This window comes from Pectinophora gossypiella, chromosome 4 (assembly GCF_024362695.1).
Source record: "Pectinophora gossypiella chromosome 4, ilPecGoss1.1, whole genome shotgun sequence".
Lineage (NCBI taxonomy): Eukaryota > Metazoa > Arthropoda > Insecta > Lepidoptera > Gelechiidae > Pectinophora > Pectinophora gossypiella.
In genome coordinates this window covers 10,967,926-11,032,149 of record NC_065407.1, presented here as the reverse complement: position 1 = coordinate 11,032,149, position 64,224 = coordinate 10,967,926, and the positions used below count along the sequence as shown (strand labels likewise).

Here is a 64,224-nt window from a genome sequence, read left to right as displayed (position 1 = left end):
TTTTGTATTAATATTTCTTATTATAATTTGTAGTAATAATATTTGGTTTCCGTAATAAGAGTGATATTTGTGGTACTTAACATTTTACTGATTAATACTGGGTATGTTACTAATATTTACGTTTTATTGTAGAGTTTGCTAACATATATTTCATTTAACTTAAAGAATATTTACATCCATGCCCCATAACAGTGAATCAAACAAAATAATGGTGTTAAATGGAGTCACAACATGACATATCACAGAAATGAAACTTGACGTCACCAAAAAGTCATGAGATATATTTTGTTCTTTGGTAAAAAAATAAAAACCATTACGGTTTCTTTCATGCGATCTCTACATTTGTGGTCCAATTTTTGTTCTGTTTCAGCTAAGTAAGTACTTACTCCACAATAATTACTCTATCTAATGCATTTTGGGGATTTAAAAAATAAACGATAGTATCCCAGAAAATAAAGGATAAAAATATTTTATCCTCTCAAAACTTTCAGTATTTGTGGTGAAAAAAAATGTACGAAGAACGAATTCGTGTACAAGAAAAAACAGAGAGGCCGAGAGAGGAAATTAAATAAGAATAATGTTTGGCACGGAGCATAAATTACTGCAAAAAAGGTAAATTGTTTAGGAAAAGCCAACAACTATTTACTTAGTTACTTATCTTTTATTTTCTTTTGGATTCCAACTGTATGGGAAACAGAAAAGACAGATCGCACTACACAACATGCACAATAATTGCACGCTTAGAGAATGTCTGTCGTGTTATTTGCTTTATGTGTTATCTATTTTTGACGGTCAAAACAGAAGGCAAAGCTATATAAACATAGTAGACATTCAACTTATCGGTTGAAGTATAGTTATCATGTTGCAGCGAATGTTAAACCATAGTTACACTAAAAATAAATACAAATCCCAACCATTATCAGTTATCGTTATCATTATCGTATGGCAAACAACATCCAGAGATACCATTTTGCGAGATGTCACACTGCCTAGTGTGGAGAACACAATGTGTGTTTTTGATTGCACTATCTGTGATATTTTTTATATCTAGATGGTCTTTACACACGCGATAAACCAAATTGCATGGTTGTAAAATTTTGAGGGTAGATACTTACTTAGTTTAATTGCGCTTGTCATGCACGTGGCATTCGTTCGTAAGGTCAGAGAAGAATCACTGTACATCTCCTATCACTTATCTGTGGCAGTAAGTGTGGTTCAAAACAAGTAGGAATCCCAGGTTAATGAATTTACGTACCTAATAGAAGTTAAAAGGTGCAACAAATAACGTCTAAATGGCTTAGTGGCTGCTACATCAAACGTCGGGCACACCATGGGGCAACAATATTACTCCTTTCCATTATCACATTAGCTACAAAAGCGAATAATAAGAAAGTTAGTTTGTTGGTTTCGATTCGACCTCTATTTGACTTCAGGATCTCATATTTCCTGCTAAACAAAAATATAAAATCTCCTTAAGATAATCATTAGCAAATACTGCTAATGCTTTTTTATAGGTACGGTAATTAGTTTTATCTTGTAAATAATTCTTAAACTTAATCATTTTTATTTATAACGGCATGAGATAAGATTTCGGTACTGTGTACCGAAAATCTCTCATAATTAACAAAGAATACGGAAATCTAAAAGATTACGAAGAAAAAAAAATGTCTTTTATTAAGGTACATAGTAACTTTCACAACCAACAACAACAACAGACCCACTGATCTGTATTTATTGGCAAAAGTTCTGAATTTATTCAGCACTTCGATTTTCTTGTTGCCAAATATTTTGTCAGGCATATGTTCCTGCGTTTTCAGTTAGTAATAAATGAAACTGCAGACAAAGTCATGTGCAGAGCTGGCATAGTGAGTGTTCCCTCGGGCGCTGATAATTAAATTGCATTGCAACTTTTTAATTGGAGCTCTTCCTTATATTTATGCTAACCACAACACCGCATGTACACAACACATACATGTATTTATGTACGTATAGATATATGTACGTAAGTCCCAGTAGTATGTGTAGAACGACACATTTGTAGAGTTATGTGTTTGAGGATAGTATTGTTATAAGAATAAATATGACTGTGTACTTGCTGTTAGAGCTATACTTGCGACTCTACAATTGATTAATATTTTCCGTTTGTAATATAAGTATTTTACATCATTTGTTTTGGAAGAATTCGACACAACATATTTGGAACATAGACCCTATAATGATATTCGAATGTAAACGTTGCGTCAAACGGAACAGTTTTATCAATTCCTATTCATTTATGTGCTCTACATTTGGAGGAAATGAATGACAAATTCTAAAAAACAATATACATACATGCACTGTAGTAAGTATCTATAGATAAAGGAGACTCTTCTTCGTAGTGTAGGAACAGATTACTAAATAGTTTGGTACTACCTGTGTAGTGCTATTTATTAAACTATCTTGTTAGATCAAAAGTCACGTTAAGCCGTTGGTCCCGGTTACTACTTACTGATGTAAGTAAGTAGTCGTTACTTGAGCCATGTCAGGGGCCTTTGGCGGCTCAATAATAACCCTGACACCAGAGTTGGTGAGGTTGGTAATCCACATCACAACCCACACGATAAGAAGAAGAAGAAGATAAAAAAGCTACCCCTGCCGCCAGCAAGATACAACAAAATAATTGCTCACTCTCAATTTCTTCTAGTACCTTATTTCTTTAGTCCCGTGTCACCCATTTTAAAAGATATACTGCTGATATATTTTAATTATTATTTTGCTAGACATCATAATTGGCCAATGAATTTCATGAATAACTAATGGAATTTGCTATTACTACTTAAAGGGGAGGCACGGGGTGAACGGGTGGACTTTACGATGTTTTGCCCTCTGCGCCTTGTATTTAAATTACAAATTTTATTGATAGCAATGAATTTGAATACTTTTCTTAAGCGAAGTAGGTGTTTAACTTTAGCGTGAAATAGTCAAACTCGAGTTAAAGGAAGGAGAATGATGCATCAGTACGACTAAATATTTCCCAACTACCTATTTATTGTTTAAAAGTACAGATTGAAGTATTCAATAACACACGTCGCCATAGAGTGGGGTCACGGTCCTTTCCTTATTAGCTGTATGCCGAGACCGAGACGTAGTATACAATCAGATTTCCATCAAGATCACATGTATTGCAGAATTCATTTGATTTATTGGTATGCTGCACCACCAGCCATTTCAATGTTTCATCTTGTTCAACTTCACATTTTAATATAAGTAGGTTACATTTTGCTTGCAAACAAAATGTAAGTAAGTATCTTGTTGTCCAAAGTAACGGATTTATAAAAGCCTCTACAAACGTTTTAAACAATATTATAATCGAATCATGTAAGACTCTATCAGGCATTACCGCATTCTAGAAGCAGGCGCTGTAACGTGCGGTAATACCAATATCGTAATTTAATATTTTGTGCTATCAATTCCAATTTCTGGTTTTTAGTAATTTTACGGTCCATTGCTGGCTTGTTTTAGTTTGATAATAAATGATAAGTAGCAAGGTTCGTTTGTCTCTTTTCGTCGCTATAGGACATGGTATGGTGTTATCTCACGTACAAGGTAGAGCAGTGTGGGCGAGCGGCAAGTATTGCCAGTCAGTTGTGCACGCGACGACCGCGCCGCTAGTCGACTCAAGCCGCCCGCCACCGCGCGCTCGCTGCTCATACGTCACGTGGCACGGAATACAAATACTTCACAACTTTCGCTGACCTATCACATATCTCATCCGAGTCCCTCTCTCCTTACTCTACCACGTCCATTGCACCACCACAATGTGACAACGTGATACAATCACCACTTTTGTTTACAATCTAATGCGTACAGTTCTACCAAAAATGACTCACAGTGTTTCTAAAGTTTAAAGTGTTATGCCTCCATGGCACTGGTGATCAAGACGTCGCAGTCGCTACTTGTGGAATGCTAAACGCCGACGAAACTGAACACGGACGATATAAATAGAACGCCCGATTAACATTCCATGTAATGGAATAAAGGCTATGATTATAATTCATGGCAAAAACCACTTGTGTTTATGTGAACTCTAAATAAATCCGGCCAAAATGATTGCTGAGCGAAGATTGCTGTGGTCTGTTATGACCGGCGTTTTATTAATAGCTCCCAACACTGCAGCAGGTTTGATTATTCTTCTTTGGACCTGGACGCTGAATGTAACTCTGTTTAATACACACATTTATCTGCTAGAATCTTCATATGAATGAACTCTAACACGATAATACAACTGTTGCACCTTGTTCCAAGTATCAGTGTACTGCCCAAAGCCTTTAGTAACTTCAGACTAGGTATATTAAGACTGATTTGATGTTATCAATTAAAAAGCCAAGGATACAGTAACAAGATAAAACACAACAATAAGACTTTGAATAATCCAACTGGATGCTCATTCATTTGTTTAGTTAGGCGCAAAAACCAGACATAACAAATGTTTGAACAAAAAACATAGGTACGTACATTCCTAGATGATGTCTAATTTGTCGGTGATTGCTTACATTGCAAATTGTGAGGACCCGACAAGAGCACGCGTTCTTGTTTGTAGACGGAGTTTAATTGTTAGGGCCCTCCTTAGATTTGTATTGTACAGATAGAGTACTCACATTTGCTACAACTCCTTCTTTAGTATAATTAACCATTAAGTACATTGTAATTAAATAGTTTATCAGTGTCATCTCGAGCAACATCTATCGTAACAACCCGTGTAAAGTTTCTATCAGCATAGGAATAATTAATGTAACATGGACGATATAAAAATGTATTATTTTCACAAGTATTTTTTTACAAAGAAGCTGTAATAACATTAACAGCTACCTACATAATTGCACATGACAATCTTTGCAAGGCCATAACCGTAATAAATTATTCCACATCACATTCGTGAACTTCATATCAAATCATATCTCATGTCGTAAAATAATGGGTATTCATTTGTTTATGAGCCATTAGTAAATGTCGTAGATATTATTGTGTCATGCACACAATAGCTGCCTGTTCTCATTGTACAGGAGTTTATAGCTCCTAATACGTATGTTCTAAAAGTCATCAAACATATGGTGCAATCTAAGATATTTATTACAGAAAATCTGAGTAAGTAGGGTATAGGTACATAGAGGTGGCCTCACACAACTCCACCTAGCACGATTAGGTGTAATACACGTAAAGGCTTTGGAGCTACACTGACCACACCCTATTAATTTTGTGAATAACTTACAGCGGTTGAACTACAGCACATCTTCTGTGCAAACTTGCATTTTGAAATTTAGTTTTAGTCACTAATATTGGCTTGACTTACCAAGATGTGAATATAACCTGTTGGGTACGATGTAGAGGCGCTTGGTTCATGGTGGGTGAAGAACTGGAGTAAGTATGCGATGTAAATGATCGTGATTGTGCTAACACATCTTGCACAGTTATCAGACTTATCAAGGTATCTCTGACGCAAGTCTGTAACTAATTTTGTATTGAAACCATTCACCCGTTAAGAATAGCTACCCAATGTCGTGATGACTTCACAAAAAACGGTTCTGTTAGACTGTTACGCAGGAAACCTTTTAGAATATCAATTTGTTGAGTTTATAATTACAGTCTTGTATCTATAGTCTTGTATTTATGCATACGTAACCTTTAACCGTAAGGGTAATGTGATATGATAACATTTTAATAAATATGTTTAACTTGTAATCAATTTGCGCCAATAATGGAGCGGCGGCAACGTGACTTTAAGCGGGAATGTGAATGAAAATTCAAACAACACCCAATGTGACTAACAAAAAAGAAATATTATTTAGCTAATTGTCTAAACTTTACAAAACTGCATCAATTACACCTCATTTATTAACACTAGTAGGTAGGTACTAGAAATGACCTAAAAGGAGGACTTCTGGGAACCCCAATGTTTATTTGTCTTTATAAGGAACCACAATGCGGTTCACAAGTACTTACCTACCCGATATTTGTAATTAAGTAGGTAGGTAAATGTTAGTATTTACATAATTAAATTAAATTTTAGGATTAACTATTTATATGAAGTAATATTCTGTCCTGTGTAAATAAAGGCTTTTTAGGCTGACAATAATATTAATAATGTACTTACGTTTAAAGTTTAAAGTATGTTTTTAGGATTAAAGTATTACCTATTCCTACAAAATCAAGAATACTCATTTTGTACATTATTTCGATAATACTTATTCTGTATTATATTTAAATAGCGAAATATCCTTAACTTAATGTACCAAGTTGATGAATCAGAGTAGTATTTATTTTTACGTAAACTATTATGAATGAAGCTGAGTCACTATCTACTACGAAGTTCGCGAAAATCTCGGAAGGCGATCTATTCAACTCATTCGCGACACTGGCAATTTTAACTTAATTCCTGTGACAGACGCTATAATTTGCGGTACAGTTGAAAGAGATGGAGGTATAAGGAAGAAAGAGAAAACCTCATTTTTTCATGGTAGTAATCTACAAATTGGACTTGATTCAGCATTTTATGGTTATAACTACAGATTGGTTTCCACATGTCAGTAGATTCGCTCCCATCTCGACATTTCTTTTTATATTTTCAGATGAGATTATTATATTTTCAGTTCTAAATTAGAATAATAGAATAATAAAATTAGAATAATAATATTACGTCGTATTATGAAGACACATTTGAATTATTGATAAAACTGTGGAATAGTAGTTAACGAAGTATATTTTGCCAATAATAAATAATAGAAATATAAATACAAGCGATTCATATAAATGATATTGACATGACTTTTACTTCCTAAGGAATTAAGTATGTACAAGTATAAGTATGTTCAAGTTTTAAGGCCAGGAAAGTGGTGCGTAAAACAGGTTTAATTTCCTATATAACCTCGTTCCTTTCCTGGAACAGGTCGCGTGACGTCAGTAAATCCCATGCAGCCTCCGTCTGGGGAGCATAGTACGAGATGAATCATCGCAGTATCCGTAACTATCGGCGGTTTATAAGAATCCAAACAGTGACTCATAATAACTCATAATGCACTATAATTATAAAATATTATGTTTGCCTTCTTGCAATCGATCACAATAGCTTGGACGTGTGGCTATACTTAACTGCTATTGGAACAAACTCAATATTTTAAAGTCATCAGGGCACAGAAGTACCTTACTTGATGCCTATATAAACAACGAGTTTGAAGAAAAGAATAAAATATTTATGGCTATTGATTTGAGAGAGCACCTACTCTATATTTATATTCGCATGTAAAAACAAAAATTAAAAAAAAATAATTAAATGAAAAATTACATGAAATATTCCCTCGTGTGGGATGTAACGTCAATGATGTCATGAAATTAAATGAAAAGTGTAACAAAAAAGAAAATCAAATATTCCATAATGGAGTTAGTTGCCGATCCTACTAGATAGAGTTCGCTTAACGTGGTACGCCGTTGTGGTACTATATAGGTATAAATGTTGGCTTGGTTATTATATACAGATACAAATCTCTTATTAGACTATTAGGAAAAGAAATTTCAGTTACCAGGTGTAAAGAGTTCAGGAGGAATTCCGATATATTGAAAAAAAAAATTTGTTAAAATCAGAATGTTTCTAGATGTTATGTACTGTCACGAGTACTAATATATATTATACACTTTGAAAACAAGTCACATTAACTTTTTTGTCAAATTAAACTGTAAATTTCATTAAATGTCAAATATAAGATAGTGCGACAGGGTTCCAAAGGTGGTACATGATATTGCTCATGACTGTATACGTGTTTAATGTTATCGTTTCTTTTTTGTTTACAAGATAAATTGTGTATATTAGGTGTACCTAACAATAATTTGGGTGAATAGTAATTTTCGTTATCTTTATTTTAAATCATTATCGCCAGCGTATTTGTGACCTTGCGATCGCGAAGATACGTAGACAAATATATTTTTATTTGTCTTGTCTGACTATAAAAATAGATTGGCTTTAAAAAGTTGTCTCGAAGCGACAACCAGGTTGAATGCGAGGCTTGTTAGTCTGTTGTTCTCGACTGAGATCATTCATATAAATAACTGAGCAAGGACAATATTTGTACTGCAACGGAATATACTGTCACAACCTAATGAACATAATAAGTGCCTATAAACCTGTCGGAGAAAAGAGAAAAAAAAACATATTCATTGCTTTCAACTGTTTATCTTCACAGTCACGCTTGTCGTAAAAATCTACAAAGTCAGCGATTCCAAAAGTTCCATGGAGGGTTCCGCGACATTATTCTGTCGGACATTTAAAAAGTAATTATTTACAAAATAGTGAAACATTAAAGTAAAAAATACAATGAAGCACTTTTTAATTGTTCTTATTTAAATAAGGGTCTTTGGATTTGCTTCATTCACAGTTCATAAAGGTGGGTGGTTCTACCGTTTTACCACCTTAAATTTTTGGAAACCCGTGGAAGTCATTTTACCCTTTTCATTTCAAATGATGAACTATCTAACATCATATTGTCCTCTCCACCAGTTGCAGTGCCCTTACCGGGTCCATGTTGATACTATAATACTTTCTAGGAACTTACTATATTTTTACAACATTACACTTTGCACGAACATAACATTTTTATTCGGTGCATCTATCCATTTTAAATCTTCAATACTAAGTGCGGATGCAAGTTGTTTTCTGGTAACTTATGGTTCTGCTCACCCATGTAAGGTTGTTTTTGCTACCGCTTACGAATGCATATTAGTAATAGGGAGTAAAAAACTGAAAACTGAAAAGATGAAATATATACATTCAATTCGTTACACGTGTAACTATTGTTTGTTAAGTAAAGTTATATATTTATTCAGCCGATCAGTTTAATTTGAATATGATGAGACGATACCGAAGGAATTATCACGTTGTGTTGTCTCGATTAATATAAAAGGTCTTTTTTATAATTGAAAAATTGTGCAAAATATTATTGTATAGCATTCCTATTTAAAAGTGGGTTTAAAACACAAGTTGATTGACTAACTACCCATCACGTTGGTCTAACAGAAAGTTAGGCGTGGGTACTTCAGTTTATCTTGCGAGAGATGTAACTCTGACTAGCCCAGTTAGTATATAGTCGCGACAACAGGCGCTTATGTTATGTTAAGTAATTGGTACGATATTTAAATTACATATTCTATACTAGTACCTACTTATCGTCTACCTCTGTGATCCCATTTTATTGCTGAAAGTTCCACCTATTGTTCGGACAACTGTGGGACAGACAAACCAATCATATATACGATACACGCAATACACGTTATGATTTTTCAATATATTGCCCATTTTGATTTCGTAAAGATTTTGAAATAAAATCAACGTAGCTTAAGGAAAATGCACCTAATTATTTGAGTTAATATTATTCTTACGAAAATAAACGTAATTTATCAGTCCTTGGTTTAACCGCGAATTTTATATGATCATTATTTATATTTTGTTTAGACTACCATCTGCTCTGTGAAATATACATCCAAAACGGTTGCTACTCTACATGTCAAAGAGCAATAAAAACTGACGCAAAGTAATTATCTACGCGTGGAAACTGGGCAGAGTTATAGTCGTACTTATCTGCTTTTAATCCATCATGGAGTATTTTTAGCATATCTGTCTGTGGGAACCACAAAAGCTCTCATACAGACGAAATGAGCTTATTATTAATTTGTATCGTGTTGTCATCAAAGAGCAACATGGACCTCCGCGGATTGTGATTCCTTGTTTACGCAGATGACTGTTACGTTATCGTTGACACTACTGATCAAAAAAAGTATACTTTTATAGTGACCGTCGATCTAAGCTGTATAAAGCTCAAACGTGGAGCAGGAAGTTTTCAGTAAACGAGCAGACTATTCTATAGAAATTTCTTTTTTTTTAATACAGTCTATTGAGCTACAGTTGTGCTCGTGAATAATGTCAAGCTCGCAAAGGAATGTCAACGGCGTCAACAATGTTTACTTTGGAATGCTCCTAGTCTGTACGCCCCTTTAGGAATGTTGGAATGCTTCTAACTGATGACATCTTCAGGATCACAAGCTTGTTTTAAATTCTTACAATAACTAAATTTTTATGTATTTTTGTAAACATACAAGAATTGTACTTATTAGGAAATATTAATATCTATTATTTACGTAATAAAGACGTAGTAATAATCGTTTGAAGTCAAAGGTTACAAAAGAATTGTTTTTCTACGTAGGAAGTTAATTAAATATTGACTGACGTTAACAGCCGGTTACGACTAATTTGCCTGAATAATTTCCTAGCTCGTAACTTCTAATGAAGACGTTGTTTAATGGTAGGTATGTAGAAAAGAAGGCTGATATTATAAAAAAACAAAGTAGTAATTCTAAAAATGATACTAGATTTGAGTACGTGCTACTCAACTATAAACTCTCTGTCCAGATGCTGAATACCAAGAAATAAATACTTGTCACACTCAATTGTATAATGATTAATAAATAGCCTCCTTTTAGTATCATTTGTCAAAGTCTCTTTTCACCACTCCTACCTATTTCGGCGTCATCTTCAGAACCGAACTAGTTCTTTTGTCCGCAATCAAAGACGTCACATCAGTTATAGCGAATAATATTTTTCAAACACTTTTCTCTGGAATTGCTTTTACTCGGAGACTAAATGCTTGTCTACCGGAAATCATATCATAACAGAACAGTTATTGGAATTGACTAAATTTCAATCACTTACCAAAGCTATGATCTATTCATAGATATAAACTTATCGGGACACCATTTAATAGCATTTATTTGAAATTATTTATATTTAGACTAAATGGATTAGCCTGGCGGCTTATAAATTTGGATTAACAAATATAAAATATATATACCATAGGCCGATGTAATTTGTCGGGATGTGTTTCATCCATCCCTTGTCGTCCAATTGGAGACAACTGTCTGACCGTCGTCGGATCGTTGAAGAAGCCTGATCCCGATGTCAAGCTCACAACTACAATAATTATATGCTTTCCGTTATTTGTTAATAGTATTTTGCCTATTATATCAAAAGACAAGCAGTTGAACAGTAAAGTATTTCTTGTATACGAGTATTAGGTCGTTTTATTGACAATAACCGTAAATCGGGCGTTTTTATCGGCAATACAAATCCACTGAGCCACTTTTCCTTACAGACCGTTATCATATAAATTATTTTTCGTACGCATCTGTGGTCAGAATTAAATTATAAGCTTCGAACATTGGAATAATTTGATTCGCTATGGCTCTATGTAGGTAGGTGTATTGGATCACAAATAAAGCGACGATTTGATTATTATTGGATTTGAATCCAATATAAATTCTAAATTCATGATTTAAATTGAGCCAGATTTAGCGTTCCAGTATCCGTTCTAGTATGCATTGTGTAGGCAACAGATGTGTGCTTGATACTAATTCAATAAAATAGATCCATTCTTCGTAATCGAAACCAGGAAAATTCTAAGAGAACCGTGTCATTATGAGGTCTGACACAATTTACTCGTTGTTAGAGGAAGTATCTCGTTCTACAATAATTTTAGCCACAGGATGCCTGTGCTGATATCTTAACTAGACGTCCGGCCGCTTGTATCATACCACAATAATACAAATAAAAGTTCAACCGTTGCGCACGGGAATAACGCATGGAAAGGGCGTATGCGATTATAATGAACTATATCTGTACTGTGTGTGTAAATATATCTATATATATTTATGAATTATTATTGACGTGAATAAAGCTCAGTAGCGGATTCATGACGATTACCAAAGACGTCATTGCTATCACTCTGCTATCACTTAATGCGACTAGTTGACGAACCTTAATTTGTCGATAAGTTAGAGCTGCGGGGTTCTAATCGCTTAATTGGCCGGCGTTTTCAGAATTTGATACGATCAATTGTTAATGTGTTCCTAGTGGCAGGATTAATTTCCCGAATGTTGACCGCGCCCTGTCGCGCCCCGCTCGCGAACACTAATTAATAGTGTTTTCGATAGGTGAGCGAGGCTGTCGTCGGCTCACGTTACAACCATTACGTTAATAAGTCCACTATCTTCTCTCTTGTGTATCGGGCTCCCCTCGATTGACGCAGCCGACCAAACTGACCCCATCAAGGTCATTGTTGTTTGTCTCACAAACATGATTATGAACTACTTGGTAGATAGCTCGTGTTATTCCTACACTGATGAATTGCTTATCGGAAACTTTCTATATTCCTGGAAAAAGTAATTTTCTTACTGGACATCTGCTAATGTAACCATATAGTGAAATAGTAATATACATTCTCAGAATACAACTATGATTTAAATTGATTGTATTTTAACTAAGTATAGGTTTAACGACAAAAGCGCGCGAATTCGATTTAAACAGCGAACCGTTATCGTTTCAGATGTTCAACAAATACATGGGCCGGTCATTATTAACCCATCTAAAAGCGAAATAATATTACAAACTGGGCAAAACTTTACGCTAATCTGCACGAGCAACCGTCAAGTACAATTTAAGCAACAAGAAATACCAGAAGAAATAACGGGGAATTTTTACACGGAGGAAAGAAATGAGACGTCAGAAGACGGATCAGAGTACAGGGCGTTCCTTGACCTGTACAATGTTGACCAGTTCGCGGTTGGCTACTACGCCTGCTTCGATGACACGGTTGACAGCGCCGAGCTACTGCGCGACGTTGTCGAGGAACCCAACAATACCGCCCACGTATCTTACATATACGTCTACGTCAACGGTGAGAACCAACCGTAGGTTGCTGACCCCACACGATCATGCATTACGTGCGACTGGTCCACAATCTAATCTCTTGTATAATTTTAGGCTCGACATTGTTTGCACCTATGAGGTCGTTAGTTGTAGCAACAGGCGACTCAAAATTTCTGGTCGAATGTAAACCTACGTCACCTGAAATTAAAGTCCAATTAACCTTGGTACGTATACAAGATCATTAGATGTCACGGTTATTATTTGAATTACTGTCGTTTTCCATATAAAAAAAAAAACAAAATCAGCGTGCACGAGACGTAAACAGCAGCGTTCAGATTAAGATAAAGGAATTACCTTTTTTTGGCTTGTTGCGTATGCATGGATTGTACTTAATAATTTGACTAAATAAATGAATGTCAGTCAGAACTAATATGATAAAACCATTAATGATTGCGTATTGAAAACCATTCGCATTTTTGTCTCCTTATGGGATGCTGAACCACTAACGCTTATTGCTGACAACAAAGCATGAACATAATCATTAAAACAAAATTAACTGCCAGTGTTTGATAACAACGTTCTTAATATTCAGGACTTTGCAGACATTGAATATGACCGATATAATCCTAAACTTGGGTTCACCATCGATAGCGATGTACTGTCTGACTCTCTCACAAGCATATTCACATGTGGCTTTGTGAAGCAAGGCAATATTGAATACAAAGACGTTATTGTACACAAACGTAGGTGATTAGATGATGTGTATAATTATACTATCTGCTTATAGTACCCGCTGCATTCACGATGAAGATGATGGAATCCTCACACATAACAAGTTTTTAATATTTATATAATAACGCCTCCTCAAAAGACCATTTCAAAATCAAATAATGTTCGTACCAAATTTACTTTTTCGTGAATGTGGTTTGGTATGTTTTTCGATTTTACTTTACTTTTCATTATTTTTATCCAAAGTTTACAGATATCACTTTCGTGTCATGAACAGATTGAACAAAATTGAAAAACATACTGGTGTACTTATGTGATTATTCATACTAACAAAACGTTATTTATTTGGCGATGTGATACTAGCCGCAGAGTAGCAAGACAACAGATTCTGTAAAGTACCTTCCAAAGATTGGGTTTATATTCTCGAGAGTACCTAAGCGTAGCAACTACAAATGCGATCTACGGCGGGGAAATGAAAACTCTTCAATTGATATACGGAGTTGTAAGTAATAGTGTCGCACTCTAGATGTCACCTAACGAGGTAGCGTGGTGTGATGGTTTCACTGGTTCAGTTTTAATCTATGTTTTTGTGTTTTCGCTTACAATTTACTTTCCTCTTTAATTTTTCTCCTACTTCTTGGTGTGTTGCTCTGCGTTTTTCTTATGCACTTTACGTGTTTGGACTAATATATTAACACTAACATTTTTATTACAATAAGTGTGTAAATATTATTGTATGTATATATAGACAGAATGTCTTAGCATCGAATGGAATCATCGTTTGAATGGTGCATTACGGACGATAACAATTTATTAACAACCTGTGGGCACAATCCTATAATCGTTGTGAATACGTATATTAGTCACGGATTTGAGTATGAATTTTGCTTACAATTAAACTTTTAGTTTTGTTGTTGAGTTCAGTTACGTTATTGCATTTTTTAATTTAATGTTCTAATTCATGTTTTAAGTAGGACTGTTGTTACAAATCGTTGCCAAATTTTAAGTTAGGTGTCTAAGTACAATATTGAATGTACTTACTTAATTATATTCAGTCATGCATGTCCGTTTTTGTAGTCATGTATTAATTTCGTTAGTTTCATTGTATACGTATAAATATATGAATATATTGTGTATTTATATATAGAAATTTAATTGATAAGTTTGTATAAATGTGTATCTTTTTCAGATATAAGAGCCAATGCTCCTAAGCCCACTATATTTGGCGGATTGCAGTACTTCCTCGATGGGGAGACATTTATGATAAATTGTACTGTTCCGGTTCAGAGGAACATTCCTGTGCATCTATCTTGGGTGATTCCTGGAGACTGGTCGAAGGTAGAAACAATTTAATCAACATTTTTACTGATACATAAGTTATATGCGATGCGGTGGATCAAGTGAATTATCTGTCAAACCACAAATATCACTTAATAACTTTCGTATAAGAAGCATTTATCAGAATCATAGGATATGAAACATTAATTTATATATTAGGTATTTTTGAGTAATAATTGATTAAGGAGCTCGGTGGCGCAGCGGTAAACGCGCTCGGTCTGCGATTGTTGAAGTAAAGCAACTTTCGCAGAGGCCGGTCATAGGATGGGTGACCACAAAAAAAAAGTTTTCATCTCGAGCTCCTCCGTGCTTCGGAAGGCACGTTAAGCCGTTGGTCCCGGCTGCATTAGCAGTCGTTAATAACCAGCAATCCGCACTGGGCCCGCGTGGTGGTTTAAGGCCCGATCTCCCTATCCATCCATAGGGAAGGCCCGTGCCCCAGCAGTGGAGACTCTAATGGGCTGATGATGATGATGAGTAATAATACTTGTAGGTAGTAGTTAATACTTATCCATTCCTTTTCTGCTGGACTAGGAATAAAGGGAAATAAAAATTATAGCGCATGTCGTAAAAATCGCCAGGGCGCTTACAGACCAACGACACTCGATCGACGATGAGATACGACGACGACGTCTCTCCACGGCCGTGGAGCACGATTGTCAGCAAGGGGACTACGCCGCGCCGGCGCCGCTTGTCGTCGAACGACTGATGTTTGTCTGTAAGCGCCCTCGTGTCCACCCCAACATTTTACCGTCTCGTCAAAGAGAATATTTTGCCTTCATCAGTTATACCGCGTGTTAGTACTATCGTAACGAATACTGATGGGGATGATTCAGACCACGATTCTGGGTTAATATCAAGTGGAATTTTTCATCACAAAGTTCATGACTGTTTTATGTTTTTTAAATTATTTTTAATTCTATACATTTGCGATGGAAAAAATGTATATAAGTACCGACAGTAACATGAGTTTCCACAGGTATCCAATAAATCGAATGCTTACAACTGGACAGAGGACAACCCGATCTTGTACAATAACATAACAATAAAAAATGCTGGTAGAGAGGACGCGGGCAACTACATATGTGTGTCTAAAACCAGTAACACGAATTCCAGCAATTTCTCGAAGTTATATTTGGGTAAATATAATGTAAAATGTTAATATTCTGTCAAGTATAAAAACATAAGTACTCAACGCATGAAATGCATTAAAAGTGAATAAGAAAGAACATTGTCAAATACTAAAATTAGATAATATAACATAAGTTCACGACTATATTCCACTGTATTGTATATGTATACATCTATCGTGATGAACTAAATACTCGTGGGTATTAGACCAACGTAATAGGTGAAGTGTTAACTGTCTGTAATGGGCGATAGCCAACTTTGTTAGTGAAAATTGGACTTTATATAACTACTATACTAACTTATTGGTGCAAGTCCGGTACCAGAGATCCAACCAGCACTCTCCGTTTGAGAAGCAAATTAAAATTACATACATATCATTAACCCAATGAAACTAAAGAATTCTTTTATAATATTTTTTATTTATTTATTAAATCTTAATACTAAATATACAATTTATCAATGCCCTGCAAAACGGTTTAAACAGTTTGTCTGCAGGAAAGAGTCTGTTGAATTCAAATAAAATTACACATAAATTTTAAAATTAGTAAAATAAAAGAAATCTTATTTCATCATGTGATGGTCATACTCTGACTATCAGAAATAATCCAAATTGGGCACGTTGTCGTGAATTTACGTTAATGTATTTTAAAAAATGAAATTAATGTAGTTACTTACTTTATTATGATATTGTGTGATTAAAAGCTATTGTCTATTCATATTTTAGAGGAGCCGATGCTAAATGTGATCAAGAGGAATAAAGATGTCATGGAAGTCAAAAACATGAGATCTATTCGATTAAAAATTGACATAGATTCATACCCGCCAGCTAACGTTACAGTGTAAGTATGAAGTATGTAACCTACCAGCCTACCAATTTATTTTTGGTGTGATAAACCTTCCAACTGGAATTTTAAGACGGTTACTTTCTAATCGTATACATATTATATGCGGCACGATGGGTGGGGATGGAGTTCCAACGTGCCGGCAGAGTAGTGGGATGATTGGTAATAACAACGAAAAAGAATGTTTTATATTCAACAGGAATATCTAGTTTATTAACAACACTTCACAAACAAATTATAACGATGCTTAAATATAAGATCCTAATCCAAAATTAGAGGGCACGGCCAGAGCTAAACAGTATAGGTAATATATTTATGTTGTTTTTATGAAGGTCGGGGATGCAATGAGTCAGTGTCAAATGAAAGGAAATGCGGAATGGAATGAGAATTTCGAAATTTAAAATGATTGACGGTCAGAAAGAAAGGCCAGTATGTGCAGAGTTTGTACTCTGCTACACATACTTACTAATATGACTCTAAATCCAAAAAGTAACTGCCAAAGGTTACGGTGTTTATAATTAAAAAGAACCGTTATAACAAATTAGTAACATCCCACCTTTTAAGAACTAGTTTCGCAAGGTAGATACATCAATATTATCCATTAGAATTTTCACCCTTACATTTATTTTAACACATAATATCTGCTTTACAGATACCGCGACGACGCTATTCTGCCTGATATTCCGGATAAGTACGAGTTAGATTACGATCGAGTACATAATTCTTTCACGCTTAAGATAAAAAAGTTGGTAGCTGAAGACACTGGCATATACACGTTCCATGTTACAAACCAGCATAAGTCGAAATCTGTCGCCTATGACCTAAGATATCCAGGTAATGTATATGGATCTACAGCTTAGTCTTAAGACTAACCTCTTTAATCTTACAAGACGGGTTCCCGCACTTGTAAATTGTAAAGTTTTTGTACCAAAATATCATATCCATAATACATTGGATGGACGTAAGGCAAGAGATAAACCACTGCCCTATTTTTCCCTAAAAAAGTAGCATGGAGAATGCTACACCGACAAGAGCGTGGCTCTTAAATTCGTGATGATGATGGTGACCATAATACCACATTTTATACACTGAGTGCTGAGGACAATAGTGAAAATTACTTACTGGGTTTAGAGTAGCTCTGTATGATGCAAATGACTAATTACATTTTACTTCATTCTTATTTGATTTGGTACCAAAAGTAACTAATGGTCATCTTTATAAAATGGGTTCTTTCTCATGATTTATATAAAATAAGTTATTTCTCTTTCTGAAACCAAATACAAATTATTATTTGCTTTATTATTATTATTATGCTCTCGAATAAAATGTTCATAGTTTTTACATGGTTTTTAAACAAAGTAACAAGAATGTTACAAGTAACATGAAACAAGAGACGATGTTTCGTTACATATTTATGTTTATCTGTGTCAATGAGTAATAAAAGGCGGCAGTCGTGTTCATGCCACTAATAGGTATATTTACCATAGATGTAGTACTTTTAGGCATATCTTACTGTGTACTCTTAGCTCAAACAGATTCATGTACATATACATAATTTTAGCGTCAATCTTGCGCAGGATGATTATGATAGTGATAGGAAGTACTATAAGTTAGTTTACTTATATTAATTTTCAGAATCTCCTAAAGTGGATTTCGGTCCAGAAATTGATAAGAAATACATGATTAAAACACAAGCGTCTTTAGTCTGCGAAGCTGTTGGATATCCATTGCCTGAAATAACTTGGGTATTCTCTGACGGCACTGACTCAACAACGATTAACAAGGCAAGTATGTGGAGAGCAACATCCACAGAACAAATAAAGTTCCATCGCATTGCATAGTTACATATAGTACCGAAATTGACCTATTATAGTATGTTGTTCGACAACCAACTGCAGTTTTTCGTTTATTGAAGTACATTTTAGAACAATATCACAACTATATATAGGTAGTTATATCTGTGGGATATACTGAAGTTAACAAGAGTACATTAGGCATATTAAATTGATACTGCAATATATTTTAACGTAACCACAGGTAGGAATTTAGTAACTCCTGATATATTATAGAAATTTTTGATGATGTCATTGCGGTAATATGAGTGTAATAAACAATTATCATAGTACTGGAAGAGATTTTTATTAAAAACAATCTGAACCGTTTATCTGTATTGCTTATGTTAAAAACGATTAAATAAATAAATAACTTTCCTAACGTTTTTACAGAAGTACCAACATGATGTGATCAACAAGGCGTACAAAGTAACGTCCACGCTTACATTAGAAGTGCGGTTATCCGGTTACATAACATGTAACGCTGAGAATGTAAAAGGAAATGATACTGCAACCCGAAGGTTCTTAGTGTACGAGATGCCAAACGGCTTCGGTATCAAAAATGAAAACAAATTGTGGTATTCAGAAGGCGACAACGTCACGTTGGAATGTTTAGCTTCTAAATATGAATTCGCTAATGTAACCTGGTATGATGATAAAGGTTTCGAACTGACAAATGGTACGTAATTCTTTTTGTACAATTACTTGTATCTTCCTTATTATAGGCAGGTGTTGTTCGGTCTAATAAATAGCACCACGACAAAATATTTCTTTACAGCATAGATTTTAATGCTTGTTTAAAATGAACGAATTTGTTGCAGTGCTCTGGTCGGAGAATGAATTTTCTAAGATAGCAAGCTTGATATTGGACAACATCAGCGTCTTACAGGCTAGGAGGTACACTTGTGAGGGTGCTAAGGAAGATGGTACTCTGGAGAGTTACTCTGTGAATGTTACGGTTGCAGGTGAGCACAGTTACATTAAGGAGGTATTACCTAAATGTTGTCCGTGAACAGGAAACGCGCATTTTCCCGATTAAAGTAAGACCGAATGTTCTTTTAAAATCCAAACTTCATTGTTTAACTATTGCGTGTGGAAATCTCGGCTGCAAGAGGTTAAAATAAGCATCTGTACACTAATTTAAAAAACTCAGTTTTATAATATGAATATTGTTTCAGAAATCAAGCCACCTGTCATAGTTGACACGGGCGAACGTACACAAGATGTCGTTCCATTCCAACCAGTAAATATGACTTGTGAAGCTGATGCAGTTCCACCTCCAAAAATTGAGTGGTACAAGGTAAATATTAATTTAACATCTGTTCATCTCGGATGGCGTTCACTACTTGGCCGGAACTTAGTAGGTAGTAAGTTAATGATCACCAATGATACTGCTGTGCTGACCGACGATTTACTGTCAACATTCCGGCCAACATAAAGTTACGTCTTAACATGACTCTTCAGATTCTGATACGTTTTTTTAGTAATACGCTACTATATATGATATGTCCTATGTGCTGCCGAAATAAAGTTAGACGTACTAAAAACCTTTCATGTCTGTCGCATAAGAAAACTATTTACAGAATCTTTGTATACATCTCAAGTAACAACAACCAACAAATATTTTCTCAGGACCAAGTCCCACAAGAAGATAATGAGAATGTTCAAATAGATACATTCAACCTAAACCAAACAACACTGAAGTCAACGATACGGATCCCATCAATGCAGGAAGAGTTTGCCGGCACGTACGAATGTAAAGTGATAAGCCAAAACCATATCCGAAGCAAGTACCACAGTCTAGTGCTGAAAGGTAAGTTGAAACAATGATGATGAATGAAGTCAACCAACAACTCTACCTGTTAACTATAAAGAAGTAACCTGTAGACTCTAATGTGGAGACGATGACATGGACATTAACGTAAGAAAGTAAATCTCCAAGGAAACGGCTCGACACCTCGACGACAAAATTACGTGTCTTTGGTTACAGTCCCGGTAAATGCACTTTTTAAAATAACCTCATATCTGTGTTACTCTACCAAACTGCAGAGAAGCAGCGTAGTAGATTAAATTTGGAAGCATTACAATTCATGGACGGTTATACACCTAGCAGTGGGATGTGTAAGATTGTTTATGGCAATACCAAGTTTAGGTTAATTTACGATCATCGACTCTACGCGACTTAACGAATACGTACCTATTTATCTTCCAGTTTTCCTTTACTTCGTACCTTTATACTAAGTAATGGTTTTAATTTTAATTAATTTACAGAGAAAATGACGCACAGGAATACGTACCTGAGTGTAGCGGGAGTGATATTCTTTATCCTTATCCTCCTGGTGGTGTACTTGATTTGGAAGATAAGGAAGGAGAAGCAGTTCAGGAAGGAGTTGGCGGCCGCTGGTCTCCTGTACTTCAAAGAAGGAGTTACGAAGTCCATCAACCCTGACTTGGGTATTGACGAACAAGCCGAGCTGCTTCCATATGATGAGAAGTTTGAGTTTCCCCCAGAGAGATTGACTTTCGGTAAGATCTCAATTATATATTATGTAGGTTAATAAGATATTACTTTTCGTAATGTTCATGTTGTTCATATTTCGGTCGGTAAATACCTCTACTATGTACGTCTATATTTAATTTGAGTGGTGTACTTTTTTACTTTTTTCTATAAATATTAAAATTATATACTACTGTTAATGTTCAATGGGTTTCATTGATAAAAAGGTAACTTTAGACGGATATAAATTTTCAAAAATTTATCCTGTTACACTACTTGCACTATTAATGCACCTATTTTGTGCCTACCTACTAAGTGTACACCGCCATCCATGTGCTGAATCGAGCAATGATGATTACAAAGGTAATTAATAATTAAAAGTAGAACCTTCGCTAAAGTTGCTCTAATTACATACGGAACTAGCTAGATAGTCTTTCGACACGTGGCACGGCACAGATAATTAATGTTATGTAAATAAAGATTAGACTTTAGGATAAAGGCGAGGTGGTAAAGCTTTTAGTTCTAAATTTCAAAGGAAGTACTGAAAGTTATTATTTGCCTTACGCGACATACATTGATTTACATCTACATGTCACATCAATGAAAGAGCCTTCCAAAGATAATGGCCCCTTTGCTATTTGATTTTTTTTCAGCGGTGAAAATCACATTGATTCAACGATTCAATCATTTAAGCCAATAACTGTTAAATAACAATGTATTTTACCGGTTGAAAGGTTCCATTGTACAGGGGTGATGTTTGCAAAGAACTCGTTCGGGATATTTGACGCATTTGTTTGAATTTTACTCTGACATTTCTGTTCCGCAAATTTTGTTTACATATACGTTTTATTTGCAATGTTTTTAAATTGAGTTCTAACTTTATGTTTCAAACCATTAGGTATAGAGTTTGTATTTTTGGATAACATAGAGATGTAAAATTGATAATAATCAATTTGTTGGGCTCACGATCCGAAGGGCCCTGGTGCGAATCCCGGCGGGGACATATCACAAAAAATCACCTTGTGATAACTAGTTTGGTAAGGACATTACAGGCTGATCAACTGACTGTCCAAAAAAGTAAGATGATCCGTGCTTCGGAAGGCACGTTAGGCCGTTGGTCTCGGTTACTACTTACTGATGTAAGTAAGTAGTAGTTACATGAGCCATGTCAGGGGCCTTTGGCGGCTCAATAATAACCCTGACACCAGGGTTGATGAAGTTCTTTTCACCTTCAATTCACCTCACAACCCACACGATAGAAGAAGAATCTTTCATACATGATTATTTAAGTAGTCTTGGTTCGATTTATGAAAACAGACAACTATTTATTTACAAAAAGGCTCTATTATCATTCCTTTACAAAAGCTTTACAACTTGCGTTCGATATTCAATTTTTCCAGGCAAGCAGCTAGGCGCGGGCGCATTTGGAGTAGTGTACAAGGCCGAGGCTCGGGGCATCATCAACGCCGAGGAATCCACCACGGTCGCCGTCAAGATGGTCAAGAAGACCGCAGACAACATGTACATTAAGGCTCTGGCTTCCGAACTCAAGATCATGGTGCATCTTGGCAAGCACATCAACATCGTCAACCTGCTTGGTGCTTGCACTAAGAACGTTGGCAAACGTAAGTATCTTTCTGTTCAACATAGTGTGTTAATCCTTTATCTATAAGTACCTACTTATTTTCACTATTTCGTTATTTTTCTTAAATAAAGTATTAAATTTAAAAACAGCATGTCAATTTTTGCCTATGGCATTTCACTAGTCAGCTTGAAGAATACGACACAGCAATGCGTATAATTTATTGAGTTATTACATTATAGTAACGCAACTAACTCCATACCCTCTCAGGTTGATTGAGGGTAGGCCTGTGCCCAGCAGTGGGACTAATATAGGCTTTTTGTCGTATGTTATATTATGTAAATCCGCGACTCCTCAGAAACAGAGTATTTTTGATATCTCAATCCGGATCCTTTATATTTAAAATGAATAAAACAGAGCAAGATCAGATTTTATCAGTTAGAGTAGATTACTTTTTTTAGTAAATATACACCTACCTGTCTACTCGTTAAGTTACACAATCGATGACCGATAAGTTCGCGATAATCAGCTTAGACTATTTAATTAACGATTCGACTAGTCGTGTTAATGACTGAATCAAATTGATAAGAACAACAAAAGCAACCTATATACGTTCCACTTCTGGGCACAGGCCTTCCATCAGTCAACCGGAGGGGGTATGAAGCATACTCCACCAGGCTGCTCCGATACGGGTTGGTGGAGGAATTAGTAAGAAAGTAAAATCAAATTCAAGACATTTTGCTTGCGTTCCAGACAATTAAATTGATATAAATTGATACTGTTTATCATAAAAGTCGAAATGAATTACGTACCTGCTACATTGTGATATTATTCATTTTAATTGAATTCTTAGCAACACTAACTTAACCATAGCTTTAAAGAATATTTATTTGTCAACACAAGACATACAATGTCTAATGTAATACCTATATAATTGGGTGAGTTCTACGAATGACGTTTGATTCATAATTTTTCACACAATTGAAAGATCGTTGTTGTTTTTGTTACAATTAAAACTAAAGACAAGTACCTGATATGGCTTACCAGTAATTGTACGTATTTGTAATAAAAATAGATTGTTATACAATCAACATATTAATTATAAAGATAAATGTCTCCTTTCGCGTACTTATATAGGTAATAAATAAAAATACAAGTGGTGTATTTTATCCTCAAATACTAGTAATTAATTATTATACTTATTATATTTTATTATAAGTCCTTAATCCATTTGAATCACCTTTATTAACAAACGTAATCGACAGTAATAATATGTCGAGGAGCAGCTGTGACTAATAGTTTTTCCTGCTACTTAATTCTTATCTTATCATTTGTTAAAAGTATAATAATGAACGTAACCCACGTGTTGATCAAACATTTCTTTTACGTTTTCCGCGTCAGTTTTTGTCGCCTATATCCTGACTATGCAATTCCCTTTGCTTCGAACCTGATACACTTATCTTGTTCCTCCAATCAATCTTTTAACTAGGTATCTACAGGACAAAATTATAGCTGCGGCCAAGTGTGAGAAAATGTATCTATCCTGATAGCTGTCAAATTGGTCGTCCTATATTTAGCGGGCTATAGTGGAAGTCTATTTGTGTTACAGGTGAGCTGATTGTGATTGTCGAATACTGCAAGTTTGGGAACATCCACAACTACCTGCAGAAACATCGGGAGGTGTTCATCGACCAGCTGAACGATAACTCTGAGAAAACTCTGGGCAAGGTCAACAGAGGTTACTCCAGCAGCAGCGGGAACAGTGGGTAAGAATCACCGTTATTTTTCTTTATTCTAACTACTTAATTAAATCAGACGTTACTTTGCAGTAATCTATAATATGAATCCAAAAGTAAAGTTATGCTCTCTCGAATTTTCATTTCACATAAGTGGCTTGTTGTTCTGATAAACTTTTTTTGTGGTTACAGGTTGCACTCAGATTACTTCGGGTCAAACCACACGCAAGACACTGATCACACTTTCCTGAACACAGCTAATACAAACCGATCAGCTAGAAAAGGTAAATATTTTTTACGTAAAATATAACAATTTATATTTATAAAATTAAAAAAATATATAATTTAAAACAAACCTCATTTTAATTTAAAACAAACTTTGCAAAAAACTGGCGAAATTTATCAAAAAAATAGATTAAAAAAGCCATATTTAATTTAAAAGAAAAATATTTTTTTTGTTTTTAATTTTAGTAAATGGCTTTTCTAATATTTTTTTTGATGAAAAATGGCCATTGAATTAATTTTGAAGTATTCAAATCTTTTTGGCCTAAATAAGTTTCTTCCAATGTTTCAAATGTATTAATATTATTTTATTTTTACCTTATTCTTTTTTTGAATTTGTATAATAACCTGTGTTAGTTTTAGAACAATGGTTTTGTAGGTGTAGGTACATAGTTTTGGCGTGTAATTTAATTAGCAAAAGTGTTTTAGTTAACAAAGTATGTTCTACCTATTATTTATTTTGTTGTGGTTTTGACAGATAATCCAAATCAAACTAAGCAAGTGGAACTTGCGAAAGGTAACAAACTTTCGTTTTGTTTTCTTGCACTTGCATTTAAATAATAATATATTTGTCCACGATGTTATTGCAAAAAAAATCTTCGATACTCTTTATTTTACCTGTAGTAATTCCTAGATTTCTTTGCACTTCATTTTCCTAAGAAACTATTAGGTACCTATTCCTATTACTAATACTCTGTACAGGCGTTAATGAGTATTTATAATTAACGATTTTCCTTATGACTTACTTAGACTGGTCACTAAATGCACGTCATCTATTTATGTTTTAGTGAAACAAATGCACTATACTTATTTAGATATGAGTAATGGTGTAGTTCAGAAGTTATAAATAGATAACTACACTTGCTTTCTCTTATTTTATTGAAATATCGTCATGCTAATATAACAATGAAACACGATGACTAATACTATCACAATGCACTATTATTACTATTAACATGTAGCGTTCTTAGATTCAATCACCATGATGGATGACATATCTAGAATTTAATCTTCTTTGTAGTGTAAAGAAGATGTACCCTTAGCTCAATGTACTATACCTGGCACAGTCGCGGTTGATTTATGTGTGAATGTGAACTTACAAGCTAGAATATTATACAAAAACATCCCAGCTCAGGACGGTCCCAGAGCCGCCTTGAAGTGCACCAGGCGAAAGAGGGCCTTCAAATCGGCCGCGCTGCTAGGATATTAGAGCGATTGCGGCACTAGAGCAGAGCGGATAATTTGCAGGCATAGCCTTGACTGATGATTTTCACAAATTCTCAATATCACCAATACTTCGTTTGCAGTATCAGAGTCGGGGTACATCCAGCCAGAATGGCGATCGAACTATGAGAGCGACTATAGCTTCGACGGCCGCTCCCCGCGCCCGCTGTGCTCGCGGGATCTACTCGCCTGGGCCTTCCAGATTGCCAGGGGAATGGAGTACCTGGCCAGTAGGAAGGTAATAAGACCCCTACTTTTTTATATCAGAGTCGCGCTATGAGAGCGGTTACATCATGGACGCCGTTTCTTGTACCGGCTGTGTTACTGGAACCTGCTCACCTTGGCCGTCCGGGGGCTTAAGAGTACCTGGCTAGTAGGAAGGTAGGGAGCCATATTTACCTACAAGTAAATACTTTAATGTACACAAATATAAATACCTATGAATAGTTTGGCTCAAATATTTAAGCAAAACTTCGCTGGACTTAATGTCTCAAACCCAAACCCCTGCTATCAATGGTACCAATAATTGTTCGAGACACTTATGGAATTGGTTCTAAAAACTTTGATAAACAACATAGTGACTATAAGTCCATCTAATTACAGCATGACCTTCCTTTGCATTAGGAATAACCACTAGCAGCATTGATAATTTTAAGTTTTTCTTTTCGTTTTTGTTCTCTGACCACGGGAAACCAACCCAAGCGGGGATAGACGTGATTTCATGTATGTGCATGTTTTAGGCTTGCTTGTGTTAATTTACCGTTTTATATTTTCAGGTGCTTCATGGCGACTTGGCAGCCAGAAATATATTATTAGCAGAAGACAACATAGTCAAGATTTGTGACTTTGGCTTAGCAAGAAGTATTTATAAGAACGACGAATACCAGAAGAAAGAAAATGTAAGTGACCGTTGATAAATGCTATCTTATAAATTCTATCTAGCTAGTATCTATCATAGATCCTATAATCTCACTGTTAGAATAAGGTGTCCCCTCCTCTATTTCCACATTTCCCCGCAAAGTACCTAATAGGGTTCGATTTATATAAGAAATTTCTCAAACGAATGTTTCCAATGGTTTAGTCGTGGAAAGGTAACAGATAGACGGAGTTATTTGCATTTATAACTTTTATAATTTATTTCTTTCCAGAGTCCGTTACCAGTGAAGTGGCTGGCGATAGAGTGCATGACAGATCGCATCTTCTCGACGCAGTCGGACGTGTGGTCGTTCGGCATCGTGTTATGGGAACTGTTCTCACTAGCCAAGACACCCTACCCTAACATTAGCCCACCTAGTCTTCTGCAATGGTTAAGTGAGGGGTAAGTTACAGCGAAGCAATCTGAAAATGTAGAGTTAATATTCGGAACTATACTAAGAACTCCCTACTGTTTAGTTTTCTTATATTCCATGTTGCAAAATACTTTCAACAACATTATTATTATGGTATGGAGCAACATCTATGTGATATTTTTATTTATTTATTTATTTATTTATTTATTTCCTCACTTACATCTACCATTACAGGTTTATCCCAATGCGATAGTGTAGTAATACAAAAACAAGGCTTGAATTTTTTTTTTTTTTTTTACAGTCTATAAGATATTATATATAAAATCATTTTTGTGAATTCACTCAGGTTACAGATAAACAGATCCATCTCGTCGGCTATAAGGTTAAGAGCGCGGAGCGCCCGCGTGATTGGCGCCTTATCCAGCAAATTAGTCCTGCTGTTCGGTATAGCTAGTAATTTCGGCCGCCGCCGCCGATTAACGTATCCGTCCGGTACACATAGACTAACCAATTTTAACACGTCTGAATTAAATAATTTCCCCCTAAACACTTTAAAGATATAAGAAACAAGTGCTAAGTCCCTTCTCACTCTCAGTTCATTATAACCCACCATTCCTAAAATGAATAGTGTCGGATACATTACTGGATAATAAGGATATACGCCATAATATCTCATGTACAGATACCTTATGAATTTATTTTGGATACGCTCTAACATGACTGAGTATTTTTTTTCATGTGGAGACCAGATGACGTGATTACACTCCAAGTTGCTCCTTACTAATGTATTATATAAGGCGGTGATCGTTTTAATATTCGTAAAACGTTGAACCCTACGAAGAATGAATCCCAACTTTCTATATGCCTTTTTACAGCAAATAGTGATATGTTCACGAAATGATAATGCAGTATTTACCATAACCCCTAAGTCTCTGACCTCATCGACCCTTACCATTTGAACTCCATCAACATAATAGTTATAAAGAACTGGTGTGCGCGCCCTTGTGAAAGTAATTGTAGCGCACTTTGAAGTATTGAACTGCAATAGGTTGTCCTTACTCCAGGCCACAACATTATTTATGTCCTTTTGAAGCCTGTCGTTGTCTTCTATGTCTTGTATAGCAAGTGTCAGTTTGAGATCGTCAGCGAATAAGAGACATTTTGAGTATTCCACCACCTCTGCTAAGTCATTAATCATTAATATGAACAGTAGGGGTCCTAGGTTACTGCCCTGGCTGACCCCCGACCTTGTAAAATACGGTTTCGACGTGTAACCGGCGTATTCCACATACTGCTGCCTATCCTGCATATAGCTGGCAAAAAAATAAAGTAAATGTGGAGTGAAGCCTACTTTAGCCAACTTTTTAAGTAACACATCATTATCTACTAGATCAAAGGCTTTTTTAAAATCAAAGTAAGCCGCGTCTACCCTCCCTCCACTATCTACTACAGGTATTATTTCCGACATGAAGCTGAGGAGATTACTTGTGGTACTCCTTGATGGCCGGAACCCGTGTTGCGCATCCGAAAGTTGTGCGCTTACCTGACTCAGTATTTTGCTATGTACTGCCGATTCCAATACCTTTGCTGGAGTCGAAAGTACTGCAACTGGTCTATATCCTTCCACCTGTGTCCCTAAACTTCCTTTTGGTACAGGGACGACCCGGGTGACTTTCCATTTTTCTGGGAAAACAGCTGACTCCAAACACTGATTGTATATGTACATCAATGGCTCCGCCAATACCCATCTGCAATCCCTAAATATGAAAGGCGGGATACCGTCCGGTCCCGCGGATCTCTTCGGTTTGAGCTGTCGTAGGGCACTCTGAACGTCGTGCAATTGCAGTCGCTGCAAATGCACGCGCGCCGCGGCATTGGCGCCCCCCACCGCCTCTATCGCCGCATCCACGTTCAACTCAGCTCGCTCCGTTCTGTATACCGAATGGAAATATTTTGCTAACTCTTTAGCACACTGATCATCACTTAACGATTCCCCATTCATCACTAGTTTTTTTATATTTCTAGAGCCACGTTTAGATTTTACGTAGTTCCAAAACGCCATAGGATATTAGTTTGTTCTAATCTACCTAGATGGCGTAATGTGTGTATCGAGGCTGTAACAGTATACTGTGTATACACCACAACGATATTTTATAATACGTAATATCATTGGTACACCACAACTGGGGGGTTAAACGGCCACATTGAAGCAATTCATCTAAAAAGCAATATTGCTCTTTGACATTTGTTGACACTGCGCACTTTTTTATATGTGCAAATGTCAAATTACATTATTGCTTTTTAAGTATTTGCTTTGATGTGGCTTTTTTAAACTCCCTGCTCTGCGTTTGCTGATAAACTATCTGACTGCCTATCTGCCAGACATCTTGTGGGCAGGCAAATGCTGAAACAGGTCGTAATTGAATAATAACTAACGTTACTTAGCTAGAAGGCATATCTCGTCTCTTTCAAAGTATACAAATATATACTTACATGTCATATCCTTCTCTGAATTCCACCAGACACAGACTAGAGAAACCAGCGTATGCTGACGAGCGATTATACGACGTGATGAAACGTTGCTGGTCACAGAAGCCGACGGCGCGGCCGACCTTCACTCAGCTGCAAGAGCTCCTTGGGTCCTTCTTAGAGGACAACGTTCGGAATGTGAGTTGAATATAGTTCCTATACAAACAAAGTTGTTAATTTTATTTGATGGCAAATTATGAGAAATCGATCGCGGATTTTGGCGCGTGTTAATAGTTGTAAGGTAATTTTTGGTTGGTGGTAATTGTTGTAAGGGCAAATCGGAAGCCTTTAGCCGGTTTGAAAATTTTGACGAATCTGTATTAGTCCAAAAATCTCCACCAACGTGCAGTGGAGCGTGTTGAGGTTTCAACAAGTTGGAAGTATTAATCCATGAATGTGTTTGGTCTGTAGCTGAGACCACAGCTTAACGTATCCACTGAAGCACATAGCCTGCAATTTACTAACTAAACAAAGGACAGTCTCACAAAGTGGTTAGACAATGTCCCCATCGGAAATGAAACCTTAAACTTTGAGCTTAGATCATAGAATAAAGAATAATACTTTACGAATAAGAATGGTCACTCTCCGCCTCGCATCAATCTGGGTCTTTATTTAGTCTTAAATGGTCGTAAGCCGAGTTGAGGAGCTCGGTGGCGCAGCGGTAAACGCGCTCGGTCTGCGATTGTTGAAGTTAAGCAACTTTCGCAAAGGCCGGTCATAGGATGGGTAAAAGTTTTCATCTCGAGCTCCTCCGTGCTTCGGAAGGCACGTTAAGCCGTTGGTCCCGGCTGCATTAGCAGTCGTTAATAACCATCAATCCGCACTAGGCCCGCGTGATGGTTTAAGGCCCGATCTCCCTGGCCATCCATAGGGAAGGCCCCCCAGCAGTGGGGACGTTAATAGGCTGATGATGATGATGGTCGTAAGCCGCTAAGAAGGAGCGCACGGCCTTTCTGTCTCGCTCGCACTCACGCCTTAAGGGTGTAGTTCTATCAAATCTTCTCCCTCTTCCAGCACTACGTGGACCTGAACGCGATGTACGCAGACATGAACGCAAAGCACGCTGGCGAGGAAGATTACTTGGACATGGTGAGCGCGCCAGACTACAATAACCTGGTGACCCCCAGCCCGCACCACTATGTCAACGACGCCAGAAGCTTCTTCCCGCCTACGCCTACGCAGCTGCCGCATGGTAATTATATCATCAAAATATACAACTGCTATGGGTTTAATATGAATGGCTTCAGGATACTGAGCTGACGCGATTCAAAGGCGAACATTCCATCTCCATTCTGGTGTGACCGCGGTGCGAATCTCTTTTTGAATAAGTCGTGTCGTACCGCATTGATACGAGTGATGAGATGATGATGACCCATTACAAAAAAGCTCTTCGGCGATTCACACCGTTATGCGAAACGACCCATTTAATAGATTCGAACCGCGGACCAAAACGACTAAACACTCCCACTCAGCTGGGTCTGACGGTATGCTATCACAAACGACGAGACTTATATCGCGGGCTTCGACCAATATCCGTTTATCTACATATTCAAGATCTAGTGTGTCTATTGGTTGAAGCCCAGTATATTTTTTCTACCGCGTGCGATAGCGGAACCCAGGCAGATCCCGTTGAAGACCAAAGAGGGGTTGAGGTTGGTAGGGGTTGTGCTATGCCCAGATTTCAGTGTAGCATAATGCATTTCTTAAAATTATTATTATTTTATTTGATTAACGTTGTGATATCAATGACCAACCTTATCAAACCTGGTGTAAGGATTACTTCCGAGCAACCGAAGACCCCTGACATGGCTTATGTAACGACTATAATTGACAGTATTTTCTTCTCGGACTTTTTTCTCATTTTGATGACGTAATAATATTCTTTGGAATTTAACTTCTAATTAATCAGTTTCCATAGAACAGTCCTTATTTATTTTGTGTTATCAATAATTGTTTGGCTTGGAAAAGTTCCATTGAAATTAACTTTTTAATACATCCCACTGGGCATAGACTTATCCCTTATCAACCAGACATCTATAACTGTATCGGGTTAGATAAAGATTAACAAGGTTTAGAAGGTCAAGGTATTACATTGTAATAAACTGATTGGCTACATTTTATATTCGAAGTGATCATTCATTGTGAACGTCTGCCTTTTAATGATAAAACATTACTTGTTCCTTACCTATACTTAGTTATCTATTAAAAACAGTTTCTATGTTAATAATCATAAATTCGTCATTAAATGTTATATTACTATTTTATGCTGATTCAGAAGAGATAAATAAAGGTAAAGTGAAAGTCAGATGGCATTCCACAGCTCTGCACTGTGTATATAGTCACATAAAATTCACTATATTTTGTTTCTATATTTTGTACTCGCTTATTTTTCATGCCCCAGACGGTTGGAAAAGATTAATAATATTATGTTACATTGTTTTTAGTTAAATGTAAACGATATAAATATACTTTCGTTCAGCAGACGAAATGGAACTCTCCACCCGGTGATCAAGCGAAGATCTGTGGTAAAGGGTGTGTTGTGATGCTTTGTGTGTAACGCTCGGTGTGGCTCGGACTTGTGTTACTAATCCAAAGCGAGACGTTTCCATATAACAATGTCGATGTTTGTCAAAATAATACAAAACAATTTGTTTCCACGGTCGTCTAACTACCTGCTTCAGCGTCCGTGACTAATAAAATTGTGTCATCGATATGTTTCAGACGACGAAGGCTACTTACAAATGAGTCCTGCATCACGACAAACAGTATTCAATCCACGCGCTCAGGGCACCAAATTCGATTTTGACGCTCGGAAATTGACCCCTAGAGTATCGGAGGCGAATAGTTACGGGTCGGAGTCTACGCCGATGTTGACCTTGAATAACCTCCCAAGGAGCGGGTCGGAGTCGGACCAGGAGGGCAACTCCTCGCCGTACTTGAACATGTGCCCGCGCATCGACGAGGAAACTGATGACGTGTTCGGCACCAAGGAGAACAACGCCAAGAACGTGCAGCCCAGCGCAGTGACCAACCCTACCTACATCACCCTCTCAGTGGACAACGACAAGAAGCCGCAGAACTTCGCCAACACTTACATCAACGTGAACGTACCGAATGGTCTAGTCAAATAAGGACAGTAAAGTATTCGCTTGGAAGGCGCTAATGATCTCTAAAATGCTTATCAGTAGGAGTCAATTTATTACTGTCTCGCTAAGACTCGATGTCGGTCGAAGCGCGAGCTTTAAATTTTTCGTCACTGTCAACAGAAAAGTTTTCAAAACAATGTTTTTTCATTATCCTTATTTGGGATTTATACTCGTCTTTAGAAACTGAAAAATGAAACTACTTAATTGTTTATATAAATTGAAAAGTACACTTTATTTCACGTCTAAACGAATGTTTGAATGCATCCAATGAATGATCGATGTACAATTAGTTATGTTCAATCTTTACCCCACCATTACTTTTAATAGTAGGTATTATAATTAGGTACATTATACGACATGTATTATAACTATGATATATTTTTTTCCAATCATTCCTCATTTTGTTTCTAATGCTAACGTATAAATTATAAATGAATATATTTTTCTACGCATTTATGAATACATAGACATTTACCAAAAATAAGTACATTTCGACGGAAAAGAATACATATTATTTTGTTGTTATGTTTATTTTAGTGCAAACACATGCATGGGCGACTGATTTGATGTTGTTATGATGCAATGTGAGATGAGCTCGGACATTTAGAAAGATTTTATTAATTTTGCCTGAAGATATTCGAGTAAATGTTTAGGTAAAATATTATGTCTTGGGTTCTACTAATTTGGATATATCGTAGCAGTGGTATGCATGAGATGTAAATATACATGTGTGATAGGCATCGCCCGTGCCCGTGTTACTTTAAAGTTAACTTGATATTCAAGTTTGATTAGTTTTTATACCCTGTTTACATTTAAGTTTACCAGTTATTGCAATTCAAAGTCTATGATATGTTTCTAAAAAGGGTAATGCGTCTAGTCTGATTGAATGCAAAAATTAAAAACGATTCTAAATAAATATCTAATATGTCTGAATCTATTGAATACTTACGTACAATTCATTTGAATTCATCAGTTTGATGAACAATGAGGTAGACATGTAAGATATATTTGATTACCTTTTTAGTTTTTGATCAAATTAATATTTGTGTAGTTTGTACAAAAAGTATAAAGGCCATATAAAAATCGAAATAAATATGATATTATGAAAAAGCTCTTTTAATGACATCTATCCCACAGCAAGATCGAGATTCACTATGATCGAAAAATTAAAATGTCCTATTTATTATTGTAACTATACCAAATTGTAATAGTTTTGATAATAATATACATATTGTGATAAAAATCAGTTAAAACCTTATTAAAACAATTAAGGGCACTACTTACTACTGACATTAAGCAACGACAAAATTATATTTAGGTACTTAGCTTATATTTTAAATAGTGAACTTATTACGTAGTTACACCGACCAAACGACAAAAACACATTTTATTGTCACTTAAATAGTCCCCGCATCACTGTGACAATCACGCTCTCAATCAAATCGGCACCCTGCGAAAATTAAAAAATAAACTACATACTTGAGTACATACATACATAGTCACATGTCCCTTATTTCTATACCAATGGACAGAGCTGCGAATTGGCAGAGCACTATAGACACTTTTGGGGTCGGTGTCCTTCGCGATTTAGATTATGATGCACTGTAACTATTGTAAGTAGTATTGTAGTATTGTGTACTTAATAAGGCACGAATTTATTAAAAACATCACAGTAGGAAAGAGAGCATAGGGAAGACTAAGAAGAGCTTCATCATTAGCCGTACGACGCCCACTGCTGGGCATAGGCTTACATGGAACAAATTAAAGAGAAGGCGAACGTCGTGTCTTATAAGGAGGTCAAAGAATTGACCCTTGATAGACAGGAATGAAGAATGTTACACCAACATACGCTCTTACATGAATTATGATGATGCACTGTAAAGGGACACTGCTTTTAGATTCCTTAGTCGTCTTACGCTATAAGTAGATGATTTGCAGCGTGGAACTTTCTAGAACTGTCCTTCCTGACCATGAAAGGAAAATACCTGGTGTCGATTCTGTTAATCGTCAAAATTAGCTCCCGGCAATCGTCATAACGTTCTATATCTACCAAATTATACAATAGTAAAGTAAACTTACGTCTTTGAACGCCTCCACTACTCCCATGGGTATATCGATTATCATCTTGGCTAGACTAGCGAGGGCCTGTGAATAGATGTTGTTTGGTGTAAATTACTTGGAATTGTTGGAAATTTGTTCCGTGGTGTAGGCAATAATCCGACGTAACTAGGTCGCGTAGTTGGGATTCTCAACTTGTTTTCCCACATAAAACAATGTTTTAACGTCGCATTTAATAAGATAAAGGATTATTTTTTATTTCAAGGTTATTGTGTTACTTAGTTGATTTAAGCCTATTATAAAAAAATATAAGTTTAAAAAAATTGGCATACGCCCACGCCTATCTTATAAATACTATTATCACTATTCGGAAGATTTTTTAGAGATATATACCTATTTTATTGTTTAATTTTTTAGAGCGTGATTTTTCCGTAGTAGGATTTTAATCTGTAGCTATACCATGCCCTGAACGAACCCCATTCGTCATAAGATCGTCTTCTATCGTGTGAGGTGGGTTATCACCCTCATTAACTCATAAAAGATGTGGGCAAATCAAAGATATATTGCTTGAGAAAACAGGGTTATTATTGAACCACCTGAGAACCCTGAGATGACTCATGTAATGACTACGTAATTATAATTATATCAGTTAGTAATGATCGGGACCAACAGCTTAACATGCCGTCATAAGATGATTACGATGAACCATGTGGTGATAAATTCGTTCCTGTCACCCAAATAGTTCATCATTGGAAAGGACAATTTAATATGTGAAGTAGTCTATTAATTATTTCTTAGCCAAGTTGCAAAGATTATAAATAACGACTATATTATGAAATATAATATAAAAATGTAATATAATGTGTGTAGGTACACTTACTCCAGGCTTGGTCGGCGGCGGCGGTGTGGGTTTAGGGCCATGGCCAGCAGGTGTAGTCGCGTTGTCAGTACTTGACCCCACGATCAGAACAGTTACAACCAGAATGACAATTCCTAGTGCCGTCATATTCGGTGTTTTCACTATACTGCCTAGTTTTTAACAGTTCAAATTCTTTTATATAGTGGCTATGACAGGCGTCCTTCATCTATTGATGATCAGCCATAACCTTGTCTTAGATTTGGGAATACTGTACTGAATATTAACTTGAATATTCATACGTACATATAGTAAGTAGTGCATTCACCCAAGTAGTGAAAACCATTTGAGACAAATATACAATACTTAAGTAAAAAACACCCTTCATTCTACTCTAAGAAATCGCGTAAGTGTATTTTGATTACCTATCATCAGCTCCCTAGCATTATCCCGTTTTCACAGTGTCCGCTTACCTAACCTAAAGATTTGACAGATCCGGTTTTTTACAGAAGCGACTGCCTCTTTGACCTCCCAACCCGCGAAGGGAAAACCAGACCAATATTATACAGGTATGGTCACATGCCTCAGAAAATGCATTTCTCGGTAATGTGGGTTTCTTTACGATGTTTACCTTCACCGCTGAGCACCTGATAATCATTTATGATCCAAACTTGAATTCGAAAACAAATTCGATAATGATTGGTTTAGGTCTGTGCTGGATTCGAACTGGCGACCTTAAAGTGAGAGGCAAGCGTTCTACCAGCTAGGGTACCACGGCTCCTCTCATTTATCATTTCATCATGTTTTGGTCTCGTTTTTATTACCTATAATAAAATCTATTTTTTATTTATCAGGAATGGTTTTGCTCTGAATCAATCAATATAAAACCGGGCCTGTCCAATCTTCAGATTAGGTAAGTGGACCCTAAAATATAAAGTAAATATATTTTACAGATGTAGTTTTTATTTAATTTTTCTAATAGACTTATTAGTAAAAAACTATGGTAAGTATTTTGCAAAGTACTTACTAATATTCAAATAAATAGAGTTCTATGTATCTCATAAAGTTGATTAAATTAATCCCAGAACTCTACGACTGCGACTGTGAAAGACAACATTTTTTTTGTCCGGTCCCAGGAAAAATAAATCTTATTTCGTACCTACCAAAGTTGATCTCGAATGCCAACTTTTTGTGTTCCTTACGTGGCAGGTGATACTTACACTTGACTAGTAAGTAAGTATATTATCGTGTGAATTCTCACACGCCTGATCGAGGAAAATTTAAAAACATCTGCATCTGTATTTTAAATGTTCTCGTTTTGATGTTTTTCACAATACTCATATACCTAGGTACAACTATTGATTTGTAGTTTTGGGTAGAATTTGAACAAAAACAATTAATCCCTTCAACAATAACAAAATATATTAAAAACCAGTAGGTATTTGTAGAAAGTAGGTAAACATATAATCCGTCGACGATCACTGTAAAATGTTTATCCTCCAAAAACACCAAAAACTGCTTTGAGAAAACCTTCAGCTGCCTGCTCTACCTGTAAAAAAAGAAATATAATAAAAGCATATTCCTTCATTAATACGTAAAAAAGGCAGCTATAAGATATTCTAGATAATATATTATTATTATCGTTTCTAATTAAAACTAACTAAACTTAATTACAGGCATCAACGCGGACATTTAATTTTGACTAAGTAGATACCAAACTCAAAAATAATACTTACTATTTTGTGGTCATTTAAAATGTTAAATGTAAATTAATTAATATTATACAGTTTTATAAAATATTTACCCCTGATAGGGCTAGAAAATGATAGATCAAAAGAAGCTTTAAATGGCACGTTAAAAGGCACAAATTGAAAGTAGGTTGAAAGTAAATAGTGGAAACCAATAATTGTAACCAATTTAAATATAAATACCGAATTAATAAGATACGAAATTGACAAAAGCCGTAATTTGTTTTCAGAGAAATGTGGATGAGTCTTTTTTCAATAGGAAGTAGGTATCTATTAGATATATAGTAAAAAAACAAACTTACTCCTCTGAAAATGGATGCACAAAACTGAAAAAGAAAACAAAATCAGTATTAACAAACAATATGAGCCATTAATCATGATGGGGAAAAGTTATATCTTATTTAAGCACAGGCGACTTTTTAAAAATAGTTACTTATTTGATGAAAGTGCGTACTTGCGACTTCTCTTGATTCCTCCACATTCACCAATCGTTTTCAGAGTAGACGGTACTAAACCTTATCAAAGAAAATCTCCAATTTGGTCAATGCAGGTCCTTCTAGGTCTTCTACCAGCCCTACCAACAAACCTCGACTATCTCTCGTTATCTCTCATCTGCCTACTGGATATAATTCCCGTAATTGACAAAAATACAGAAATACAGTCTTACTCCTAAAGGCTTCGACGGTGCTGCCGTGGTGGTTGGTGCCGCTGTGGTGGTGGTGTTCTGGGCGACTACCATTGCCGCCACCAAGACCAGTATCAAAACAACCAGTTCTACTGCACGTACCATTTTTCATAACACTCACAGATGCCGAATGTCGAAATATTGACGCAACATATTCTTTTATACGCGTCCTGACGGCACCCGGAACTAATGCTTTGTTTCTTGACCGCGGTGACGACTGCTCAGTGTTTTCTGCTGTAAAATTAAATGGTAATTATAAAACTAAGCATTAAAGGCCATACTGTTTTGGGTAAAGGATTATTATACTTCAACCTTGGTTTGAAATTACGAACAGAAAGTGTAAATAACAGGACAGATACCAATAAGAGTTTAAAGTTGGCGTACAATATGGCGATTAGTGATAAAATTCTTAAATAAACGTTTTATACATTATATGTTATGACCAAGCGATTAATCCGGACATTATTCGTAATGTCCGGGAATTATGAATAATGACTAGTTCTATCGCCCGATAAACTTCATTATTTCTATTATAATTGGGCATTATGCATATTGCCCAATTTATTTATTACTTATACATTATATTTCATTTTTAGATAGGTGATAAACCAAAGAAAAACACGGATAGTTACTATAGAGTGTAGGTAGATAAATAAAATTTGAAAACAAATGTTCAGTAGGTACAGAGAACAACATACCCTGACGATACAGTTTCTTGATTCTTGCTCCCAATTTGCGAACAACGCATGTAAAATTAACAACAATATCATACATGTGTACTACGCACACACTTACATGTGCAAATATTCTAACAAAAGAAAAATATTTACATAAGCTGTCTGTTAGGTAAATGTGGAGATTTCAACAAAATACTTATTTTGCATAGAGAACAGAAGGTGTAAAATTTGTCTGAATTAAATACGTGAACAGTTCGAGGAAACACAAAATCCTTGACGTATTATGATATTTTATATATCCATGAACTTAACCTATTCTGTGAAACCTACTAGGTACTCAAAACCACGAATTGTTCCAACCCTTGGTACCTGTCATGTTGGTGGAAAAAATGCTGAGCTATGTTACCACAATAAAAACACAATAGGGTAGATAACTGCAAATCAAAAATAAATTATAACATGCTAACCTAAAAATAAAAGCCAGTTTACAACAATCAGAAATCAACCGCATTTTTCGTTGTGACTCATTTACTTCGATTTACGATTTTTAATTATGAATAACATAACAATAGCCCGCGGTTACATATTGACGAGTTCATCGTTTTGTACTCTGATACGCGTATATACGGTCCGATTATATCATTTGAATATTGTTATCTACCCTATGAATACAATCGATTAGGTACCTAATGTGGTTCAATAAATCCAAAACAATACTTTAGGTTTGGTACTCCAGTCTCTATATGGAGCCTTACAAATATAAGTACCTACTACATGTCACGAATTTAAACTTCATAGCTAACTTTACACGTGTACAATTTAATAAATTGAGTGTTGCAACTAGTTGAAACTCTGTGTAGTTGCCTGTTTATCTTTAGAGATGCGACGAGATGCAAAATCTCACGAAAACGGAAGGGGGGGGTACCTACTCGTACACAGTTTGCTCTACGCTGGTGAATTTGAAGCTGCATGCTCTATGTAAATGATTTCCGCGCGGCGCTTCCTCCATATTTCATACTATGTCATTTGATTGCATATAAAATCAACGGTTGGTAAAGGCGTGCAGAAAAGTGTCACTTTATTTAACCTTAATTGGAATGACAATGGGCGCGGTGTATGAAATGAGCCGTGCATGCATACAAAATGCAGGCACCAGAGAATCCGCACAAAAGAACACGTCTCCGCGCTTCACCGTCAGCTAGAATGTTGAGCCAGGGATGCAACCAGTTGCTAAGAGGATAGGTTTATTTAAGCTTACAAACACCATGGGAATAAATTGAAATATGTGCACAAGATAGATATAAAACAAAGGAAGAGCTTAAAGGAGGCATAATACTTACTAGCAACTTTATTGCGATATATTAGTTTTTTAAGGATATTAAGTACAATAATAGTCTCGCAAAACATGTCGCAAAATTTGACGAATAAAACAATTCATTCTAGCATACATCTGACACATTGTAGGTAATATCTCGGATATTTAAATTTTATTACTCTAGTCCCATTATGAACATTATTTGACTTCCTACATTCATTACATGGCATAACAATTGGAGCAGTAAGATCCCAAGCGACTGATAAGTACAATGTTCTTATCTAAATAAGTTATCTAACACACAGAATAGTCAAAATTTTGCACGTAGGAATGTTTTTCCTTGCAATAAATTTGACGCAAAACCTTTTAAAGTCTTTGGTTTTAAATCTCCACGTAGCAGGCTCTGCATTAGGTACTCTACGGCGCGTAAACAAACATTTACTTGTTTTGGACCATGCATCCAAGAAACATATTGAAATAAAAAATTATACTTACTTTGTATTTGACCTATTTCTATAACATACATAGTACCACGCCTGTATCCGTGAGTGGGTAGGCACAGGTATATAGCAAATACCCGTTAACACCAACCAAGTTCCATGTATTAATTAGGGCCGAACATAGTGCCATTAACTGGGAACATATGCTCGAAACTACGCGATAACAATTATCCAAATAGGAATTCAAACTTTAAGACGAATTCAGTGGGTCATATTTTCATGACATAACTTTTTATGTCGGCTCTAAAAACCTAACAATACTGTGACTAGTGTGACTAGGCCTCAAACTCCCTTAGGTCGTCCCTGTGTAAAAACATAGGGGGCTGCAGTACAGTCGACGAGGCAGTACCTCACGAATGAATTATGTTAACAACTGGTCCACATGTAATGACAGGGATTATTCACCGTACATCCGATTTCATGAATCATAATTAGCATTGTTTCATTATTGCTATGTTCATTTATATTAACTAAAAATGTTAATATATTTTTTGTTTATAAATCCTATATTGTACCACTGCTAGGTAAAAGCGTCCCCTTCATCCTTCCACACATCACGATTTTCGAACTGCCACCAATCTGTCCAGTTGGTATCGAGATCGTTGCGCCATTTTTTTGGGTCTACATCTTTTCCGATATCCATCTGATCTATTGTATCTAAACTATTCTGGCCCGAGAACGAATAGTAGAAGTTTGCACACGTTCTAAAATAAAATAAAATGTTACAATCTAAATCTCCCCTTTGACGATGTAGAATTCTCAAAGCGGAAACTATAGGTGCTGCTGTCAATTTATAAACTAGCTACACTTAAGTTGTTGTAAATGTGTTTCCGTCGAAGTACGTATACCACTACTTGTATCCAGTTATGAATATTCAATAACTAAAGCGAAGTTTGAAACTGAAGCTAATTCACCTTTACGTGTTCAGGTTGGACAGGTGCTTCTAAAGAGCTCTACTAGATTACGGTATTTGCTACAGTATACCGGAAATGTCATTGATTTTCTCCCTTTTTCCGGAACGCCCCAATTTCTAAAGTTTCTGATTTGAATGATTTTACGAATTTTTGTTACTACACCGCTTTCTATTATCAAATCCGGTTTCTATTTCACAGCATGGTAAGTTCAAGTACTTATTGGAGTATTTAGTCATAGGTTTATTTTCAGGTTATTTTTTTTATTTGTCAATTGGGTTTACTGTCTTGTTATATATTGACGAAAAGAACTATTACCTTGCTGCAGTCCCTATTTAGGAATTTTGGACTAAACTGCCACAAGAAAGTATGTTATGCCTTACTATTTATGATACAATTAAAGTGTTTTGTTTTGTGAATTTTTGAATTGTGAATCATTGCTTGTTACGTATCATTGTTATGCCTTCCTCTTCAGCGACGCCTTCCCTGTCTACTTTCATAGCAGCAACTGCTAGTACGTCTTTCTGTCGGGATCCATCTTGACACCTTTGTTGGTCAGCAAAATAATAAGTATGTAAAATCCTTTAGGCCGGCCACAGTTGGTTCGACTATTACAAACGGCGATACGACGACTCGCCTATCACGTTGGTCTAACAGAAAACTCGGTGAAGTGTGGGTACGTAATTCATCTTGCGATGAATGTACTAATACTACCCCAATTGGGTTATAGTCATGAACTTGTTATGATATGTTTATGCTGCTACGGAATTCAATGCGGTGAGCAGCATGACGGTGACGCGGCGATTTTTTCGGCGACGATTTTTTCTTTTTCGTACGTTTCGATTTCATGAAGCCATGAAGTAAATGATTTGATAATTGGGATTTTTGGATGCGTGCTAATGTTTCGCAGACATTTTGCTATTTAAAAAACCACTTAGTTAAAAATATAAAGGTACTTATGCAGATCTATCTAAACAGACAAAAATGCCAGTAACTCTAACAATACATTACATACATTACATACATAAACTCACGTCTATTTCCCACCGGGGTAAGCAGAGACTATGGAATTCCATTTCCTTCGATCCTGACATACTTCTCTTGCTTCCTCCACATTCATCAAGCGTTCAGAGTAGATCGTACTGAACCTTTTTTAATGGCATCTCCAATTTGGTCAATGATGTATTCTGAGTGTACACAATAACACATTCTATACATAAAATCGCTAGGATTTTTTAAGACATAGCCTTGGCACTCTGTGTGATGTATTTTAAACAAATATTTGATAGCTATTCTAGGCTAGTTTTTGCCTATATCCTCCGGACAGTAGTGAGTTAAAAATTATTAATAAATTGCATTCGTACTAGGTAATTGTTAGTTTAATTCATTTAAGTTCAACCTAAGTTCAACAACCTCCGTGCTTCTATTAAGAATTCCGTCTGTTCCTACGTTACATTGTTAGGATACTAAAAATACCTCTATATACGTGTGCATCTTATGTCTATTTTCATGGAAAAAATGTTCTCTTTGTGTCATGAATAAAATGAACTCTCGCATTCATTCAAAAAGGTCCAAATATACAGAAACTTTCATTGAAACATGTATTACTTACATTATTTTTTAATAAAACATAAAGTAACAGTACAAAGAAGATTATTTTTAAATTTTACAGCTTATACATAAACATAATATAGATATTCATTTAATTTTATCAAGCTCAGGTGAAAATTGCTGTGAGTGCATATAGCCGCGAGCTGTATTATGTAATTTCATTTTTATATTTGTATCTCTATCTCTTGCTTGCTCTAATTTTTGTAAGCCAGACAGAATCGGCACCAGTTCGGATCTTCTTTTCTTGTGTGAGTGAGGTCGATGACCAACCAGAGTCGCCAGATACCTCTGACATCGCTAATTTAACGACTACGATCGTACTCAAGTAAAATAGTAGCCGGATTCGCTGAAACGTGTAGATATTTTTACGTTAAATGATAAACAAGAAATAAAGATATATTTCTTATATAAATAAAGAACAACACATTAAAGGTGACTTTTGGTCCCGATAATTATTAGTGAGTGGGCGTGTATGTTTGAAGTTTGTAGGAGCGAGAATGCGGTCTCCTTTTATCGTGTGGGTTGTGAGGTGGATTACCAACGTCATCAACCCTGGTGTCAGGGTTATTGAGCCGCCAAAGGCCTCTGACATGACTCATGTAACGACTACGTGCTTACATCAGTAGTAAAGTAGTAACCGGGACCAACGGCTTAACGTGCCTCGAAGCACGGATCGTCTTACTTTCGGACAATCAGGTGATCAGCCTGTAATGTCCTAACCAAACTAGGGATCACCAAGTGATTTTTGGGATATGTCTCCACCGGGATTCAAACCCGGGGACTCCGGATCGTGAGCCCAACGCTCAACCACTTAACCACGGAGGCCGTTATTTTTGGTTATCAAATAAGTTCTAAATGTTTATAGGTACTTTCCCCTACTAGTTGTGTTCCAGAAATATCCCAGGTTGTTTCTCGGATGGAGAGATAAATCCTCTTTTCGGATATTATACACTCACAAGAACTAAATGTGTACAGGGGTCCCCCAAAATTTATACAGGGTGTTAGTGACATCGTAACGAAAACTTTGAGGGATGATTCAGGCCATGATACAAGTAGGTATGGGTGTTAGTGACACTGTAACGAATACTGAAGGGGATGATTCAGACCATGATTCTGAGTTGATATCAAGTGGAATTTTCCGTCGCAAAAGTATGGAACGGAAAATAATTTAAATAAGCTCTAAAATTTTCATGACTTCTCCGACAGGAAATTCCACTTGATATCGACTCAGAATTATGGTCTGAATCATCCCCTTCAGTATTCGTTACAGTGTCACTAACACCCATACCTACTTGTATGGCTACTGTATGTACTTGTATGGGGTGTAAGTGACATCGTAACGAATACTGAGAGGGATGATTCAGCTGATTATTCTGAGTTAATATCAAGTGGGATTTTCCATCGCAAAAGTATAGAATTGAAAATAATTTAAAAAAACTAAAAAAATAACATGAATTTTGCGACGGAAAATTCCACTTGATATTAACTCAGAATCATGGTCTGAATCATCCCTCTGAGTATTCGTTACGATGTCACTAACACCCTGTATAAATACAATGCTGATACATATGTAACCTAACCTGTATCGTGCTGGTGTTCCCTTCGCGGTTTGGAAGATCAGACAGCCAGTCGCTTCTGTATAAAACCGAACCTGTCAAATCTTCAGGTGAGGTAAGTGAAACCGTGAAAACGGGATAACGCACGGGAGATGATGATGATGACTAATACATACATAGTACACTAAACTGCTGACCTAGTTGCCAACACACATATTTTTTCTTTTTTTTTAACGAGATTGTAGATTTGCCACAAATGGCGTATAAGTAATTACCTACTTGGCTGGACAAATGGGCTCTCACCCGTTACAAAATTTAGGACAACATGCCTGAGGATGCCCTGTTGGGCGCGATAATATTTGTAGGAATTAATCGACCCTCGTTTGTCGATAGCGATAAGCGCTGAATGAGGAAATCGTCGACCACGCCGGCGGAGTCGGTAAACAGATATCATCAAACTGTCTGAAACGAACATAGCTTGACATATACTGACACGCCTAATACACGAGCCAAATTCAACGAGGTTATTTTTTATAAAAATGAAAAAGAAAATCTAATTGTATTTAGATATAGATGTATAGACATGTGTATTTATGGACACATTTTGGGATTTATTGTGTAGGTTGCTGATTACACACACGCCTTTGAAGTTTTTCTATGGCCTATTATGTGTGGTATATTTACAAAAGCGTGTTCCTCTTCACTCACTGGCACCCTTCATTTGAACCGGGACTTAAATTCACCTACACTTACGTATATATGTATACGTAGGTTCATAAGTGATTTTAGTGGGAGATCGTGTGAAATTTGATCGATACGCGAAACGAGGTTCTTCCGGTGTGCTGAAAAGGCCTTTTTTAACTTAAAACGATATGCTCTTTACCATACAAACGACGACGGTCCCGCTTCGATACCAAAGCTTATCTATATGTGTACATATGTACAAAAAATCGAGTTATCCCGTTTAGATAAAGTGTTTTTCCGATGCTCGTAGCCTAGTTTTTCTATTGAAACAGTGATAAAGTTAGTCAGCTTGTGACCAGAGCCATACTAAGGGGACTATTGAAGTGCAATACTTAACCTTAAAATGCAAGTACTCCATCCACCTTGACAGATCCCATCGAAGGTGTAGTAAGTCTTTTAAAAGGGCAGATAAAACATTTGAAATCTATATATAATATAATATTGGCCCCGATTCCTGCAGACACCGCCTAATTTTATTTAAAGTTATATCCGTCATTTTCATATACGTCGAAAAGGAAAGGGACGGATGATTCACAGCTCTTAATTTTAGGAAGAATGAGTGAATGAATGAATAACCCGGGCGAATCAAAAGGTACGTCGCTGGTATGCAATCCGTTTGACGTGCTGTCTACTTAACTGTGCCGGGTTATTGACGGATGTAAAATTTTTAGACGGTTGGTTTAGATTTGTGCTTAAAATTGACGTGTGTTCCATAAATTTTATGCTTGTCGATTACCCGTCCCTTTCCTTTTCGGCGGATAAGAAAATGACAGATATAACTTAAAATAAAATTAGATGGTATTTACAGGAATTAGCACCATTGTCAGGTTTATTTGAATACTCAGGAAATATCGTTGACAAATGCATTTATAATCAAAACATAAGGTCATCCTATAAAGACAGCGCCTGACTATCAGTTACCTAAACGTAACCCTGATGTATATCGCAATGCAAAATTGTAAAACAGGAATCAGTAATGGACACATCCCGGATTGGTGCTTACAAACGTCGAAGATAGCCATAAAATATCCATCAAATATGCATTTTAATTTTTTATGAATATGTGTGGCGCACTCTCGGACAGCGTCAAAATAGAATTATCCGTCGTTTCAGGCAAAAAACTGCAGCGAAGTGGCTTTTAATGTTTTTTCAGCTCTCGCCGAGTTAAAAGTTCGAGCTGCGATATTGGATTTTATTGCACTCTCTACTCCACTGCACTCATATAAAACGAGTTCTACAATTTCATCCTCGTGTTTCATTACTAAGATTCCTCTTTTCATAGTCGTAAGCTTTGCTCGTTCTGTAGGTATTATTAGTTCTCAAGTAATGAGATTCTGAATTGGAGTTTTTATTGCCAGTACTACATTATTGTGACTACTACCTACGTGCCGTAAGCACACTGCCAATCATGACGTCTGTTCCAAACAGTAGATAAAGTTTTAAACTACAGTTGATATTGCGTTACATGCTTTCAGTAGGATGTCGCAAGCAATAGTTGACGTAAAGTTAACGTTAGTTGATCATTTTTCACTTTGCACCCTAACGTGAATCATAAAAGACGCGTCGAGTATCAAATCTAAGTATTTTAATCAAAATAATACCTTTGAAACTGTTTTGAAATTCGATACGTAGACTGTGTAGAGGTATAATAGCTATATAAGACAGCTAGCAGGTCTGCGGTAGGTACGCAATTTAAATTGGGGAGAGGCACGGAGCGAGTTGCTTCCGGCTCGCCGTCTCGTTCACAGACTAAGCCGGTTTACACGAGAATTACCTTGTTACAAGATGGGCTTTTAACACAAAATAAACGGAATTTATAATTAACTTCTTATTGTCGGCTTTTCATTCTTCAGTGAAGGGTTTACTGCTGTTTTGAAGGAGTATTACTTTTTTTAATTTTGCAAATTATGTAAAGAAAAATCTTTAAGAAGTAAAGCTACGCAAGACTTGATTCAAAGGTTAAATCTATTCAAAAAATGGGCTGCTTAATATTTTGATGGTGAGCTGAGCATAATAAGCTACATTGTACTCCGTAACCTGTACCAACAACTGCTCTAGAGCGTGGCGTAGTATCAAATACGAGTATACTCGCTGCCTTCTTCAGTTGATAGAGACATATACCTATTTGTTGGATGTATGTTGTTGTTAGTTACTTTGTTTACACTGGAAAAATACGTAGTATTATTAAACACAACTTGTTTCTCAGAAGCTGAGAGCTTGTAGCACTGAGGCAAGTACAAAAGGCAGGATTCTTGGAAAATAAGCCGTGCGCGGTCGCACAGTGACATAGACAGACAAATGAAAGTTGTTTTAGCATATTGGTCATATTGCTAATATAGAAATTTAATTTTGAATGGATTATCCAGCAACAAGTGTCGTGTGGTGATTCCGCCGCAAGCGCTCGTATTTATGGCAACACAATTTGAACAAGCTTCCAGTGCCCGGGAAACTCGACTCGCCTTATCCTTTCACGTAGAAAATTAAATGTGTCACGGTAATATCCGAGGGCCTGCTCTCGGTTTTGGCAGTTGATCTGTCTGCCACGGTCGGAGGCTAAATGCTCCAGATAAATACGACCATTTAATAAACGACGTTTTGAAATAGAACGGAATTTTGGATAAACGTATTCATTGTATTAAGACGTAATCTGACACATAATTCATGTCGTGTGAAATGGCTCGTCACTTCGGAATCGCATCGATTCCAGAGTTGCGTAGGTACCGTTACATTTCGTCAATTTTGAGGAAAACAGTGTATACAATGCCATTTCGATTGAAGCTGATCGAAGGTATCGAAATTTGGATATTTCAATTCCAATATAAGTCTAAACCTACTTACATGCACACAGGGGCGTACCAGACGCGTTCTGGAGCGGCAATTTTTATAATGTTTGCATACAAAAATGCGGGCTTAATTTCTCAACAGTCCTCGCTTCCCGTTCCGCAACGCTCCCGGCACCACGTCTGTGCAAATTGAGCTTTTAAAGTATTAAACGTCTCTCTTTTACAGCGGCTCTCGGATCGATACAAAAATAAATGATAGACGAGAACCATTAACGGCAGATAACGTCCGTGGTGAATGCAAAAAAATACTAATAAAACCTTTTATGCTAATTAATCCGAGCAATGTGCCACTTAAAAGTTAATGTAAGAAAAGAAAAATAAAAAGCAGAAGCGGAAGGTTGTCATTTCAGACGTCAGTGTTTATGGCTGTTTGTCGTATCCGTAACTTTCTTTTAAGAGGAAACATATTTAATTACGCTAGGTCCGACGCTTCAATTTAACGGTTCTTTAACATGTATCTAATGGTAGATATATAGAGTATATACTCGATAAGTATTTTCATCAACATTTTCGATACAAGTACTTAAGCTTTCTTTTTTATGTATATAAAGAAATAAGAAAGAAAGCAAATAAATTCGGCAAAGCATAAATTATCATTACTCAGAAGTAATTTTAATGACACAGCTTCAGCTCAGCAGATGTCGTGGCTGTAGCTAGACTATGACGCTGGTTTTGAGCTGCAGCCGAATAGGGAATAAAAAGACATTAACATGATGGGTTCTTAAGTCTAAGCACATAATTGTGTACTTACTTAACAATATACTTATAAACAAATTTAAATAAAAATCGACACAAAATTAGCTAGAAGTCGGTGTACTGCGGAACGGAAGGCGATTGGGGCAACCATCGTTCTACACGCCCTATCTATGGAGTAATGAAAATGGAGGCGATTACTCTACCGACAAGAGCGCAGCTCTTAAATAAAGAGAGAGAGAGATACATAAAATTGTATAAAAGTAACAGAATACTACAGAGACTAAAACATTTTATTTATAGTCAGTCACATGAACTAGAATCCCATTACCTTAAAGTTAGCTTACTCGAAATTGGTACAAATAGTTTGGATTCCACAACTGGTTTTCATTAAGAAACGAACTATGTGTCCCTATAAAATAAAGTAGGCAATACTCGTACTTACGTACTGGGTAAATAAGTCCAATGTTACCCGAAATAACCAACGAAAACTACAAATTCTTTTCTTTTCTCTCTCAAATCGATTTGAGGTTACAACCCAGATTGAAAGTTTTTAAATAGAGAATACAGTTACAGATGTGATGTGTTTTTTCTTTTTCGTTCTCTATTTTGTTTTTCCATTTGTCTTGTATTGGTCTCGTAAGTAAATAATTTGCCAATCTGTTATAGGCTATGGTGCGATGAATGTCATGGAAATACATCTTGAAAACCTGATCATCATCTCATCTAACAACGATGACTAGACTAGTGTCCTTCGGTGAGACTATACTATACTTTACTATACAATGCAAATGTTTTTGAGTTTTGGGCAATGGACCGAGGTGGGGAATAAGGTTGTCAACCGTGCACTGTGCCTCATCATCTCCCTAGCATTATCCCGTTTTTCACAGGGTCCGCTTACCCAACCTGAAGATCTCACAGGTCCGGCTTTTTACACAAGCGACTGCCTGTCTGACCTTCCAACCCGCGAAGAGAAAACCAGCCCAATACAGATTAGGTCACATACCACCAAAAATGCATTTCTCGGAAATGTGAGTTTCTTCGCGATGTTTTCCTTCACCGCTGAGCACGTGATAATCATTTACGATCCAAATATGAATTCGAAAACAAATTCGACAATCATTGGTTTAGGTCTGTGCTGCATTCGAACCTGCGACCTCAAAGTGAGAGGCAAGCGTTCTACCAACTGGGCTACCACGGCTCTGAGGTACCTACGTAGATTAAACTTTTATTTTAGGTATTGCGTGTCAAATCCCCTCTAGTTATAAGGTACCAACATAAATTGAGTGAATTGTACTAACAAATAAATGGATCTGTGTTGTCTTTAATAAATAAATTATTACTATTATTATTGTGGAGACGCTGCTCCATTCGTTCCACTGACTGATTCACTACTGTATAGACAACTTAATAGCTTAGTCTTCGGTAGGTATATTACATTTTTAAGATATTTATGCACATGCATCCTTGTAAACCGACAAAGGTAGGTATTATTTCAAAAAAGTAAAGAGTGTTAAAAAGCGGAAAATTCCCTAATAATCAGAAAGGAAGCTAAAAGAACGCAGGAGATATTTTAGCCAAGTTTTTGCCTTATTTGCTTTTCCTTACCTCTGCTGGAGTGTGATGCAGTGCGGATGCAGCATTTGCATAAAAGCGTCCATTATCCCGACTACGGCCAAATAAAAAATCAATAGCCACCAGCTACATACCCGTGTATGTATATTACATGTGTATGAACAGAAAATGTGTCTCTATGTGGAGTGTCGCGTGTAATGTCAACCAACGAAATCCTATTATGAAGCCGCTAATAAAACTGCGGCACACCGTGATGAATTTATTACGGACTGCTTACAGGTCTACGGGAAGAATTGTCCTTATTTATATTTCGTCATAGAATAATATATAATAATACCTATCAGTTCATAACAATCTACCCACTCGTTATAGAGATTACGTATGCAAGTTTATGTATGTATTAAATGGTAACTCATCTAGTACACGTATCACGTAGAATTTAGATTAATGAACGCTACTACTATTGATTTAAACTAGTATTTTCAGTAGGTATCTACCTACATAATCGATAATTAATGTTTCAGGTAACTGAGAAGATATTATCTGAATAATTCAATCAACAAGATCGTTGGCACATCTCAACGTGATACAAACTGTGTCAGAAACACGGATCACTAATCCTCGACTAGGAGATTCTGTAGTATAATCTATATACGATGGTGTGTAGTAGTGTTAATTAAACCATATTGCCATCGGGTCAGGATACAAATCAAATGGTCCGTGCCACCTGACAGAGCATATCTTGTTCAAACAAAGACAAATACTGGAATCCGTACAATTAACCGCTCAGTAATGATATTTACTCGTAGTTTGGAAGAAATTGATGTGTAGCAATAAAAGGTCCGCTGATTCGCTCTACGCACGATGTGAATATCCCACGTTCTTTTTTAAATTGAACTTTTTGGTCAAGTAAACCTATTAATATATATAAAAGAGTGTCATTACACGTATAAATAAAGAAATACGCAATGAACCCAGTCATCTATCGTGTTGGTTGTGAGGTGGATCGCCAACCCCAACAACCCTAGTGTCATTGTTACTATTGAGCCGCTAAAGGCCCCTGACATTGCTCATGTAACGACTACTTACATCAGTAAGTAGTAACCGGGACCAACAGCTTAATGTGCCTTCCGAAGCACGGATCAACTTTCTTTCGGACAATCAGGTGATCAGCCTGTAATGTGCTAACCAAACTAGGGATCACAAAGTGATTTTTGTGATGTCTCCACCGGGCTTCGAACAAGGGACCCCCGGATCGTGAGCCCAATACTTAAACTACTGGACCATGGAGGCCGTTATGAACCCAGTAATTTAATAGTCATATTTAAAGTGAATTAGTTGTGTGCGTCAAGCTAGCGGCCTCAAAAAAAAATGGGCACGAAAAAATAATTTGACCATACCAAAAAATAGTACTCTTATTGAAAAAAATAGTACCTGTTGTAAAAAAATTAGTACCATCACGGTTCTGGATTTATAGCCATGTTTTATTGCACTTGCTAGCTTGACGGTGAGCGAAATTTGGCGAGAGTTAACGACAAGGTCTTTCGCTTTGATTTAAACGCCAAAAAATAGTACCGAAATAGTACTCACCCCCTGCAAAATACCGAAATGAGTACTTCAACGGTTCCAAAGTTATAAAGGCAGTTCTTTGATCCCGCTGGCTTGACGTTTTGAAAATACCTATTATCTGGGGAACGCTTGCATACTTCAGTATGTAACTAATGTCAATAAACTCGTATGAAATAGTACTCCCTACCATCATAATTTTGATCCGATTTAATTATTTTTTCGTGCCTATTTTTTTTTTGAGGCCGCTAGCTTGACGCACACAATTAGTTGAAAGTGTCGATAGTTATGTCGTCAATCAATGTTACTTACATTACAAAAAAGTACTTTTGTAAACTTCTTGAAATAAGTGCAGGTTTTTAAATTTCCAATCGTAGAAATGTTTGGGACACAAACCTGCAAAGCTTTTACCCAAATTAGCTAAATTAAATTGAATCGTGTCTCTACCTTCCCAATAAATTCACAGTTCTTTCCATATTTCCAAGTCTTACTGATGTTATTAGGTCACATTTTGTAAGTGCCTTACCTATCTATTATAATTAAGTAAATTTTAGTCGGTTGATCGTCATTTATCATTAAAATAGATATAAGAATAAAAATAAAATAAATTTATTGCCAGTAACAATTTACATTTGCTATAAGAACTAGGTAATTATGAATATTACGAATACGGGCAAAAATGGCTCAGCTTGTGCTGTGATGGAGCCATGCTATGGCGCCATCCAGCGCAGGTTTTCATTCATTTCCTCTTCCTGGGATATTATGCGGAAGTAATTGTCAATGAGGGCTAGAAGACATTAAATAGAAATAGATATTATGGAAACGAAACATAAAACTTATAATAGATACGATGGAAAATTTCACTTGATAATAACTCAGAATAATGAGCTAGATCATCCCCCTCAATATTGTTTACGATGTCACTTACACCCTGTACAAGTACATAATAATATACAAGTAGCCATACAAGTCGATAGTGTGTTAGTGACATCGTAACAAATACTGATGGAGATGATTTAAACCATGATTCTGAGTTGATATCAAGTGGATTTTCCTGTTGGAATTCCACTTGATATCAACTCAGAACCATGATGTGATCATACCTCAAAGTTTTCGTTACGATCTCACTAACATCCAGTATATACGTCTATAAGTTGTTTATGTTATATAAAATGACATACTGCTTTATATGTATGACTATTTAATTCAGTAAAGTAGATAATGCTTTATAAATATGGTCTTAAGTAAAGAAAAGCTTTATTTTTTATCATGGATAATATTTATAATTATTTTTTCCTGACTACAGCTCTGATTTTCCTTTTCTCTCCTTTATTTTATTAATCAAAACTCGCACACGGATTTTCCTGCATTTCCATTACATTCTTTAATAGTTAAACAATGCCCTTTTACTGCAAGACCACATAATACAAGCAGAAAACTAATATAAAATTGACTACGCATTCCTTTATAAATACGGTATAAGAAGGTAGATTTGCATGTAAAACGTGCGGTTGCGCTTAGCCAGGGTCGGCGCGGGCAGGGCCGGGCGCGAGCGGGCGCGAGTGAGCGCGAGTGGGCGCGGGCGGGTGCGGGCGGGCGCGACCGGGCGCAGCCGGGCCTGGCGTAGGTGGAGCGTATATAAAATTAGTGAGTTGTAAGGACGGACCGCGGCACCTGTTTCCGCCGCCCGCCGCACTACCTCAGCGATCCCGGAACCGACGACGGTACATTTAATTCTTACCGTCGGGCCACGAAGAGCAGTGAGCAAGCGGGGACTAGTAATTCTGGATAAGCGAATAAGGATAATAAGTGATCGTATAGGCTAGATTAGATTAGGCGTTAAGGTTGATTGCGAGGACTTACTTGTTTTTCTCCTTTCACAATACTTAGTCACTTCTTGTTGGAGAGGGTTTTCTTTATTCTACTTAGAGAAGCACTGTACTATTACTATTTATTATACTGTTTGTTGTTCGAGCTTAGTAATAAAGCAATGCATTTTGATGTAGCCAAATAAGCAAATTCTTAGTTTATATTATAAGTAGTTACTATTCCTATTTGTATTCAGTATTACGCAAACCATCCTTCGAATCATACCCACAATAATTAATAGGTACCTATTGGGCTTGGCAACGGTATAGGAATTAGGTATTAGTTCTATAGGTTTGCAGCGGTACTGGGTGCGTATTGGGTCGGGTTTATTTTCAATATTTTGAGTTAATACGAATTCACACAGAAATACCTGTCTGATTATGCTCAGTGGATTCAGTCCATCTCAATCATCATCATCATCAATTTAAGAGCCACGCTCTTGTCGGTGCAGCATTTTCAAAAAATAGGGCTGTGGTTTGCCTCTTGCCTTCCGCCCCGCAGTACTCTGTCTGACGCGAGTGGGATGGCACCCAGAGTAGTCTATTACAAAGCCATACTAGGACTACTGTCCTCCGCCTCTGAATAGTACTGACAGTTATTGCTGCCCTCTGTCAGGTTCCCGGTTACAGTCCCTGTGACTTGCCCCTTCCGTCCTGGATTCAAAGAAAAGAAAGAAAGAAACGTTTATTATAAACGAACACCACAGTAACAAATACAAAACAAATAACAAATATATAATTTAAAACACGGAGTAACACACAACTTACAATCAAACAAAACACAAAATAAAAACAACATACATGAGAAATACAAATAATTGAGTGTATGGACTGGTCAACGATGGTGGTGTCCTTTATAAAAGGGCCTCACTCAGCATAAGCCGCGGCGCGAGCCACGACGCTGGTATTCTGTGGACCCTGCTAAGTGAGACACGGAAGCCGTGTCTCCCACAAATACAACTTGAATGAATACATAATAATATTTACTAAACAAAGTAGTTTACAAAAACCTATATTAAAAGCGTATATGTGTGCAGTGTATCTACAAATACATGAAAGAAATACAATAATACTTACAAAACAATGCATATAAAACGATAAAATAAACAAATAAATAAAGTTAGAAATGTTAGAATGTGTTTCAAGTTAGTGTGCGTGCGGATTTGAACGTAAGAACGTAGTATACGTTGCAACCCAAACTGGTTTGGCCGGAGTAAAAAAAAAAAAAAAAAACATTGCCGTACCGTTGGCTCCCATCTTCGCCTCTGCAACCGTTGAGGTCTTCACCCGTATCCCTGGGCAAGGGTTCTACGTTATACTCCGTAGGTCTGGGTCACTATTCAAACTTAGCCACCATCCCACTCCAGCCTACTGAAGTAAGAGGCGCCCAACCCCGCGGCAAGGACGCGCCGAACAGGAATTGCCCCAGTGGAGGGCAGAGTAGATGACTCTGTCCCCCCTGGGGCCGGGTTAATGGTCTTGTATGAAACCAAGACCAAAGGCAAAATCCAATACATCCATCTCAAAATATCAATATATTATAAAGTTATTAGACAGATCGCAGACCTCGTGGCCGCACCTGCCCCTGCTGCGGTTTTTCCTCTCGCTGGCTGCTGCTGACTATTAACTTAATTTCAATCCGACGTTTTTCTTTGAATGCTTTTCGTTAACGCGATTGTTCTAACAATTGTCGGATTCTCTATCATCCTGGCTGTAATTAACTTTTGTGTTTTAGCTTCTATACCTACAAAGGTGACTTTGTAGGATAGTCATTATGATATTTAATATAATGTGGAGACATCTAAGATCATAGACGCTCAGTCACCTTATAAAATACTTACTTACTTAGATAAATTTACAATAATACAACAAAGATGTGAGGTTTGTGAGTTTTGTTTACAGGAAGTTATTGCTGTTACTATAGAAAGGATTTTGAAGTGTGATTGAAATGTGATTCAATTAAGAGTTTTAAAATTCCAAGTAGGTAATCTAAATAGGAAAATAAACATTTTCTAAGGACCTATTTGGTTAAAGACCTCTGAATTTAGTATAGCTAAAGCTGCGTCTTATGTTATCCAGATGATCTACACCTATATCTTTGTTAAAGTCAAGTTGTGCGTCAGAGTAGAATTCAATGTCAGCATCGGCATCAAATGTGCTGAGTCAGCGCGGCGCCGGCGGCGGGGCTGCGGGCCACTGTCCCAGGTGCTGCTTTATAAGTCTTTTACATTGTCCTACACTACTGGATATAAGTTGGTTTAGGAAATTGAATCTCCTTTTACGCGTACTATAACAAAAGCCCATGACAATAAGTTATTTTCTTTGTTTTTCTTTCTTTTTTTTACGTCTATAATAATTTTGTAAATATGCCAGTATAGGTATATTAAATGTTGTAATGTAGCAAACGTCATTATTCTTATAAACTTGTGTATAAAATGTAAGAACAAAATGAAAAGTTTTCTGGTAATTATTATTAACTACCTATTATTATATAAAACAACTGGTGTAAAATACGCAATGATATGGACTACAGATATTTTAAAATGAACAACATCATTTTCAAACAGAAATGCCAAATGTCAGTTTATATAATTTGGCTTTATCACAATAAGCGTACCTCTAAAATACACCTGATTTTATAATAAACATGCTCAGTAAACATGTGTCATGATTTGGGAGCTTAGCTTCATCATTCTCCTAATAGAGTTGCATTGAAACTAAATGGGTTTATAATAGGTCAAAAATTCGTTGGCCTATTTACCTAAACAGATGGTACTACATAATCATCATCATTGGCCACTTCTTCTTCTTCTTGACAGATGATGGTAACAGTGGCTGTGTAACTGTCACGTTTTGCTGGAGGTACTACATAATATAGAGTTGATATTACCATGCACCGCCTTACCAGACTTTTTAACAAACATTTCTTTAAAAAAAAGGAATGTTTCTATATGCGTACCTGACTTTAAAATAACTATATTTTTATTCATTATCAGAACAATAAAACGTTTACTTAATTTTTCTATTTCGAATGTTTTGCATAAACTATTTCAATCTTACTTTTTATTACTGCAATATACCTAGTTGCGAAATTATTTTTTTGAATGCACATTAATTTATACTTTAGTTGCAGTCAGTTCTTCCGTTTTTATGAGATCCGCTTACCTAATCGGAAGATTTGCCAGGTCCTGTTTTTTACAAAAGCGACAATATAAAACCACGCCAATGCAGGTCAGGTCACATACGTCTGAAACGCTTTTCTTGGGAACGTGGGTTTTCTCATGGTATCTTTTTTTTACAAGATATTTATTGTGTATATTGGGATAGACCGGTACTGGATATGCAATTGGCTTTAAAATAAATACTACTTTTATTTATTTTAATATACTACTTTTATTTATTTTAATACATTTGTCAATAGCCTGGAGTATCAGTAAATATTGTTTGCAAACAAAACTAAAAGTGCCAGATTTAAAAAATTTGCTCAATGAAATGGAAGTTATCCTTTCTTATTTGAATGGCCTGTAAATGACGGCTCTGGATCTCATTCTCTCTTGATGGAAAGCAACAATGAGGCGTAGGATGGATAGAATGCACTTACCGAGAATGATGTTTGATCACTCACGCACGATCGGCGGACAGTTTTATCACTGATTAAAAGTGAGCAAAATGAACCATTGAGAAATAAATTAAATCCTTATAGTATTTTTTCTATTAATTCATTTCATATTCGAAATTTAAAATAAGTTATTAATATTAATTGAGAATATCCTCATCGTGACACGATTGTCACCCAGTCACTTCCCTGGCAAAAGTTGCGGTTCATTTGCAGACGCAATTTAATGAATATTTTAATTGCATTTCACCACAAATTTTCAGTACGTGTAAATATTTTAACGGTGGGAGCGGATCCGGTCTGTCGGTGTAAATGGCTTTTTAGATAGGCATATGTATTGGTACTTATATTGTGTCGAGAGTCCAATTACATCGCCTACCTGGACATAGGATTTTGTATTTTCTTAAAAGAAATTGTGGTGAGTTTCAACTGGTTTTACAGATTTGACATAACATAGCATAAACTCGGTTCTCCTCGCTATGTGTCCTGCCCACTGCCACTTCAGCTTTGCAATTCTCCGAGCTATATCGGTGACTTTAGTTCTCCTGCGATGGCCTCTGGGGCGGAAGGGTTCTGGAATGGCGACCACGTGTCGGACGACGCTCAGTGGGTAGGCCCGCTACAAGGTGGACCGACGATCTAGTGAAGGTCGCGGGAAGCCGTTGGATGCGGGCAGCGCGGGAGCGATCGTCGTGGAGATCCTTGGGGGAGGCCTATGCCCAGCAGTGGGCGTCATATGGCTGATGATGATGAGCATAAACTCACGACAATATCTCAATTGGGGTAGTCAGATGTACATGCATCGCAAAATGAACTAAGTACCCACACCCCACCTTCTATTAGACCAACAACGTGAAAGGTAATGAGCCAAACAGACTCTGAAGAGTAAAAAACATATCAGGTATTTTGCGAAATAATTAAAACTAAATAAATAATAAAGTGGAAATTCAATCGCTAATGTTTAAAATCAAACACGTATAATAAGTATAATTAATAGCTTATACAATAAAATGAAGCTCTTGTTTTTTAAGGTAAAAGAAGCGACATTGACGGATGTAATCATATTTAAGTAGGACATTAATGTGGCCCGAGATGAGATGTGATCGAAACTCACTCAATTTGGAAACCTTTGAAAAGAGCCTTTGTCAATGTCGTTTTAAATTTGCATGCAATCATTCCGCAGTTCAGTACTTTGCCAAAAGAGAATCCCTGCAAAGTATAATAAGTTATGTCGGATAAGTGTAAGTATCTACATTTAGAAGTGCCTATAGGTAGCTGAATACGTAAGTATTTCAGCTAATTCAGCTTTTAGGGTTAGACTGAATTAAAAAAAAGAAGTCGTACAATTTCGGCCGAGTCCATTAACGAGGTAAGGTGTGTAGTCTACCTAAAGCCTTGATCAATTATGCTGAAAGTTGTAGGTATAGGTAAAGCGAAAAAATAATTAATCCGCAGTTTCCAAAGGATTTTGTCATGCTGTCGATACCAGTTCGTTTACAAAACCCACACAGACGGTAAAATCTTTATTAACGTCACGAAGAGAAGCAAATATTTGATCTGACGCGCTTTGGATCCACGAAAGGCAAACTCCTCGTATTATCTAGAGACCAAATAAACTATTTAACACTCCATAGCCTCGTGAAAGTAATTAGCGTTTTTGAATACATTTGAAAACTCCAATGTTTATTTAGCTCTGGGTAAATTTGCATTTAAAATTCATACGGATTCAGGGGTCTTTATCAAAAGCTTTTTTCGGGGCGAACCCGGTCTAAACACATCTATCAAGTGGAATGGGCTTGCATTTGCATAATTGTTGGGAATCGGGACAAAGTCACTCAAACCGGCCCAAAATGGCCGACTTTTGTTAGATTAGGTGAGATTTAGATATAAACATAAAAAGTCAATGAAACCTCTAATATTTCAAGTTGTACGGCCCTCGCTAGGGACGTTTTGTATTTAAGATCGCGCTTCAAACCATATTTTATATAGTTTAGCTAAGCTTTCTCGAGACTATATTTCTCCACTAACCCCAAGTGGAACATTTTAGTGGAGTTTGCTCCGTATTCCCTTCGGTTCATGACGGTTGATGGGTTCGGTTCGCGTCTCAATAATAACCCTGACGTAAGGTTTGCTGTGGTTGGTAATCCACCTCACATCCCACACGAAAGGAGATTGAAGATCGATAATCAATTTCTTGTTCACACAAAGGCTAATAAGACACCACGTCAATCAATAGTGGATGCTTTGAAACAAATACGAATCTGACGAGCTCGTTCCAAAGGTAGGTAAATAAAGGTATGATCGTACAGACAGTGACGTCACAGAGCCGCCGCATGAATGCGACGTGATTTGACTCGAGTGCAGTGAGGTTGTCGCAAAGGTAGGTAGATCCATTTCCGAAATCAAAACGAGCTAGTGACTCGAGGATTAAGAAGAAGCACAGTGAATAACTACCCGACGTTTATGCTATGAAGAACCCCTTATGAAGAGAGAATAGGTGCCGCCCGGATTGTTTCAATTTTTAAGTTACTCAACTATTGACTAATTGACGTTCTTGACAAATATGTGTGTATTTATTTTGTCCAAAATGATTACTTTCACATGTTTAATTTACAATCGGTGTTTATTATTACATGGGACAAAACAAGAACGCTAAGTTCTCTTATTTATCTGGTAGGTATTTAAAAATAATACATAGGTTGTATTTAAGACACACGTCGATAGCTCCACAAAGAAGTGTTATTTCCTATATTTATTTTCTAAAAGCCAGCTACAAGATTATTCCCTCCGTGCTCCGTGTACGTTCGGATTTATTTTACTGTTATTTTATCCGCAGACGCAATTTGGTAATAGCACTAGCATAGTACTACAGCTGTTCCTTAGTTGGAAACAAAAGCTAGCGAGCCGCGGATGTCGCCCCTAGACGTGTCTGTTTATACTGCGACGTATCAAGCTAGCTAGTTGCGTACTATACCAATTTAATTATTTTAATGCACCGCATGCGCTGAACTGTATATAATTGAGTAGCTATCATATATGAATTATCATGTTAATTACTTTCACATCATGTTTATGGCTGTAAGTCTTCCTCATACATAAACAACCTATATACGTCCCGCTGCTGGGCACAGGCCTCCCCTTAAACAAGCGGAGGGGGTATGGCGCATACTCCACCACGCTGCTCCAATGCGGGTTGTATAAAGTATTCCTCAATATTAATTAATATAATATCATCTGATGATTTGAAGCGCCAAGTACTTCGAAAGAACACTGTAACATAAGCTCATAACTATATCCCAATTGGGGTAGTCAGAGGTACATACCACAAGATGATCTAAGTACTCATGCCTCACCGAGCTTCCTGTTACACTAACGTGATAGGTGTACTAGACAATACTATAACCCGTGCGAATTATTTAAACACCTCATGTTAAATGAATTTCATGCTAACATGAACTCTCTATCTCAACCATCTCTCTGTTTTCTCTTAGGCATGACTTTCTGGAGGTGGAAGCCTGGAGTCCTAAAACACAGGGTATCCTTAGGCTCCAGACTCTACAAACATTACCATGTATTTTTGTAGAGGAAATAATAATTTTGCTTACTTGCTTACTTAACTACGACTACTCAAGAAAGCACAAAATTTTGCCGTCAACCCATCCTTGTACCTAGATATTAACCACAATATGTTATATAAACGCACCAGATAAGTATATGTTAATAAGAACACTGTGAGTGAGTGTTAGTATATTTATCTTGCGATTGATGTACTAACTACCCCAATTGTGATGTAGTCGAGAACTTATGTTACGTAATAATTGAATAAGTTTCCGTTATTATGGCCCCAAGTAGAACGTTTCCGACATTTTATATTAAATTTTAATTTGTAAGCGCTGAAGGCTATTAATGTGATTGCTCAATTTATTGCTATTTGTTTGGTTCGAGCAATGAACATGTTACGAATAGTATATCACCAGCAGGTCATGTCCTCTGAACTTTAATTTGTTATTTTATTAATAACTATCGGGTAAATTCGTGGACAACCGTTTTAATCTCATTTGCACCAATCTCTTTGTTAGTTATTCATTTGTTTTTTACTAACACAGATGGCTCGCCCATTATTGACGGCGATACGAGTCTCCACCTATCACCAAAAAATCTCGTAGTTCATTTAGCGATGGATGTACCTATGCCTACCCCATTCATAACTAAAGTCGTGAGCTTATGTTATATACGTTTGTTACCAGTCAATCCACGTGGTCACGTGATACTGCAGTAAATAACTTATTTTTCGTGTGGGTTGTGAGGTGGAATACCAGCCTCATCAACCCTGGTGTCAAGGTTATTATTAAGCCGCCAATGGCCCCTTACATGGCTCACGTAACGATTACTCAGTTACATCAGTAATATCAGTAGTTTTTTTTTATACTTCAGTCATCGTGTGTAACATACAATGTTATCATTTGACTAATTTCTAATTTCTTATTCTAATAAATGGCATTAGATTATGTCAGAACCCCTCAAATAATTGTACCGTGTTTCATTAGCGTTGATTGTGTAACAATATCTGTTTAGAGAAACAATAGGAAACTTTCTAAATTAGATTAGCAATACGAGAGCAATTTTGTAAATGTAAAAAACAGGTAGAACAATTCTCATAATGCGGGAACAGAGTTTCTCTTCCTTTGAGGTCGGACAAACTTTTGGGTCAGGTACAACCATCAGCGACACTATCAAATTAACGAGTCACTTTGTTTGTGAACGAGCTTCCAATTTAATTAGCCCATCCCCGCTGTAGTTACGAGCCGAACTAGGAGCAACTTTCAATTTTATTCCCCGTTCAATTAGATTGTCGGTTTAGACGCTTAATAAACGTCGTGTCGCTCAGGAACAATGTGGCGGAAGGTCCAGCCTTTGTTCACGGATGTGCAGAGAAGGAACTTCACCTTACAAAGTTTATTTTAATTAAAGAAGACGTGAAAGAAACTTCTTTTATCGTATGGGTTGTCAGGTGGATTATCAACCTCAACAACCGTTTGGGCTATTATTAAACCGCCAAAGGCCCCTGACATGACTCATGTAAGGACTACGTACCTCAGTAAGTAGTAACCGGGGCCAATAGCTTAAAGTGCCTTCAAAAGCTCGGATTATCTTACTTTCGGGCAATAAGCCGATCAGCCTGCAATGTACTATCCAAACCAGGGTTTACAAAGACATTTTGATGATATGTAACCTGGATTCAAACCCGGGACCTCTGGATCGTGAGCTCAATGCTCAACCACTGGACCACAGAATGCAGTTAGTGAAAGAAGACGTAGAGTTGGAAGTGGAAGGCCTAGATGGAATGACTGTTATCAAATTTGGGATGTATTTTAGAAGTCAGCTCAGTCAGAGAAGAATGTTGAAGATGTAGACACTATTACTTTTTCTTCTTTAAGTATTTAAACCTCCAGATTATGTGGGTAACGTTATAGTCAATCGAAACATACCAGGGCTTAGACCAAGAGGTCAACCAAAAAGAAGATGGGCGGATGTGGTCAAAAAGGACCTCTGCATGTGCAATGTCTCTGAGAACACGTCCGATAGAGCGAAGTGGAAGAGAAGTACGAAGAAGGCAGACCCCACCATCAGATGGGAATAATAAATGCCAAGGAGAGAGAGAGAGAAGTATTTCAAAAAGTGTTTACTATTTTATAATACTTATCTCTACGGAACTCCATTCGAACGTATAGCAAAATAGTTTAACCACACACGAAACATGTATATTATTCAATATCAAAGAGTGTCAGTTGCAAATTCAGTAAATTAGCTATATGAAGTTAAACGGAGTGGACAATTACGTGCAGTTAGCATGATGCAGTGGTAACATCCATCGAGCGTGCCCAGCAGTGGGACAATACAAACGGGCGGTGCTTATCGCCGTCGTGTCGAATGGTCGCGTTAATCAAAAGGGTAAGGGTGGTTGTCCACTGACTGTGTTGGTTAACGGTTTCGGGCGTAAAAATGCGTCCGTGTCTGACATCGACAGCATCCCTAAAGGGGTAAGCAGAGGTCTATATTATATTTTTATTTTATTTGTGTCATCAACATTATCAGCCCATTAACGTCCCCACTGCTGGGGCACGGGTCTTCCCTATGGATGGATAGGGAGATCGGGCCTTAAACCATCACGCGGGCCCAGTGCGGATTGATGGTTATTAACGACTGCTAATGCATCCGGAACCAACGGCTTAACGTGCCTTCCGAAGCACGGAGGAGCTCGAGATGAAAACTTTTTTTTGTGGTCACCCATCCTATGACCGGCCTTTGCGAAAGTTGCTTAACTTCAACAATCGCAGACCGAGCGCGTTTACCACTGCGCCATCGAGCTCCTCTTTTATTTTATTTGTGTAACATACAGCTTTTTTACATGATCGATAAATACAAACAAATGCCAATTAAAAGCTATCTATCAACTACCACTACTGGGTATAGGTTTCCTCTCTTTCACGCCTCTCCGGTCCTGTGAAAGTCTCATCCATTGC

General features: G+C 36.7%; 2 protein-coding genes across 8 annotated transcripts; one reads left to right on the top strand and one right to left on the bottom strand.

The window, feature by feature from the left end:
• Positions 1-3,611: 3,611 nt before the first annotated feature.
• On the top strand, positions 3,612-33,988 carry LOC126366022 (vascular endothelial growth factor receptor kdr-like). Of its 7 annotated transcripts, none has more exons than XM_050008886.1 (25): positions 3,612-4,158; positions 12,399-12,749; positions 12,836-12,945; positions 13,314-13,464; positions 14,640-14,788; positions 15,768-15,927; positions 16,644-16,758; positions 17,414-17,595; positions 18,397-18,545; positions 18,987-19,272; positions 19,415-19,558; positions 19,772-19,893; positions 20,226-20,406; positions 20,865-21,119; positions 22,491-22,715; positions 24,282-24,438; positions 24,601-24,692; positions 25,169-25,207; positions 25,998-26,152; positions 26,691-26,813; positions 27,063-27,232; positions 29,726-29,870; positions 30,747-30,924; positions 32,215-32,257; positions 32,454-32,593. In XM_050008886.1, exons 1-24 carry the CDS (start codon positions 4,086-4,088, stop codon positions 32,238-32,240), a joined length of 3,738 nt encoding a protein of 1,245 aa, XP_049864843.1. In that variant the 5' UTR covers positions 3,612-4,085; the 3' UTR covers positions 32,241-32,257; positions 32,454-32,593. The 7 variants fall into 7 exon arrangements, with proteins under 7 accessions (XP_049864843.1, XP_049864842.1, XP_049864840.1 ...); XM_050008885.1 differs by having other exon boundaries at positions 32,212-32,257; XM_050008883.1 differs by lacking the exons at positions 13,314-13,464; positions 32,215-32,257 and adding an exon at positions 13,814-13,952 and having other exon boundaries at positions 32,454-33,988.
• A 3,210-nt stretch (positions 33,989-37,198) lies between these two features.
• LOC126366445 (uncharacterized) lies at positions 37,199-38,999 on the bottom strand. Its single transcript, XM_050009553.1, has 4 exons — positions 38,924-38,999; positions 38,208-38,459; positions 37,843-37,866; positions 37,199-37,341 (listed from the first exon to the last, which is right to left on the bottom strand). Exons 1-4 carry the CDS (start codon positions 38,997-38,999, stop codon positions 37,325-37,327), a joined length of 369 nt encoding a protein of 122 aa, XP_049865510.1. The 3' UTR covers positions 37,199-37,324.
• Between the last annotated feature and the right edge of the window lie 25,225 nt (positions 39,000-64,224).

Bases quoted from the DNA above. Each gene is read 5' to 3' on its own strand.
- LOC126366022 (XM_050008882.1), top strand. From the start codon at position 4,086: ATGATTGCTGAGCGAAGATTGCTGTGGTCTGTTATGACCGGCGTTTTA. The intron at 24,439-24,600 runs GTAAGAATCACC...TTGTGGTTACAG, and splicing joins AGCAGCAGCGGGAACAGTGG to GTTGCACTCAGATTACTTCG. The intron at 30,925-32,453 runs GTAATTATATCA...GATATGTTTCAG, and splicing joins GCCTACGCAGCTGCCGCATG to ACGACGAAGGCTACTTACAA.
- LOC126366445 (XM_050009553.1), bottom strand. From the start codon at position 38,999: ATGTATGATATTGTTGTTAATTTTACATGCGTTGTTCGCAAATTGGGA. The intron at 38,460-38,923 runs GTATGTTGTTCT...TTAATTTTACAG, and splicing joins CAAGAAACTGTATCGTCAGG to CAGAAAACACTGAGCAGTCG. The intron at 37,867-38,207 runs GTAAGACTGTAT...TTTCTTTTTCAG, and splicing joins CACCGTCGAAGCCTTTAGGA to TTTTGTGCATCCATTTTCAG.